The following is a 72,089-nucleotide window of genomic DNA, read 5'->3' on the forward strand; positions in this document are numbered from 1 at the left end:
AAAGTATTAAGGTAGCCTGGGGAAGTTTCTTTGAAAAAAAAAATGAGTTGCGGAAGTGTCCTCCACCTTAAAGGATACACGCTTCAGCTTTTTTTCCCTCTCTTCCTCTAATTAAATATGGTAGTTCTTCTAGCAATATTGGCAAAAACCGCCGATAATTATGGCGATTTAGCCTTTCTGGCAGAAAAAGATCCAATTGACGTTTAAATTTTAAAATAAAATCATCTGCCCAACTGTGGTTATTGTAGAAATTTCTGATTGCATTTCTGTATCTGTAAATAGTATTTCTTGATCAAACCAGGATAATGCGCAATTTTGTCCAAAAATAATTCTGGAAATAACGCTAGGATTCGGTGAATACGATATGGGTCCAATAGAAAGTCGTGCAAAATTGTCCAAACCAAGAAGTATGAGATATTCAGATTATTTTCAATTTTTCCAGTAGTAAGTTCAGGATTTTCGTCAATAGAATTTAAAACTGCTTCTTGAATTTAGGGAGTTTATACAGTACTATCGGTCCCTTTGAAATGATTTTTTGCCCTCAAAGTACATGTTTGAGTCAACCTTCTATGTACACCGTATTTAGTTCAAAAGTTTCTTGGACTCTCCTGAAGATCGAATTTTGCGTAGTTTAGGCAGAAATTGAGGTTATATGTTTTCTATTGCCCAATATAAAAGCGTGCTGTGACTGAAAACCTTTCGGCTATTCAAAAACAACGCCGTGTCGAGTGTGCGCGGTTTTTTTTGGAACTCTGCTTGTCGGAACCGAAGCCTGTGATGGAAACTATTGTGACGGGAGATGAAACTATGGTTTTCTATTATGACCTATCGAAAAAAGAATCAATGGAGTGGTGTCTTAAGGGTGAAGCACTTCCAAGATAATTCGGAGTTTGCCAGTCAACAAAAGAGGTGATGGCCACGATCTCTTCGGATTGTGAAGGAATTCTTTTGATAGATTTTAAAGAAACTAATACTAATGGTAAATATTACGCAACATTATTACATAAATTGCGAAACTGCGTACGTGTAAAACGTCGAGGAAAACTGAGCAGAGGTGTGGGTCTTTTGCTCGATAATGCACCTATCCATAGTTGTTAATAAAGAGATGTAATTGAAGTTAATTGAAAAATAATAAAAAAATGTTACTCTACTTTGTGTCTTTCATATTCAGGCCGGGAAATTTTGGCGCCGCCCTCGTATATACTAACAAAAAACTTGACAATCATGAACTTTTTAAATAGAAATATGAAAAACAATAAAAACAAACGGAAATGTCAAAGTTTGTTTATAATTTAGTGCGTCAAAAAAAACATTGTGATGTTATAGTCAACTACAATGGGTTTTATTTGTATATCCGGATTACTATATTTTTAAAAGAAGTAGTATCATGCATTTGCTATTTAAAAAATACCCAAAAATTGCCAATAACTGCCCTAACGTGGGCAGCTTTAAATTCAACAAGAATCTATACGGGTGCTACCTTAAACCCCAAATATCTCAAGAAGTAAGAAAATTTAAATATAAGATAAATTTCAAACCTACCTTATTTTTTATCCTAGAATTGATATCTGAATAAAAATATGGTGTGTTCCATTTGAAAATCTTGAGATTTTGTTAATTGAATTCGCCAAAACTGCACCCAATATTTACGACACCGTGTATAGTTTAAGGCGCATCTGTCAAACTGATTGAGTAGTCTGTGGTTGAATTTTCATATGAGGAAATCAAAATATCGAAAAAAAAAAAACAAATAACCTTAATTTCTGCCTAAACAATGCGAAATTCGAATAGGAATTTCTCAAGAAAGGGATTTTTTAACCAAGGATTTCAAACCACATATACAGGGTGTTCCATTTAAAATAAAAAAGTTGATTTCGGAGGGGACACTTTTGGGATACCCTATATCAGCAAAATTATAATATTTTAAACCTTCAGGAGCGTCCGAGAAACTTTTGTTTGAAACTATGGGTTTCCAGATCGGATAGCGGGTCGTTTTATTTGGCACACGGTGTACATTTTAAAATGTTCGCTTGTATCGTATGACTCCATTCGGAAAGCGCTCTTGATATAATCGATTAGCTTCCGGATCATTGCCATAAGCCACACACCGCCTTCTACAATATTTAAAATAATTATAAAGATTTCAAAAATACGACTCAGAGTTTACGTGCTTTTGAAGTATTTTAGTAAAACAGATAATAATCCTCTGCATGGTGTCATTTTAACGATGTTGTTATGACTATGCAGGCCAGAAGTTTTTATTTTTTTATACCAGAACGGTATATCGGGTAGAAAAACCTCAAGAGATTAAATTTCTTTAGGAATGGCCGGAGATTGTAAGAATAATATAGCACTCGTATCCCGCAATCGCAACGACTGGCGGACTCACGACAAAATATACAAATACAAAAATATGTACAGGAAGCGCGTGACGTCACGGCTTTGCACAAACCCGTTTCGCGTTTAAAACAGACGCCGGAGGGCGCCACCTAACTACGAGTCTCAGACTAGGCCGGACATTGGCGGCCTGTTCACAGGACTCGAAGGTAAATTGTGGACCGCCGCCGCTACCGCCGCCTGGTGGTAGTAGAGCGAACTCGGGTACGCTGCTGACGTCACGACGGATGAGTTGGCGCTCGCCGCGCCGCCGCCGTCTCTGTTTTCCAGCCCGGTGTGGTGCAGGCCTAACGCAGCCGCGTGGCTCTGCTCGAACGGGTGTCTGACGTTCGACTCGTGGTACAATATGGGCACCCGGACGAGTCTTTGGGCAGCGTGCGCCATGTTGGCGGCCTCCAACTCCGCGGCTAGTTGACGTTTCCACTTGTTGCGTCGGTTCTGGAACCAGATCTTCACCTGGGTCTCGGTGAGGTGGAGACTAGCAGCTAGGCCCGCCCTTTCCGACGAAGACAGGTACCTGGAAATGAATTTAGGGAGTTTTCGAGTTAGGACTACGCACTCCAAGGAAACTAGAAACATTGTCGATAAAACTTTTTCTACTCCCGTCTGTAAAATACCTAATTACGCACCGAAATTATTTTTATTACCTACTTAAATTACTTAAAATTATTCACATAATATATCAGTATCACTATCGCTATCATCGCCTGTTCTAATTAATATTGGTTCTATATTATTTGCAATATAGATATACGATTTTTCTGCTTTTTCTATATGTTTAACAGAATTTGCCCAACTTTGTGGAGGGATATTAAAAACTTCGGTTTCTATAAATTTGAAGACATTGGAGTTAACACGGGGAAAAACATTGTTACAGCGAATGGCAAATTTCAGTTGGTGCCAAACATGTTCAATGGGATTAAATATACAGTGGCAAGGTGGAAGCCTTAAAACTGTATGCCCTAGATTTTTTGCATAATTATCACAGACGTATTCCTTTTGTAGGTTCAAGCTTTGTAGAACCTCAATTAATTGCTTTTTGGTGTAATCTTCGTGAAAATAAATGTCATTATTATACATGTAGTTTTGGATTGTTGCTTTTGTGTCACATGAGGAATGGGTTTTAGTCAACTGTCTACTGTGATACTGTGATTGTCCATTACAATGACGCTATTAGGAGGAATGTTTGGAACTATTGGGTTGTTCGGAAAGTCATTTCGTTTTTTTTGGGGAACATGAAAGACAGTTTTCGTATAATGAATAAATATTTTATTAAATTATATATTGGCCGTTCTGATCCAACACCTTTTGCCATCTTTCTGGCAGTAACATAATTCCCCTCTCAATAAAGTTTTGGTCCTTGCTGGCAAAAAACTGGTTCAGGTGGTTTTTGACATCTTCATTTGAGGTAAAGGTTTTGCCATCCAGAAAATTTTGCAGGGACCGGAACAAATAGTAGTCGGAAGGCGCCAGATCTGGAGAATATGGTGGATGTTGCAGTACGTCCCATTCAAGCTGTAAAAGTTTTTGACGAGTGACCAAACTTGTGTGAGGTCTCGCATTATCGTGGTGGAACACTACACCCTTCCTGTTGATTAATTCGGGCCTCTTCTCTTTAAGTGAATCATTCAATTTGTCCAGTTGATGACAATAGACTTCTGAATTAATCGTTGTATTGTCCGGCAAAAGCTCAAAAAAAACGATTCCTTTGACATCCCACCAAACGGAGAGCATCACCTTTTTTTGGTGAATGTTGGCTTTTGACACGCTTTGAGCCGGTTCATCTTTTCTGCTCCATGACCTCTTGCGTTTAACATTGTTGTATACAACCCATTTTTCGTCCCCAGTAATAATCCGCTTCAAAAATGGATCATTTTCTTGACGTTTGAGGAGCGAATCACACACGTCAACGCGACGACACAAATTTCGCTCCGTAAGGACATGGGGCACCCACACATCGAGCAACAAATTTAATCTCTCACCGATCTCTCGTGTGGTTATTCGCCGATATGCATCAACTAATGCCTTTATCGCATCTTTGTCAGCTTCGACCGGAATTCCAGACCGTGGTGCATCTTGCCGGATCGAAATTTGGCAAACCAGTTCTGGCACTGGCGTACCGTTAACACGCCTTCTCCATACACATCCGTCAATTTCTTTCTCGTTTGGACAGCATTTTTACCTTTTCTGAAGTAAAAAATAAAATATGACGAAAATGCTGCTTATTGCTCTCCATATTTAAAAGGGCACCAACCAAAAACTACTGCGTAGAATTAATAGAACTTTTTCACACACAAGCCTTGCAATATCAGCTCTGAAGGCATATAATGGTTATGCGGCTTAAGTGTGAAGTTGGTTTCGAAAAAACGCAATTAAGTCCCCTGACGGGAAAAAACGAAATGACTTTCCGAACAACCTTATATTTTGTTTTTAAACCAACTTTCAAATAAATCAGCGGTGATGTCTTCATGGTAATCCAGAGAAGAATCTTTAATATTTTTCGCAGACAGAGAAGGTCCATTTGGAATCTAACTATCTTTAGAGCCAGCATGCAAAATAGTTATTCTTTTACCTCTTTTTGATGGCGCGTTTGTTTTACACTTATCAGTCAAACCAACTCTTTCCGGGGTATCATAAGTGTTGAACTAGGTTTCATCCAAATAAATAATTGGCCTTTGTTGTTCTCTGTAAATCCTAATTTTTTCTAGATATTCCAGTCGCCATTTACGAATTCTAGAAGATTCCATTAAATCTTGCCTTTTGTCAATTTTTTTAAATCTAAAACCCATGTGTTGAATACACTTCCATAAGGTAGTTCTGCCAGATTTAACACCGGTTTCATCTTTTTCAAGCCTCCTAATTAATATATCTAATGTAGGCACGCTTTGTTCCTCGTGTATGTGGTAAATTTTACGCCGTATCGCTTCTTTTTTTCCTCGCTGAAATGGGATTATTCACAATTTTGCATACAGTTGATGTTGGAATTTTCGTCAACGTGGCCGTTTCTTCTAAAGACGCTTGCTTGCTGGCACTTCCTTAGTCTCAATAGAATAGTGTTCTCTACAATTGGGCGGGAGCATCTCCTAAGATACACACACTCTGTATTACACACACAATAAGAATGGTTACTAATAAACTTAAACTAACTAACCAAAGAATATTAAACACAAATAGGTATAAAATTATTTTCTATTACGGACCACAATTTTAACTGAATTTAAATTCCGAAACTTTAGGTAATAATCTTGTTGCATTGTGTGTTAATGACCACCCTTGAATAATCCCATTCAAGAGCAATTGGTCAATTTCTTATATCTATGAACAGACCATACCTGCTACTATATATACCGAAAAATCACAATAAAACCTTAATTAATTTTTTGTGAGAATTTAAGTTCAATAAAGGAGAGGCACTTAAATCTAATTGATCGTTAAGCAACACATTTGAATGTCTCATTTTGTTAATCTCCATGGCTTCCAATAAATTTAATTTTCTATGTTTTAAGCAATTCTTTTACTTAACAACGTCGGTTTCCCTGATGCCCTCACACGGATACCCGGTCCTACGATGCGGTTTTCACTCTGCAGATGATATCTCTCTAAACTGGAAGCTATAATAATAGAAGCCAATGTCAAGGGTTCTTTCGTAAAGCAAACACGGCGTCGAAAGGGCGTGAAAGATCAGTACCGCCTGCTGCTACAAAAACGTATCGATTATTGAATCGGCGAAGAGTGTGTATTGGGGGGGGGGGTCGCTTGTTGCTTACCTGGGAGGAACGGGATCGACATGCGTAAAAACATACTTTGGGTTAAGGGCGTGGAATCGCCCGGGACGACAAGGGAGAGGGGAGGTGGCTAATATCGGGAAGTCCCTCGGAATAGCTGATCAGATGTTCGGTGCCAGCGTTCGTTTGGTAACGACGTAATGGAGGGTCTAATAAACACCTTTGAAACCACGAAAAGGGAACTGCTGCGGCGACCGTTTGGTTTAAATTTTCGCTCCAGAGCGTAATTTTCATCGTGCCGGTTTTTATGCAAGTTTTTTTTTAGTTAATATTATACTAAGCATTCATAAATATTGGAAAGTCACCAATTGCTTTTGAATGGGATTATCCAAGGGTGGTCATTAACATAGAATGCAACAAGATTATAACCTAAAGTTTCGGAATTTAAATTCAGGTAAAATTGTGGTCCGTAATGGAAAATAATTTTATACCTACCTGTGTTTAATATTCTTTGGTTTGGTATGCTACTTAGTTTGAGTTAATTAGTAATCATTCTTATTTCGTGTACAATACAGCGTGTGTTGAATCGTGTGCGAATTATGCAAAATATGTGCGAGTCTAGTGTATCTCAGGGGATGCTCCCTCCCAAATGTAGAAAAGACTATTCTATTGAGACTAAGGAAGTTATAAACAATGTTTAGTTGACTGTCATTGAACATGGTGCCAGCAAGCAAGCATCTTTAGAAGAAAAGGCCACATTGACGAAAATTCCAACATCAACTGTATGGAAAATTGTGAATAATCCCATTTCAGCTAGGAAAAGAAGAAGCGATGCTGACATTTTCTCGAGTGTAGATGAACATGATCAAGATATAATAATTAATATAATTAATATGTCTTACCGTTTCATGTCGAATGTCGACTCCAGCTGGAAGACTTGCGATCTCGAGAACACCGTCCTCGTCTTCTTTTTCCTCTTGTTCGACATAGAACTGCCCGGGCTCATGCTGGGCTCTTGCACCTTCTTCTCTTTGTCGTTGTCGTAGTCGCTCTCGTCTTCGTCCATCTCTTCGTCTATCACCATGTGATCGGACTCCCGATACGAAGGGCTCTTCGAGCGTGGGTAGTTTTGGTCCATGTAAGCCGGATGATGCGTCGACGTCATCAACGGTGTAGGAGAACTGGTGGTCGATCTCACCAGGTCCGTTGGTGACGACGGCCGAGACGTCCTGGTGTCGTTGGTGTTGTGTCCCGCTGACGTGGGGCGGGCGTTCAAGCCCCCTGGCGAGGGGGGCGGGGACTGGTCCTCGCCCGTCGTACAATCTGCAGGCAAAATAATTTTCATTAATTAAAAAACGTACATTCTGGTTGAACAACCCATTTTGACTCACCCTGTATAAACGATTCGAACTAACTGTCGTAAATGGTGCCAAAAATATGGAGTGATAAGCACAAAAAATGGGCGTAAATCCGTAAACATTCGGTATTGACCGTAACAACCCTAATGCAATAATATACGTAATATAAAGTATTAATAATATATAATATGTAAAGTATTAACCCTATCATAAACATTAACTCTAATAAAAAAAAAAGAAGATAATGGAGAAAAAAGGATTTTTATGCAATATTTTAATTTTTATTGCATTTTTGCAATTTTTTCATGTAGATTCAGCTATTTAAATACTTGCAATGAAACTCGGGTCCTGACAGAACATTAGGGATGCACTCTTAAAGGTTTTGGTAATTATATATATATTTTTTTTGGTCGCTAAGAAACAACAATGGTATTAAATACAGTCGAAACTGTATATAGCGAAATTGAAGGGACCGCTTTTTTTTTGTTGTAAAGATTTATGGGCACAATACGCATATGTGTTCTGTAATATTTAATTATTTTATATACATATTTTAACATATATTTAGGAACATTTTATATTAACATTTAATGTTTCAAATACGCATCTTGTACTTTGGCTTGTATTTTCACCATTTCTTCAAGAAGGGCATCTTCCCCATGATACATACATAGGGCTTGTTGAATGGTTGGTGGTGGCCCCAGATCAACTTTTACATCTTCTTCTTCCTCTTGGTGTTCTTCCTCACCCTTTCTTGCTTGTTGTAATACGGCTTCCTCTGTCAAGTCTGCTGTTGTAGGCAAATCCTGATCTATCACCATAAAATCTTGCAACTCCTCACTTGAAAACGTAATTGTTGTTTGAAACTGCTTTATCCACTCGCTTAGTGGCTCTTCCAAGTCCATTTCGCAGTCCTGTATGACGATAAGAGTTTTGGCGGTTTCTGCTGTCACCTCTTTCCAAGCTTTACTAATAAAGTTGACCGCATCTAGCATATTAATGGAAAATTTGTCTTCGGACTCGATCATTTCCATTAAAATGTTTTTCCTGTATCGACTCTTAAGACTTTTTATTATGCTGTGGTCCATCGGCTGCAATACATTTGTTGTTTTGGGTGGAAGAAATGCTAATTCAATATTCCGTAGATTTGGAATATGGGGATTTGCAGGGCAGTTATCTAAGAGAAGTAATATTTTCCTCCTCTTTAAACCTGCATGCCATTTCCATATCTCCGCTTCAAAAATTTGCGATGTCATCCATGCAGACTTGTTTTCCTTGTAAGTGATGTTCTTAATAAATACATCGTGGGTTAGTTAATTTTCCAATTACGACTAGCTTTCTTTTTTCTCTCCCACTCATATTGGCAGCTACTAACACTGTTATACGTTCTTTAGAAAGTTTTTCACCCACACACTTTTCGCTTCGAAAGTTAAGAGCTTTATCTGACGTCATTTTGTAAAAAATACCAGTTTTTTTGAGTTTATCCAAGGTATTAATCTATAACCGATATCAATGATCTACGATCAAAAATAATATTGAACTAAGGTGGCTTTTACTTGCTGAAAATGCATTTAACAAAATACATAGGAACTAATAGTTGAGATTTTCACGAAATTATATATTTTCACATGACAATTGTTTCGACCGCACTATATTTACTATCTACGTGCTACTATATATACTGTAAAATGACAATAAAACTTTAATTAATGTTGTGAGAATTTAAGTTCAATAAAACAGATTTGATCGTTAGGCAATACAATTGAAAGTCTTATTTTGTTAATCTCCACGGCTTCCAATAAATTTAATTTTCTACTTTTTGTGGCTGTATGTAAAATATCAAAATTGTCGTCAAAAATGTGTTTTTCTGACTTTCAAGACTATTGTTTTTAAACGCCTTTTATGTTCGTTAATGCGTTTCGAAACTTCACGAGGTAAACCGAGCGATTGTGAAATTCAGACGTTTTCGTGATAGATCAGCAGTGGGATCCGGAAAATTTTCGTTTTTTGTTCGCCCACCATACAACTCACATTACCCTGACCTAATGCAGGCCCAGTTTTCTTTAACGTTCAGCCATTCTTTGCAAGACAACTTACCTTAACCAAAAACTTAGAATTGTTAGAAATTAGAAAATTAGAAAACATATGGGTGATCTAAAAAAATTTTAAGTTTTTTTAAGAGTGTGTAGTATCTCTACTCACAGCCACGTTGCCAAATTTAGACCACCCTGTATATACCCCTTCACCTCCCCGTTACGCATATGCGCGTATCAAATTTCGCGGCCCAATTTAAGGGCTTCGGGGATATATTCGACGAGATTTATTTTCCGTCCTCCTCCCCCGCCCTCGTGCCGGCGCGAAAGATTTGGTATTATATCCGAGAGCGTCTTTTAAATAGTATTAAAATGGTTTCGCGCGAAGCCCCCCGCGTGCCCCCTCCCATTTCTCGCCTCCTTTAATCGGCGACACGAAGAAGCTGTACAAAATGAGGGGTCCGAAGGGGGTCGAGGGGGGACTACGACAGACACCCTTGAAGAAAACGCTGTAAACGAATTTTTATCGAACAATAAAAATAACCGTGTCCCTAATTCGTTCCGGACGCGGATTTGAGGTTTCGGATTACGCGGGACTATTGCCCCCCCCCCCCCCCCCCCAACCACCTACGCCCCCCAAATCATACTTTTTCCCCAGTGGCGTCAGGTTTCTGCGTTTCGTGCCTAATGGTTTTTTTTGCTTTGATTCGATCGGCGTTTTGGGGGGGTGGGGGTGATTAGGTGATTAGGCAATACGGAAAAAGTTGGCGATGATCGTTTTGAGACCAAATCCTTAACATTCTTGCAGACAAGAGCAAGCAGTTTGTTTATTTGAAGGTGCTTTCGTATGACACTTTTGAGTGGAATATGAATATGAATATTTTTTCAATTATGTACAGGGTGTGCCGATTTCGGGTAAAAATACCTAAAAGACCCCGAAAAAAATGCCGTCTTCGTGAATAAAATATTAGCGGCAAATGAAAAACTATAAAACATGGGATAATTTGGTTTAAATGGTATCGTAATCTGTATCGAGTATCAGGTTTCGTCTATCAAACAGCGTGCGTGAGATATTTGGATATCAGCTGACTTTCGCCGTGCTCAAAATAAAGCCGTTTTTATTTTATTTATTTGTTATTTTGAAAAAAAAATTCAGTTTCGTCTTTAAGTTTTCTTAAAATATTTTTAACACAGAAACGTAATCGAATATACTAACCTGAAGAGCCGTGTTTTTCCTGGGACATCTGACCCGATAATCTTCCCCAATACCAGGGCAAAGTTCTCGGATCTGTAGCCCCACCGCAAAGTGCCGCGTATCTACTGGAAGCCGCCGCCAAGGCACCGAAGTGTGACATTATCCCCAATCTGAAACAAATGAGGCAACTTTGTAAGCACGCCCGGCTACTCGCCATACCTCAAGGTTCAATTTGCAGCAGGATCGGATTAAAAGAGTTCCTGATACCGCAATCATATTTAACTGTTATGCTTCTTTCTAGTGCCCGTAATGTTTTCAAAGATCAAGCTTGTTGTCGCTAAGTTGTCTTTGTAGTTCCTTTTTTTTTCAGTTTCAGTTAAGGTCTGCAAAAGCCAACAGGATCAATGGCGAAACGTCAGGTTTTGATTGTTTTCTACTCATCATTAAAGAAGTACGTGTTTACTAACCAGGAACAATGGAAGATATGAAAGAAACAAAGTAGAGTAACAATTTTTTATTATTTTTCAATATAATCCCCCTTAATTTCAATACACTTATTACTACATTTCTTTATTAACAACTCGATCCCTTTAAAAAAATAACCGCCGCTCACGTAAGACCTTTTTCAAATATCCAAACAAATAATAGTCGCTGGGGGTCATATCTGGACTATAGGGAGGATGGTCTATCTGTTGGAACCCACACTCTAAAATGGCAGCTTATGCAACACCAACACCAGCAGACAGGTGCATTATCGCGCAAAAGACGCACGCCTCTGGTTAGTTTTCCTGGACGTTTTACACGTATTTACTATTTTGCGTAATATTTGCCTTTAAAATCTATCAAAAAATTCCTTCACAATCCCAAAAGATCCTGGCCATCACCTTTTTTGTTGACTGGCAGACTGTGAATTTTCTTAATTTTCTTGGAGGTGCTTCTCCCTAGTGACGCCACTCCATTGATTCTTTTTTCGATAGAGGATCATAATAGAGAACCATAGTTTCATCTCCTCTCACAATAGTTTCTATCACGGGCTTCGGTTCCGACCCACAGAGTTCCAAAAAAGACCGCGCACACATAGCCGAAAGGTTTTTAGGAACCCATCTTGCACTAACCTTATGCATACCTAAATGATCATGCACTTGTATCAGAAAGCTTAGTAATTTCTGAGATTTCCTTGACCTTTAAATGTGGATCACTCAATACCACCTCTTCCACAATCGCTACAATATCTTCCGTTATGACTTCCACTGGTCGACCAGTTCTTGAATCATCTTCGAACTACTCCTGCCGCATTCGAAAAGCTTTTGCTCATTCTTTCACTACAGAATACAAAGGAGAACTTTGGCTGTACATACCATCCAGCATTTCTTTAATAATTTTAGGTGCTAACCCTTCTTTTGTCAAAAACTTTATGACTGCTCTATACTCAATTTGCGTTATTTGCGACATTTTTTCGGACACGTCTTCCTTAAAATGCTGTCAACAAAAAACTATTTGACGCAAGACTTCAATTTTTGTTTTCGCAGCCTACTAAGATATATTAACAGTTTAAGCTCTGAAGCAGCCTGATTGGCGAAACGTCAGCAATATATAAAAAATACAGGGTGTCCCATAAAAGAAAACATAACTTTGATACGTAGCTTTTTTGGGTTTCCGATTAGTCGGCTTCTTCGATCGATATTCAATCTCGTTTTATCAGCGATCCGACCCCGCCCCAGCACCAAACTGAGACTAACTGCCATTAAATTTGCATTAGCTTTAAGTGTTCCGCCTCAAAAGTTCCCGAACGGAAGCGCACAAGGCTTTGGACTTCGTTATTATTCCCTAAGAAGCTTACCCCCTCTCTAAGCATCCGTTAAGTGCTTCCCCCGTTCCCCCCGGATCCGCAGCGTACCTTCGATTTCATTTCGCGAAAAATCTCGGGGCAATGATGTTTTTTTTTCTCGCCCCTAACGTAGGGGCTTCTAAGGACGCTTGTTTATTTATTTATATACAGGTCTGTGTCGCTATTGCACTTTTGGATGTAAACAAATTGGGGATGTCGCAGTTATTTCTACCAGTTACGATTCTCACAGTTTTTCACGTACAGTCAAATAACAATACGCATTAACATCTACCTAGGAACATTTTATATAAATATTTAAGAAGTACAGTTAACGATACATAAAAAAGTTCTCTAGCAGCTTAACTGAATACAGGACCCGTTGAATGGTTGGTGGTGGTCCCAGATCAACTTCTTCATTTTCTTCTTCCTCTTGGTGCTCTTTATCACCATTTCTTGTTTGTTGTAATATGGCTTCCTCTGTCAAGTAAACGTAATTGTTGTTTGAAACTGCTTTATCCACTCGCTTAGTGGCTGATCATCTTCCAAGTCCTGTCCAAGTCCTGCATGACGATAGGAGTGTTGAATTGTTTCTGCTGCCACCTCTTTCCAAGCTTTACTGATAAAGTTGACCGCATCTAGCATATCAATGGAAAATTTGTCTTCGGACTCGATCATTTCCATTAAAATGTTTTTCCTGTATCAACTCTTAAGACTTTTTATTACGAGCTGGTCCATCCTCTGTAATACACCTGTTGGTTTGGCTGGAAGCAATGCCAATTCAATGTTCCGTAGATTTGGAGTATGGGAATGTGCAGGACAGTTTCCGTATTTCCGATTCAAAAATTTGCAATGTCATCCATGCAGACTTGTTTGCCTTGTGAGTGACCGGCAAATGCTTGATGTTCTTAAAACATCGTGGGTTAGTTGATTTTCCAATTACGACTAGCATTCTTGATGATTAAAATGCCTGGAAAAATTCAAAATTACATATGAAAAGGGTGGGATGTATTTCATTCAATCACAAGCACCCTCCCCCATACACCTTTCGCTTCGAAATTTAAGAGTTTTATCTGACGTTATTTTGTAAAAAATACCAGTTTTCGTCAGCATTAAAAATGTCGTCAGCAGGGTACTTTTTTGCTAGTTTTGGCCACGTCTTCTCCGGCCAATCGTTAGTGACGTTTCTCCTGACATCACAGGCTTCGCCACTTATCTGTCCATATTTTATACCATGTCTCTGTTTGAACTTCCCCAACCATCCTTCCAAAGCTTTGATATCGATAATGCCAAAGTGTTCAGCAATCTTTTCTGCTTTCAGATTTTAAGACGTTGATATTTGAACCATTGCAACATTGCCCGATCCAAATCTTCAAATTTTGGCTTTCTTAGTTTTCACTAGAACTGAGCCGCTTCAGCCCCAATGATTTTTTCTTTGCACTTCTAAATCGTGGATACAGTCGAAGGTGTAAGTCCGTATCGATGTCCCACATCACCTTTCTTGTCCCCCCGTTCTATATTCCGAATAAAAGCAACTTTATTTATTATCTAGAATAAAAATTTTCGCTTACTCGCCGTATTCACAAAGTCAAATTAGAACTGATTGAAACAATGGTGTGCTTTTATACATACTGATAAAGACATTAACATAATCGCATATTATATGTTACACCTCTTCTATGAAATCAATATACGTAGTCCCCCTTCTAGTCGCTAGGTGGCACCACAGCTTTAAAGCAGAGCCAAAAAACTGTGGAATAACTTACCATGGACGGTATATTCGCCATCTATGGTCTTAACCTCATTCCTCTTTTTGTGCTTTGGTGGCACATGTTCATTTTTATTCGGCGTCGGTGTTTTCAGCTTTTTTCAGCGTTTTTGGAAGTTAATTGGAGAAGTACAAGTGAGATTTACGTTATTCCTTATCGGATGAAGAAAGAACCTACCTACGACGAAAGATTAAATCTTTCCATCCGCGATTACATAATCGCTAGTGGCGTGGTTCCCATCAACGAGATTTTCTTACAATTGGGAGACGATTTCTTCATCGTCCGGGTTCCGATCGGAATCCCCAGAACTCGAAAGACCCCCCATCTTTCCCACTTATACGACAGCAGTCGTATGTAAGTGTTTCACAATTGGAAGCAATCCTTTTGTGAGGGGGTCGGCCATACATATGGTTTTATATTTTTTCGACATCGAAAAAATAGAGTTTTCTGGCTCGTCCGGCTATGGATGAGGCGCCCGGGATACTGGGACATAATGAACAATTTTTTATGGCTGTTGGAATGCATTTACTCCATCGTAAGTATATTTTTTAGGCCCTTCAATTAATTCTGATGTCATTGTTGAGCCCCTTGAGACGGATTTAAAGCAAAATGGCCTTTAAGCTATGGGGTCGATAGTCCCAACACAAAGTTTGATGTGTCATGACATTTTGGCAAGTCAGATTAATACCTTTTTGAAATCCGGTGTGTCCGAAGATTGTCTCAGTGACCTTTTGCGTTGATATCCTGTGCCGAAGAATTGCCCGCTCAATAACTCTCCTAAATTGAATGTGCAGATGAAATCTGCCATCAACAAAGGTGGAAAGAAAAGGGATGAGAGACTGACTGCAACAAGGGGTGCTTTGATGGTGGTTGGTAGGACGCTCTTGACCTTGCTTTTGAAACCGGTTAAGGATGAGTAGTACTTACTTCTCATCGAAATGTTGAGTAATGCAATATTTGTTTTAAGCAAAATACACCATTTAGGTTCAGTATATAGAAGTTCAGCCGCGTTAAGCCTTTCGCTGGTCTCAAATGAAATGCAGCCTTGTATGAAGGAAGTGCTCGTTGATGCTTCTTTGCACTCTTGTTTATATGGAGAAGATTTGGCTGATAGGCTCAAATCAATCAGATTAGCTGCAGATTAGTGGCCGAGTTAAAGTCAGGTGCATCCGGAACAAGACTTTTATAGCATACAAATTTAAACTCGACCGTCCCACTTCGTTCCCGGAAGTTGCAAGGCTGAAGTGGGTGAAAGTCATTGTACCCTCAAAAGAGGGAATACAGGAAGGTTCGAGAGGAAAGGGGGTGGAGTTGTGTCCCCAGGAAAAAATAGTAAGTACTTTTGTTGAAAGATTGCACGAGTTTCGGGACATTTGGAACTCTAGAACTCAAGATGCACAGATTCTACCTTGGTTAGATGGATATAAAATTCCATTTGCGAGGCCAGTTATACAGGACTTGATTACGACAGATCCTGTTTGTTCCCAACAAGAAAAAGATTCAATTTGTAATGTGGTCAAACACCTGTTAGAGATAAGTGCAATTGCAGTTTGCGAACCTTGTAAGAATCAATTTATTTTACAGATCTTTTTGGTTTCAAAATTGGATGGTTCGGTTTGATTAGTTTTAAATTTAAAGAAACTGAATGCTTTTATTGACACTTGTCATTTTAAACTGGAAGACAGAAAATTAGTAGAAACACTCTTCACAAGGAAGTCCTTTATGACCACTCTGGACTTGAAAGAAGCTTACTTTCTAGTCCCAATAATTGAAAATCAAAAGAATTTTCTAAGATTTTATTTTGATGCTCTCTGTTATCAGTTTAACGTGTTACCCTTTGGTTTATGCACCGCCCCGTGGGCCTTTACAGAATTAATGAAATCTGTGGTTTCTTATCTCCCTGCCAAGGCTTTTCCCTCAATAGTTTATTTAGATAACTTTACTATTTGGTGATAGTTAGCTATCTTTAAAAAATGTTCAAGTAACTTGCAACACACTGATTAGGTTGGGTTATGTTATTAATTATAAGAATGTTTTACATCCTTCGAAATCCCGTAAATTTTTAGGTTTTGTTTTTTTGAATCCCACCACTTGTTTTTCTGATGAGTAAGTAAGTTTTGCAATTTGAACCGTTGCGAAATAAGAGTCTTTGCCGAGCTTTGTGCTGTGCTAGTTTTCAGTTTGCCCAGCAGTTTGTTACAGTTGGGTATATACTAAGAATTTTTGAGAGAATCAAATATCTAGCCCTTCAAGACTCTGTCGATAATTATGATATTTGGATGATAATTCCTTGTAATTTACGGAGGGATTTTATGTGATGGCTAAAAAGTTTACAGAATCCTGAATGCCCTGTAAGGCAGCAATGTTACAAACTTGAGATTTTCTCAGATGGTACTCCTTTGGGTTGGGGAATTGTGCCAGAGGACTTTGGAGTCCTAGGGAAGCTCAGTTTCATATTAATGCACTAGAATTAACTGCGGCCTCATTTGGTCTCTAATGCTTCGCCTCGTATTTGACTAACTGCGAGACACTTTTGAGGATTGATAACACAACTGCTATTTTGTATGTAAATAGAATAGGGTGAGTAAAATTTCCTGTTTTAAACGAAATTTCGAGGCGCCTTGGGGTTGGTGTGAAGAAAGGAGGTTATGGGTTAAAGCATCTTACATTCGATCTTCCGATAATTTTGAAGCGCATAAGGAACCCACGAATTTGAATTTTGATGGTGAATGGTACCTTTCGGACAATGCTTTTGCTAAAATAACAAGCAAATTTGGATTCCCATAAATCGAACTGTTTGCTTCTCGCCTAAGTAAGAAATGCGGAAAGTTTATTTCTTAATTTCCAGATCCGGAGGCATCTAATGAAGACGCGTTTAGTGTTTTTTGGAGCGACAGTTTCTTCTATGTTTTCCCCCCGTTTTGCTTGTTGCCACTTGTTTTACGAAAAATCAAGGCTGATTGAGCTACAGGGATCGCAGTAATCCCTTACGGGCACAGCCAGCATTGGTTTGCTTTTTTTTTTCATGGGAGGCGTTGTAGTTATTTATTGTTTCTAATTCCAGACAAATTACCTTCTTCTTTTGACAGGAGAGGTCACCCTTTGTGGAAATCCCTTACCCTGGCTGCAGGGATTTTGTGAGGCAAGCATTCCAGAAGATTTGCTGGATATTTTTCTATCATCTGTTCAGAGCGCTACCTTGAGGCATTTATTACCTGCATGCATTTAAACTTTGGTGGAGCTTCTACGAAAGGAGGGGAGTGGAGTGTTATTACTTCTCACCTAGGCTGTATTAGATTTCTTTACTATTCATTTTAGACAAGACAAGTCCTATGGCTCATTGAGTTCTTTCAGTGCAGCACGGCCTTATTTTTGGATCAGATTTATTTAACAATGCAAATCTAACTAGGTTTTTTAAGGTGTTTATAATCTAAGGCCAAGTAAACCAAGATATAACAGCACTTGGGGCCCTAGTTATGTCCCTGACTTTGTAAAAGGGTTACGTTCTAATGACTTGTCATTAAAGCAATTAACTGTCATTAAAACAATTAAATTAGTTTCTCCTACTGAAGTTAACGATTGTACATAGAGTCCAAACGCTCTCTCTTATAGAATTGGTCAACATAAAATCATTTCCAGATGGATTAGAAATTACAATAACGAATCAAATTAAGATTTCAGATATAAATAAGACTCGACCTGTTTTTTAATTTTGCATAAATATGAAGATGTAAATCTTTGTGTGGTTTCAAATATATTATTGAGAGGGCCAGTGCTTTAAGAGGCAGTGAATCTCGTTTACTCATTACATTTAAAAAGCCTTGTAGGGCAGCAACTATACCCAACAAAAGTAGATGAATAAAGATAACTTTAGAAGATAGTGGTGTCTACACTTTTATTTTTACTGTTCACAGAACTCGACATGCCTCAACATCGTCTGCGTTTTGTAAAGGTGTTTCAATTGATATGATTGGAAAAACGGCAGATTGGTGAGAATGCTCTAAATGTTTTCCCCTTTTTTATAATAGACCTATTTGTACAGCAAGTGCAGGCCTTTTTGTTAATGCCACATTTGGGACATAGAATTTTTCAGGAGGTTTGTTTTCTCGGATAGCCATTTATTTTGTATTTGTACTCGAGGCTTTCATAAACTTCCTGGATTTCCTTATATAGCCGAATAAAATCGTTTTATAACAAATTTGCTGAGTTGCCTTTGAAAGTCTACGTATATTGATTTCATAGAAGAGGTGTAACATATAATTCAATGATCAAACGAACTTACCTGGTAAGTGAAGTTCGATCGTAATTATATGTTACACCTCTTCGTAGAAATCACCCATTCCCGCCCAATTTACTGTTCTGAACAGTACTAAAATGCCCTTTGGCAAATTTATTATAAACGGGCTTTAAAATAGAATGAGGTTAAGACCATAGATGGCGAATATACCGTCCATGGTAAGTTATTCCACAGTTTTTTGGCTCTGCTTTAAAGCTGTGGTGCCACCTAGCGACTAGAAGGGGGACTACGTATATTGATTTCTACGAAGAGGTGTAACATATAATTACGATCGAACTTCACTTACCAGGTAAGTTCGTTTGATCATTGAATTATGAGAAATATTCTTAGGACGACCAAGTTCTCGGTAATCAGATTATTAGGGTAAGGAATTCTGAGAAGGTGAGAGACTCTATTAATTACAAGTCGGCCTACATTCCTTACTTTGTTACCTGACGTGCACTTTTTTCTTTCGGTTTAGAGAGCGATAAATTCGTTATACAGAGTGGATGAATACATAGCTTTGTAAGGAGGCCTAATAGTACAACAAAATTTTTTTTTCACTGTATTTTCTGGAAAGTCGGAATGCATAATTGCCCCGTCGGATTGCGATCTTCACGTAAACAACATGAAACAACTATGATATACGATATAGATTTTTCAATTAATGATCCAAATAAATTGGCCACGCTGTAGCATTCAAATTCCGCTTGCCTTCGAGTGACACTAACATCAAATGCGGGTGATCAACCTTCAAAAACAATGACGCCATAGTAATTTTTTTTGCAAATGTGACAATCAGTTTTTAAAAATTTTAAAAGGAATTTAAAACAAAATTTTAAAATATTACGTTCCATTAAAAAATATATATATTTCATTCGTCGCGCTTTTTTGAGACACCCTGTATACTTTAAAATAATTTTAAATTGTGCGTCCCACCAATCGTTATAACTTTTATATTTACCATTTTCTCCTAACTTTTAAAAGCAATGAGATAATGAATTTTACTCTATTGTTCTTCGACGTTTTTTTGTATTCTTTTTTTTATATTTATTTATACCGAATTCATGAAGGGATTCTGAGAACCCACAAATTAACGGGAAGCTTTCCTGAAAATGAAATTGGTTAAATAGGTAGTCTGTCTCAATCTTTATCGTGCTGGCTTTTGCCCGCAGTTATGGAAGTTACCTGCCAACGACAATGAAACTCGGGTCGGGTAGAATTTTAGACCAATCGGTTTGTTGCCAACCATCTCAAAGATTATTTAAAACATTTCAGCTAAACAACTTCGTCAGTCAAAATAAATAAGAACTAAAAGTTCAGATTTTCACGAAATTATATACATATATACATATATATATATATATATATATATATATATATATATATATATATATATATATATATATATATATATATATATATATATATATATATATATATATATATATATATATATATATATATATATATATATAATATATATATATATATATATATATATATATATATATATATATATATATATATATATATATATATATATATATATATATATAATATATATATATATATATATATATATATATATATATATATATATATATATATATATATATATATATATATATATATATATATATATATATATATATATATATATATATATATATATATATATATATATATAATATATATATATATATATATATATATATATATATATATAATATATATATATATATATATATATATATATATATATATATATATATATATATATATATATATATATATATATATATAATATATATATATATATATATATATATATATATATATATATATATATATATATATATATATATAATATATATATATATATATATATATATATATATATATATATATATATATATATATATATATATATATATATATATATATATATATATAATATATATATATATATATATATATATATATATATATATATATATATATATATATATATATATATATATATATATATATATATATATATATATATATATATATATATATATATATATATATATATATATATATATATATATATATATATATATATATATATATATATATATATATATATAATATATATATATATATATATATATATATATATATATATATATATATATGATGACACTATATTCCGGGATATCATCCGTTCGCTCGTTGAACTCCGACTGGAATCCTGCTTCCGACTGGAATCCTGCAGACGTTTCGCCAAAATCTCACTTGGCATCTTCAATGCTCGCGCTCCGAAAACACTTCGAACACGTGTTCGAAGTGTTTTCGGAGCGCGAGCATTGAAGATGCCAAGTGAGATTTTGGCGAAACGTCTGCAGGATTCCAGTCGGAAGCAGGATTCCAGTCGGAGTTCAACGAGCGAACGGATGATATCCCGGAATATAGTGTCATCACATTTTTCCATCCGTGAATCAATACGTGAGGATATATATATATATATATATATATATATATATATATATATATATATATATATATATATATATATATATATATATATATATATATATATATATATATAATGTTTACATGATAATTGCTTCGACAACACGTGTCTTCGTCAAATGTTATATTTACAAACTACCTGCTTCTATATATACCAAAAAAATGACAATGAAACCTTAATTAATGTTGTTGTCGGTATTTAAGTTTAATAATGGAGAAGTATTTAAATCTGATTGATCTGTTGAATGTCTCATTTTGTTAATATCCATGGCTTCCAAGAAATTTAATTTTCTAGTTTTTGTGGCTGTATATAAAATATCATTCTAGTTTTTCTGTGTTTAAGTGTGAAGCATAATTAGTATCTAGACCAGGGGTCTCCAAACTTTTCAGCCTTAGGGCCATATTGATCACGCCAAGAAATTCTAAGGGCCAAAACAATATTATCATTAATTGTCGCCGGTGATAAAAAGTTGAATCAGTCCGCTGATGATGTAAAAGGAAGTTAATTTTGCATAAATTTGCTCGTGGAATGTTTTCTGTTTTTGGTACTACTTATCTGTGTGAGAAGACCTTTTCCAAAATGAAGTACACAAAAAATGTCTACAGATCTAAATTGACTGATGGGCATCTTAAATCTCTTTTAATAATTGGTACAAGTAAAATTAGCCCACAACTACAAACTATTGTCAGTGGAAAATCACAATTACATAAATCTCATTAGAATTTCATATGTCATTATGCTTGTTATAAGTTATTTTTTTATTTAAAATGTATAAAATGTTGGTTGAATTCATTTCAATAATTTGTTGGTTAGTATATAATAACCTACAACAATGTTATGAGTAGTTAGCCCATGACCATATCAATGTAGATGTCATATTAATTAATATTCAACGTAAAAATAGATTACTTCAGTAAACTAAATTTATTTGCTATAAACAACATCTAATCTCTAGTAGATTTTTCTTTCAAGTATACAAGCTCTCCGCGGGCCGGACAAAATCTGTTCGCGGGCCGGATGTGGCCCGCGGGCCGTAGTTTGGAGACCCCTGATCTAGACTATTGTTTTTAAACGCTCTTTTATGTTCGTTAATGCGTTTCTTGAAGGATCTACCTGGTTGTCAAATATAAATTTTAATACAAGATCCGCATTTCAACCCCTAGACACCTGATTTTTGAGATATTGGACATTTCGTCTTATTGTTTTTTAAAAATTTTCCTGTTGCGCTGTTAGTTCTGAAAGCTACCTTTAAACTACATTTTGATAAATGTTTTGAAACTTTTTCACTAGGTTCTCCTATGTATGTAATTGTTTTAAATTGTTCGTGTTACGTATTAGGTTTCGGATAAATAGAGTTTACTGTTGTCTGGATTTGTTTTTTATTTATAATTTTATCGATAATGGACGGATTGTAGCCGTTGTTCAGTGCAATTTGTTTAATTATACTAAATTCTTTGTTGTAATTTTCTGTTGAGAGTGGCGTATTAAGAAGTCTGTGTGTAAAAAAGTGAAATGCAGCCATTTTGTGTGTTTAAGGGTGATTTGAGCTGGTATGTATGACTGTGTCCGTGTATGAAGGTTTATGGTAAATGGAAAAATCTAATTTGTTTCGCGTTTTCGTAATAGTAAAGTCTAAAAAATAAATAGAGTTATCCTGTTCAATCTCGATAGTGAATTTTACACGATTATGTAATGAGTTAATGTAATTTAAAAAAGAATTCAATTATCTGTCCGTTCCAACAAAGCAAGCAAAGGCATCATCCACGTATCTATACCAGCATAGAAAACTTTTACTTAAAGGATGTTCTAGTATGATATTTTCCAAATTATCCATAATAATCTAGGCTAACAAAGGACTAAGTGGGTTTCCCATAATCAAACCTTCCTTAGAGATGTAAATCTGTCCATTAAATTCAAAATAATTTTAGTCTAAAGATACTATTAAGCAATCTAATAAATCTTGTTTCACCAATGGGTTGACCTGTTTCCTAGTGAGGGTGAAGTCTACTAAATCTACCACATCCATATGTGCAATACTGGGAAATAAGTTTTGTATATCAAATGACAATATTTTGATATCTTTAATTTTGTGGATTAATTCAAAAGATTTTTTTATTGCAAATTTTGGTTTAAAATATGTGTTATTAATTTTGTTGAGAGTTTAACTGCTGGAGCCGTTACATAAGACACGACACGGCGGTTGTGGCTCCATAATTGTAAAAAAATACTTGTCTTTGTCACTAAATAGTGTGGAGTTAGTAATTACTTTCTTGACTTGTCTTTGATATAACTCGGTAGGATCGTGTTTGATGCATTGGAAAAGTTCTGGTTTAAGAAAATTGTTGGTTTTTCAAATATATTCCGGTAGATAGATAGCTATGACTGTCTTCCCTTTATCTGCACGCGTAAGTATTATCTTATTTGCAGAAGCTTGGTTTTTGATAGTTTTTACCAGTGACATTTGAGAAATTTCTTGGTGTTTGTTGTTATCTATTAATTGAGAGTTTATTATATTCGCTAATACATGTTTGTTTAAATTAGAATCGTTAATGTCCTTAATTGCTAATAAGGGCATCAAAATGTTTATTACTTTTTCCATTACAAATTAGTCAATAATAATTCCATTATCATTTTTTTTTTCATAATTAGAATACAACAATAGGATATGCTTTCGCACGGATTGTAGCCGTTGTTCAGTGTGATTTGTATTAAGAAGTTTGTGTATAAAAGAGTGAAATGCAGCCATTTTGTGTGCATAAGGGTGATTTGAGCTCTTATGTATGAGTGTGTCCGTGTGTGAAGGTTTATGATAAATAGAAAAATCTAATTTGTTTTGCGTTTTCGTAATAGTTAAGTCTAAAAAATTAATAGAGTTTTCCTGTTCAATCTCGATAGTCGATTTTATAATGTAGTGAGTTAATGTAATTTAAAAAAAAATTCAATTGTCTGTCTATTCCAACAAAGCAAGCAAAGAAATCATCCACGTATCTATATCACCATAGAAAATTTTTACTTAAAGGATGTTCTAGTATATGTTCCAAATTATCCATAAAAATCTCGGCTAACAAAGGACTACGTGCGTTTCCCATAATCAAACCTTCCTTAGAGATGTAAATCTGTCCATTAAATTCAAAATAATTTTGATCTAAAGATATTATTAAGCAATCTAAAAAATCTTGTTTCACCAATGTGTTAACCTGTTTCCGAGTGAGGATGAAATCTACTAAATCTATCACATCCATGAAAGTTTTGTACATCAAAAGGCAATAGTGTTGCGTTAGAAGGCACTTTGATATCTTTAATTTTGTTGATTAATTCAAAAGAATTTTTCATTGCAAATTTTGGTTTAAAATCTGTGTGAAACTTTATTTATATATTATTTATTATTTATTTACTAATTTTGTTGAGAGTTTTACTGCTGGAGCCGTTACATAAGGCACGACTGGTCTAATAGGCATATCTTGTTTGTGTAGTTTAACTAAAGAATATAATTTCGGCGGTTGTGGATTCATAATTGTTAAAAATTACTTGTTACTAATTTAATTAATTTAAGTTAGTAATTACTTCCTTAACTTTGATATAACTCGGTAGGATCGTGTTTGATACATTGGAAAAGAGAATGATATTTCACATTCAGCCACCAAAGTAGAAAATTAAATTTACTGGAAGCCATGAAGATTAACAAAATGAGACAATTAATTGTATTGCTTAACTATCAATTAGACTTAAATACCTCTCCATTATTAAACATAAATCCTCACAAAAACATTAATTAAGGTTTTATTGTCATTTTTCGGTATATATAGTGGCAGGTAGTTTGTAAATATTACATTTGATAAAGACACGGTGTTGTCGAAACAATTGTCATGTAAAAATATATAATTTCGTGAAAATCCGAACTTTTAGTTATAATTCACTTTGTTAAATGGATTTTCATCGAGTAAAAGCCACCTCAGTTCAACATTTAAAACTTCCATACCTGTGAGACAAAATGTTTAGATGTTTTGAACTATTTGAACAAACGCTGTGGTTTCGAATTTATGCCAGATATTAAAAATAAGCTTTGCGATATTTTGGAAATAGCGCGAATCAATCAATAACGAGAGGTTGAGTGGATATTATCAATTAATTTATATCAACGGTGCATAATAATTTACAGTGGATAGTTGAATTCGAAAGACTTTCGTCCTATAATTTGACATATCCTCCAACGGTTGCCCCGGCAGAACGTCCATTGTGCCGTTAGAAAACATCTGCTTCTGACAGTCACGTCAATCTGTTAGCTCGTTCCGGTTGATTATGATAAAGTGTGCTGGTTTGTCGCTATTGCAACTTTCAACGAATTTCGTTGAAAGTTGGTAGAGTTACTTCGATTTGCTATGCCACGACTCAGGATATAATATTAGTTAGCTTTTCAAGCTCATAGCTAAAATTTTCCTGCTTCTCCGGCTGGTTGACGTTTTTCCGAGTTTTGCCTCATTATAAAGTCATTAATTAGGACTTTTCATTTCAGACTATGTTTTTAAGTATCGATTTAAATCAGTACTACACAAAAGCAAAAATTTCACTTCGAGAGGTCATAAAAGGACATACCCTGGTTCTCTACCGACAAAAAATAAGCACTGACCATAGAAACTTAACTAACCAACAAAAATAAGTCTCAGGGCAGAAAACCGTTAGAATTCGGAAGACAGAAAGAAGCTATATTCCCTATAATACTCTCTCCACTCGTCGGACGTAACAGCACTTGGAACTTTGTGTTTTCCATTTGTGTTCTAGTTTGTTTTGACTGGGCCGGGATCGTAAGTTGATTTCTTTGAGGCTGGAACAACCTAACTTTCATATTTCATCTTCCGTTCGTTCGAATCTTGGGTCCGCAAATTTTGGAAAAACCTCTCGGAATAAAAAACCGTAGAATATTTAGCCCCATGTCTAACATTTGATATTATTATTTATTTAATTTTTAATAAAAAATAAGAGTACCTGTTTTACTGCACCTTATAGAACGGGGAGAAAAGAAAAGTGATGTGGGACGTCGATACGGACGATTTGGAAGTGCAAAGAAAAATATTGGGTTGTTCGGAAAGTCATTTCGTTTTTTTTGGGGAACATGAAAGACAGTTTTCGTATAATGAATAAATATTTTATTAAATTATATATTGGCCATTCTGGTCCAACACCTTTTGCCATCTTTCTGGCAGTAACATAATTCCCCTCTCATAAAAGTTTTGGTCCTTGCTGGCAAAAAACTGGTTCAGGTGGTTTTTGACATCTTCATTTGAGGTAAAGGTTTTGCCATCCAAAAAATTTTGCAGGGACCGGAACAAATAGTAGTCGGAAGGCGCCAGATCTGGAGAATATGGTGGATGTTGCAGTACGTCCCATTCAAGCTGTAAAAGTTTTTGGCGAGTGACCAAACTTGTGTGAGGTCTCGCATTATCGTGGTGGAACACTACACCCTTCCTGTTGATTAATTCGGGCCTCTTCTCTTTAAGTGAATCATTCAATTTGTCCAGTTGATGACAATAGACTTCTGAATTAATCGTTGTATTGTCCGGCAAAAGCTCAAAAAAAACGATTCCTTTGACATCCCACCAAACGGAGAGCATCACCTTTTTTTGGTGAATGATGGCTTTTGACACGCTTTGAGCCGGTTCATCTTTTCTGTTCCATGACCTCTTGCGTTTAACATTGTTGTATACAACCCATTTTTCGTCCCCAGTAATAATCCGCTTCAAAAATGGATCATTTTCTTGACGTTTGAGGAGCGAATCACACACGTCAACGCGACGACACAAATTTCGCTCCGTAAGAACATGGGGCACCTACACATCGAGCTTCGAGGTTAAGCCCATGCCTTTCAAATGGCCATAAACAGTCGAATTCGACAAATTTAATCTCTCACCGATCTCTCGTGTGGTTATTCGCCGATTTGCATCAACTAATGCCTTTATCGCATCTTTGTCAGCTTCGACCGGCCTTCCAGACCGTGGTGCATCTTCGACATCAAAATTGCCGGATCGAAATTTTGCAAACCAGTTCTGGCACCGGCGTACTGTTAACACGCCTTCTCCATACACGTCCGTCAATTTTTTTCTCGCTTGGACAGCATTTTTACCTTTTCTGAAGTAAAAAAGTAAAATATGACGAAAATGCTGCTTATTGCTCTCCATATTTAAAAGGGCACCAACCAAAAACTACTGGGTAGAATTAATAGAACTTTTTCACACACAAGCCTTGCAATATCAGCTCTCAAGACATATAATGGTTATGCGGCTTAAGTGTGAAGTTGGTTTCGAAAAAACGTAATTAAGTCCTCTGACGGGAAAAAACGAAATGACTTTCCGAACAACCTTATAATTCAGGCTGAAGCGGCAGGCAGTTCTAGTAAAAAACTAAGAAAGCCAAAATTTGAAGATTCGGATCGGGCGATGTTGTCAAACTAATGGCAGAAAAGTTTGCTGAACAGCTTGGCATTATCGATTTCATGGTTCCGGAAGGACGGTTGTGGAGGTTCAAATAGAAACATGGTACAAATTATGGACAGATAAGTGGCGAAACGTCACTAACAATTGGCTGGAGAAGACGTGGCCAAAACTAGCAGAAAAGTACCCTGCTAACGACATTTTTAATGCTGACGAAACTGGTATTTTTGACAAAATGACGCCAGATAAAACTCTTAAATTTCGAAGCGAAAAGTGTGTGGGTGGAGTGTTAGTAGCTGCCAATATGAGTGGGAGAGAAAAAAGAAAACTAGTCGTATTCGTTGGTAGCTTATAGTTTTTCGTTACCAATCCCGAAATATAAAAGGTAGCCCTCGTATTATTATTATTATGGTAACGCCCTATTATTTCGTGGCTGATATCTATCGTTCAAAATTACGAGCGCCACTGCGGCTGTCTTCAACATATTGAATGGTCGGTAATGTATATTTCAAATTTTATACGCCAAAAGGCGACACGAACGAATCTGGCGTATCTGAGTTTCCGTCAAAACTTTATACCGGACGCCTCGTCGGCCATCTTGGTTCGCGCGCCGTAAACAAAAACCGCCAGAACGGCCTCCTTACCGCGAAAACACCGAACCGTCGACTGGGCCCCCCGCGTCCAGATGATGAGGGTGATGGTGGTGGTGCTGCTTCTTGGCAGGCGGCTCTGTCCTCGACAGTATGCTCGATATCGAGAAATTGGTCGAGCTTCCGGACAACTTTTGAGCCGTCCTCGACATGTCATCGCCCGTGGTTTGTTCTTCCGCGCCGCCGCTCACAAACGACGTCACTTTAAAGCCACCCCGTACTATTTGGTCCGGTTCCGGAGTGCTGTTCCGGCTGCCCGATTCCGGCGACGACACCACGTTCACCTCGATCTCATCCTTAGCCGCGTTCATTTTCGCGACGGCGGTTTCGCGGCGGCAAAAAATCGCGACGTGGGTACGGGCATTAAACTACTCTCGCGCCGTGTGTTACGTTCACGCGTCTACGTCGGCAAACTAACCCCGCCGAATGTTCGGGTTGACGTCGGTGCCGAGGGGTAGCGGGGCGGGCCCGCCCGAAAGACACGCCCCCTTCGGAAGACCGAGCCTCCCCTATAACGCTCTCTTTCTTCGTCTGCGCGCGAAAGTCTCTCTTTTTCGTTGCTCCTTAAAGTGGCAGTCGATTACTCTCGAGACGGGGGAAATTGGAACCCCCCCCCCCCACTCACGGAATTAGCCCGATATTATGTTTACAGATGATTTAAACAATGCGCTCTCGCGCTCGAGCCGATTTGCTCCAGCGGGGCGGTTTTTTTCGCGCTTCGCGGGTAGGGGGTGGGGCCGGGAGCACTCAGACTTGTTACTTTCGAAAAATCGATAAAAAAAAAAAACCAAATAACGGCGTTCATCTTTTTTTTTCTATTTTGGACTTATTTTTGAACATTGCTATGAAACACGATAAGTGTCCGGAATTTGAAGCCATCCACTTGAAATTTGACACCATAACGAAGCCTATTGAAACTGGGGGGGCTAGGGGGTCGGGAAGTATTTTTAAAAATTTAAAAACCGCACTTGCAGGGTACCGAGAAAAAAATCATTTCTCCAAGACCGTATTCTTGATGATTTTTTAAAAATGTACAGGGTGCGTCGGTAATTTGCAAAAAACTGAAAATTCCTAAAAAATATCAATCGGTGTTATATGATGTCATTTGCTATTACCACGCGCTGCATGGTTTCAGAAAGCAAGTATTTTATTGAAACCCACTTACTCCATTGAAAAAAATCAAATACCAGGAAAAGTGGGAGATCCAGGGCTATGCCGACTATTTCGAACATTGTTTGAATCATATACAGGGTGTGTCGTTTATGGGCAAAAATATCAATAAAATACTAAAAATATCCGTTTTCGTTGTCGTTAACTGTGTCGAGAGAGAGTTTCAGGCTTCGTCTATAATACAGGGGACGCGAGATATTAAAAAAATATATTTTTACATTGCAATTACCGGTGCAAATATTAATATTTAACGAAGTTTGCCTTAACTTTGAAGTTCGACGAGATGTGAAGGTCACTTTATACAGTATACGCGTTTGGCCACGAAATTAAAAATAACAACAGATTATCAGATTACTAAATTTCTTACCATTCAAATAAAATATTTCTTAGTTACCATTAAACCAATTCGTTTATCCTTCGGATCGGTTCTGCTATTGTTGTCTCTCTTTAACTGTGTACGTTAGACAGAGAGAGAGAGAGAGAGAGAGAGAGAGAGAGAGAGAGAGAGAGAGAGAGAGAGAGAGAGAGAGAGAGAGAGAGAGAGAGAGAGAGAGAGAGAGAGAGAGAGATCATATAAACAACGGAATAAACACAATTTTAAAACGTTATGTTGTTTATTTCACTTTTACCGTTGATCGTTACGTAGTTTGTTTAAAGAAAAAGACAGACTGTAAATGGAAGGAAAATTATGCAATGAAAGCGCTTTTAAGAGGATCAAATTTTTAATATCGGATAAGCAAGAAAAAGCAGGTCCTAACTTTCAAGTTTGTTTTGTTGCTACTGAATTTTATATAAAATTTCTGTGGTAAATTTACATTATAAATGTCACTTTACTCACCGACTGGTCCACTATATTTTAATAGTAGCTTATAGGATTGTAGCTTATAGTTGGTGTAACTGTGAAAAACTAGTAATAAAAGAAGAAAATATTCATCAAGAACGATGAGTGGCGGAGAAATCAATTTCCTACAGAAATTCTTTAATTCCTTCTTAATTTGAAGAAATATTTGGAATTTTCCTATTTTGAACGAGGACAGTATTTGGCAGCAGTTCAAATATTTCCGTGGTCATGTTTTCGTGGTAATGCACATTTGAATCTTCGACGATTTTGGAAGACGAAAATAAAACATCTTCCACTCAACCATTTTTGGACCCAGCATGAAGAATTATTATGTATTTTCCCCGTGAAGGCGGCACGTCTAGTGCCTTTATTATAACAAAAAAAAAATACAATATTAATATTTTTCAAAACAAAGTAAACAGATGGCTCCAAAGCGGCGCAGTCTAGCCTTAAATAGCTACTCTACTGAACCGCTAAGGAACTATTTATATAATTAATAAATTGAACACTATTTATTGAAATAAGAATGAACAACAAATAAAATATGAAAAATACCTCCAAAATCGGAAGAACAACATAATTCTACTACACACTAGAGAAAATGCAATTGAAGATAAAGAACTTGATAACTCAATATAATCCCTTGCTGATAACATAACACATTATTAGGAAAACTGTATTTGTAACAAATGATCATTGTACCTTTTTTTAAATGAATATAAATTTAAGTTACTGAATTCCTGTGACAAAGAAATTATAAACACGAATTGCGTTCAATGTGAAAGATCTACGAAACGAGGCACTCTGATGATGTTGCATCGTTAGTCTGTATGGTCTGTTCATAGATATAAGAAAGTGACCAATATTGCTTTTGTGATTGTGTGTTGATTCTTGTGCGAATTATGCAAAATATGTGCGAGTCTAGTGTGTCTCAGGAGATGCTCCCGCTCAAATGTAGAAAACACTATTCTATTGAGACTAAAGAAGTTATAAACATTGTTTATTTGACTCTCATTGAACGTGGTGCCAGCAAGCAAGCATCTTTAGAAGAAACGGCCACATTGACGAAAATTCCAACATCAACTGTATGGAAAATTGTGAATAATCTCATTTCAGCGAGGAAAAAAAGAAGCGATGCTGACATTTTCTTGAGAGTAGATGAAAGTGGTCAAGATATAATACGCCGTAAAATTTACCACTTATGCGAGGAACAAAGCGTGCCTACATTAGCTTACCATCTTAATTAGCAGGCTTGAGAAAGATGAAACCGGTGTTAAATGTGGCAGAACTACATTATGGAAGTGTATTCAACACACGGGTTTTTAGAATTCGGAAATGGCGACTGCAATATCTAGAAAAAATGAGGATTTGCAGAGAACAACAAAGGCCAATTATTTACTTGGAGGAAACCTGGTTCGACACTTATCAAAACACCGGAAAAGGGTTGGGTTGACTCAACTGATAAGTGTAAAACAAACGCGCCATCAAAAAGAGGTAAAAGAATAACTTACCAAACTAACCAAAACTACATGTATAATAACGACATTTATTTTCACGAAGATTATACCAAAAAGCAATTAATTGAGTTTCTTCAAAGCTTGAACCTGATAATTATTCAAAAAATCTATGGCGTACAGTTTTAAGGCTTCCACTGTATATTTAATCCCATTGAACATGTAACAATGTTTTTACCCGTGTTAACTCCAATGTCGTCAAACTTATAGAAACCGAAGTTTTTAACATCCCTCCACAAAGCACAATCGTATATCCATATTGCAAATAATATAGAACAAATAATAATTAGAACAGGCGATGATAGCGATCGTGATACTGATATATTATGTGAATAATTTTAAGTAATTTAAGTAGGCAATAAAAATAATTTGTAATTTTATTTTAGATTTAATCATAAATACATACATAAATAAATAAATATTGTTTAGTATCTTTCCTAACAAAACCGCAAGTAATTAAATTGTAAACAAAGTACGGACCTGTTCGGCCATATTTCATTCTTACAGCTTGCCCGGGTCTTTCCTTAATTCGTATCAGTTAGTCACTTTCTCATATCTATGAACAGACTTTACTTAACCTTATCCTAGGAACTATCCAGTGAAAACAGCCTCGCAGGATCAAAGCTCGAGAATCAGGTACATAACTACGTACTTACTGGAAGCATTACAGTCAAGTCAAGAACGATACATATCATCTACTTATTCGACAATCCACCGCAGCATCAAATTTAAAACGGTCCATTTATGCAGAATAAACGTCTGTTGGAATGGGTCTCATCGGGTCTACGGTACTGTAAAATACTTGAAACGTTAAAGCAATAAATGCACTATATTTTTGGTCGTATTATAATAAAGTAGAACTAGAATTGTCTAAATGCGAAGTACGAAAAAAGGAGAAGATGGATTCTTCAAGCGCACTTCGCAGGTTCCTATTGTAGGATAGTTGTCAAATTTTACGTCGCCAGCTGCAGTTACAGGGGGACCGAGAAAACCAGCTCGCTTTTAATCAATTTCGGACGATTGCAAAGAGACGCAGGCTCCCCCGTACCAGCTGCGCCGCTGTTGGAACGTGTACGTGGGATTTTTCTGGTGGGACAGATATTAGTCCGACGAGACCGACGTCGACTAGAAAGAGACGGCCGGTGCGTCGGCATTTATCGCTCCACTATACCCGATCGTTTCGTATCACAAAGACGCCAAAACGCCAGGCGGTTATAAAGTAACAAATATTGACTTGAAAACCTCAGATGTGATTGGATAGCGGCTATCTCCACCAGAAGGGGTACTGTGGCAACACCCCTCCTGTTGCCGTCGCGTTGGCGGGAGGGGTGGGGGTAGTAGAACGGAAAGGGGGAGTGGGGGAAGTTTGACGCGTGGAACCGGTGGGGGACGACACGCGAATTGCCCGCAGTTTATCCGATTCGGAATAGAAGTGTTCAGAGAAACATTAAATTAATATAAAATGATAAAAAATATCGCTTCTTTTTTAATCGATACAGTTTTAAAATAGTAGTTCGTTTCACGTTTAATATAGACGACGAGTATGGTTGACACGTGATCCAAAAGTTATCCGCTTCATACAAAATTGCCACACAATGTGTGATTATGCGTTTCTGTATTTTTTTGTAAAAAGAAAGACGGCGTATTTTCACGTATTAGTTTCTAAAATACAGGGCGATTTTGGAAATTACAAGTTTTGGGGCAACCCTCGTATCTCGCGAGTCCTTCGGAACGTCGGAAACGTGAACAGCCGTTTCTTCTCAATGGTTTCGACTTTTTGAAAAAAAAAAAGTTTTTTTGCACACCCTATATCTTACAGGCCAATTAGATACCGTTTGGTATGAGCTTCTTAAAAATGACAAAAATGAATTTTTTAAATTTTCCTGAAGGCATTTGCGGCAGGCCTTGGAAAAAGTATTTATAAAATATCTGAAATACTTACACAATTATAACAACTAGGGTACAAAAAATGTAGCCCTTATAATGCCAACCCATATTGCAATTAGTTTTTTTGAGAAAATTAGAATAGACCATCATTTTGTTACGAAGTATAATACGACCAAAAATATAGTGCATTTATTGCTTTGACGTTTTAAGTATTACAGGTGAGTGTGTTTTCACTGGATGGTTCAAAGGGTAAGGGTAGGTACCTATACAGTATATATCTTACAGGTAAGTTTTAAAATAATCACTTTTATCTTGTATGCCTGTGGATTAATAACATTCTTCTTCTTGTATTTTCGTAACATCTACATAGTTCTTCGATTTATAAACGATAACGGATTAAGACTATAGGTTATATTGGCGGTAGAGAAAAGTGCGTCATAAGAATACATAATTAAACTTTTTTTGAAGGTTGCCGTTTTTTAACACTGCAAAATGTGGAGACCGTGAAATGAAGCAGAACTTGAAGCCGAATGGGAGATGGTTGTCGAACCTAATGGCAATTTAGAAGTCGACTACCTCAGCAAATAAAAAACGGATCCATTTGTCTTCGGATGCTAAACAAATGGTTTTGAATGTTTACAATTTTAAAAGAAATTCAGAATGGGAAGTAGGAGCAGCAATAAAAACAAGATTGCGTTCGAAAAATCGTCAGTGAGCGGGGCAAGTTCGTAGCAAATAGCGCGAATCACCTTTTTATTATATTTATGTTTTCCTGTCTTGCTTCTGCGGATCACTATGGAACATTCGCAAAATCGATGAAATTTGATTGTGAATACACTCTGTATAAGGTGTCCTTCACATCTCGTCGAACTTCTAATTTACGACATACTTCGGTAAATATCAAAATTTGTACTGGTAATTACAATTTAATATTATATTTTTTCAAATATCATGCGTGCCCTGTATTATAGAAGATTCAAACTCTTTTTCACTCTTTCACTCTCTAAAAGAACAATTTTCAGGAGCCTAAATAAGGGTCGAGACTTCTACTTCTCTCCCAAGTCTGAAGTCGGTAGCTGCCAATTTGGAGTACTTATTAGGTTTTTTATTATTGCACGGAACACACTGTACAATACTTAAAAACCGTAAATACAAAACTTTAAGCTGACTATACGGGCTATGTCGTCATGCAAAATAAAAACCGACATCTAAAACACATATTTGAAATTATTGCCAATTTTCAATAATAGGGGGACCCATTTTTCAGTTTTTTTGAATTTACGGCAGACCCTGTATATTCTTGAAAAATTGTCGCGAATATAAGTTTATAGAGCCTTATCGTTTGCTTCTTCTGGTTCAAGAATTTGTTTGGTCTCGTAAGCAGTTTTTGAAAAATGATGATTACAGGCGCGATTTTTTATTTTTTTAGAATACTTCCCGACCCCTCAGCCCCCCCCCATTTTCAATAGGTTCCGTCACGGGGCAAAGCTGCATATATGTGTCAAATATGAAGTCGATTGCTTCAAATTTCGGACACATATCTTGCGTAAATACAAAAATTGTAGCCCTCGATGTGGCTTATTACGCTGTTTAAACAAATTGGCCATATTTTTCACGAATTTTGATTTACGGCTAATGATTTAATAGCAAAAAGAACGATTTTTCTACTGTTCTGCTGCTTAGATGTGGGTATGGGTGGGGGACCAGTTTTCAGTTTTTGGCAAATTACCGACGCACCCTGTACATTTTTAAAAAATCATCACGAGTAAAGGTTTTTGATCCAGATCTTGGGCGTCGTTTGGTTGAAGAATTTTCTCGATCGTCTTGGAGAAATGATTTTTTTTCTCGATACTCTCCAGGGCTCCATACCAATATTGTTGATCTTATGTAAAAATGACTAATTGGTTGTGCAAGATCCCGCATTTTCGCTTCTATCCAAATTTTTTGGCCACCCGGTACTATATGATTGTCCAATAAATCATTTAAATTTTATTGTATTGTATTATAAAGTGTTTTAATTGCATTAAAAACAAACGAGCAAGCTGTATAAAGCTTCCGACGGTATAGAAAAAGACAACTGGTTTTGTAGCGAGCGATCTCGCACCATCGGAGCCTCGATATCGCCGTTTTAAGTGCCGCAGATAACGCTGTTAATCCGTATACCAGGAACGGGAATCCTAAACTGTGTTTTACCCGGTACTTAACGTGTTTTGCCTTCCCGTCAGCGTAATGCGCTCTTCGGTAACCGACAACGACCCTCTTAAAGCGCCTCAAACGTCAAGCAAGAGAGCACCAATAGTTTCGTCCTCTATACAGGGTGTCTGACGGTTGACTTTCTGGCAAAATGTGACGTAGAAAGTCGCTGACGATTCTGACGTGTTTTTCGTCATCGATAAAGGGCGACAAATTTGATTTTTCAATGAGACAAATATCAAGGTAAATAAGAACTAAAAGTTCAGATTTTCACGAAATTATATATATATTTACATCGCAATTGTTTCGACAACACCGTGTCTTTATCAAATGTAATATTTACAAACTACCTGCTACTATATATACCGAAAAATGACAGTAAAGCCTTAATTAATGTTGTGAGAATTTAAGTTTATTAATGGAGAGGTATTTAAATCTAATTGATCGTTAAACAATACATTTGAATGTAACATTTTGTTAATCTCCATGGCTTCCAATAAATTTAATTTTCTATTTTTTGTGGCTGTACGTAAAATATCAAAATTGTCGTCAAAAATGTGTTTTTCTGTGTTTAAGTGTGTAGCATAATTAGAATCTAGACTATTGTTTTTAAACGCTTTTTTTATGTTCGTTAATGCGTTTCTTGAAGGATCTACCTGTTTGTCCAATATAAATTTTAGAACGAGATTCGCATTTCAACCTGTAGACACCTGATTTTTTATTGTTTTTTAAAAAAAAATTCTATTGTGTTTTTAGTTCTGAAAGTTATTTTTAAACCACATTTTGACAAATGTTTTGAAACATTTTGTTTAATAATATTAAGTTCGTTGTTGTAATTTTCTGTTGAGAGTGCGGTGTTAAGAAGTCTGTGTATAAAAGAGTAAAATGCAGCCATTTTGTGTGTATAAGGGTGATTTGTGTTATGTATGACTGTGTCCGTGTGTGAAGGTTTATGGTAAATGGAAAAATCTAATTTGCTTTGCGTTTTCGTAATAGTTAAGTCTAAAAAATTAATAGAGTTTTCCTGTTCAATCTCGATAGTCGATTTTATAATGTAATGAGTTAATGTAATTTAAAAAATAATTCAATTGTCTGTCTATTCCAACAAAGCAAGCAAAGAAATCATCCACGTATCTATACCACCATAGAAAATTTTTACTTAAAGGATGTTCTAGTATATGTTCCAAATTATCCATAAAAATCTCGGCTAACAAAGGACTACGTGCGTTTCCCATAATCAAACCTTCCTTAGAGATGTAAATCTGTCCATTAAATTCAAAATAATTTTGGTCTGAAGATATTATTAAGCAATCTATAAAATCTTGTTTCATCAATGTGTTAACCTGTTTCCGAGTGAGGGTGAAATCTACTAAATCTATCACATCCATAGGTGAAATGCTGGGAAATATATTTTGTACATCAAAAGGCAATAGTGTTGCGTTAGAAGGGATTTTGATATTTTTAATTTTATTGATTAATTCAAAAGAATTTTTCATTGCAAATTTTGGTTTAAAATCTGTGTAAAACTTTAAAATATTTACTCATTTTGTTGAGAGTTTAACTGCTGGAGCCGTTACATAAGGCACGACTGGTCTAATAGGCATATCTTGTTTATGTAGTTTGACTAAAGAATATAATTTCGGCCGTTGTGGATTTATAATTGTTAAAAAATACTTGGGGTTTGTTACTAAATAGTGTGCAGTTAGTAACTTCGATATAACTAGGTAGGATCGGGTTCGGCACATTGGAAAATTTCTGGTAACCAAAATGATGTTTTACATACACTCACAAAAAGTAGAAAATTAAATTTACTGGAAGCCATGGAGATTAACAAAATGTTACATTCAAATGTATTGCTTAACGGTCAATTAGATTTAAATACCTCTCCATTACTAAACTTAAATTCTCACAACGTTAATTAAGGTTTTACTGTCATTTTTCGGTATATATAGTAGCAGGTAGTTTGTAAATATTACATTTGATAAAGACACGGTGTTGTCGAAACAATTGTCATGTGAATATATATAATTTCGTGGAAATCTTAACTTTTAGTTCTTATTTATTTTATTAAAATTCCTGTCATTTTTGGGTTATAAAAGTTTTATATAGCAGCGGAAGAAAAATAAAAAGAAGAAGATAAATATTATGCATAATACACGATATGCTTAGTGAAAGTGTACCAAATGCATGGACAAGAAAAGAAATTATCAATTGCAAGATAATTAATTACCCAGAAACTGGTTGAAAATGTGAGTTTTAAGATTGCCTCCTTAACACTGCATGTTTAATGCCATAGGTGTGGGCCCAGTGCGAAATACTTTTAATACCAATATTGTGTGGCAAGGCACGATAATGCTGCAGTGGTATCTGTTTGTTGTCTCCGGTGAAAGAAGATTGAATCAGTTGTATGACACATGTATTATATATTAATATATAATATATAATATATTAAAAGAATACTGTATGATGTATGAAGTATTTAAACATTCGCATATCATTAAGTAACACCCGATCTATTTTATTACATAGAAAATACAAAATACATGTCATGTAGCGTTTTCCTAGAACGTCTAACGCTCCGTCAAGCGAGCGACACCCTGTATATAGCCGAGCGAGCGAGCAAGGGAAACAGATTTCCATAAAAGCATGGAGCGCATTAAACGATTGCACAAAGAGGCATTAAGAGGGCGAAAAGGTGCTTAGACGGTGCGAAGGCCGACACATAGGCGCACACACAAAGTATAAGTAAGTTGTCGATTCTGGTAATCGCGTAATCCGTTAGACACAATGGAGCATTGCGGTGAAACCAAGCGTAGTTAAGTGATCGTTAGTTAGCAAAACACGCCTATTGTCGCCCGTTCGTCGTCACCACGGGCATTAAGTGCACTCGAATGGGACCGTTCGTGATGCCATACGAGGGCGACTCGTAAAGTACGAATGTTATTCCTGTATAGTCTCTCTCGATCTTCACCGTGCTGGCATTTAGCCGCAGTTATGGAAGTTACCTGCCGACGGCAGCAATATTCCAGTCCTATAGGTATTAAAGGACAGAACGCGAGGTTTTGGTAATAATATAATTTTGGTTTGTTTGTTTGTTAAATTAATATTTAGGAGTATTCAGGCTTAAAAATTCCTCCACAACCTGTCACGCATCTAGCGACATATGATTTTGACGCCACATTGTTATATTCTTGTAAAATAACTTATTTGAAACGCACAGTAAAAACAATTATGGCAGACACTACGGCGGGTAAAGTTTGTTCGTAGATATAAGAAAGTCACTAACTGATGCGAATTAAGGAAAGACCCGGGATACTAAACAATATTTATTTATTTATGTATGCATTTATGTTTAAATCTAAAATAACATTACAAATTATTTTTATTACCTACTTAAATTACTTAAAATTATTCAAATAATATATCAGTATTACTATCGCTATCATCGCCTGTTCTAATTATTATTTGTTCTATATTATTTGCAATATGGATATACAATTGTTCTGCGATGGTGTCTTCATGGTGATCCAGAGAAGAATCTTTAATATTTTTCGCAGAGAGAGAAGGTCCATTTGGAATCCAACCATCTTTAGAGCCAGCATGCAAAATAGTTATTCTTTTGCCTCTTTTTGATGGCGCGTTTGTTTTACACTTATTAGTTGAGTCAACCCAACCCTTTTCCGGGGTATCATAAGTGTCGAACCAGGTTTCATCCAAGTAAATAATTGGCCTATGTTGTTCTCTGTAAATCCTAATTTTTTCTAGATATGCCAGTCGCCATTTCCGAATTCTAAAAGATTCCATTGAAACTTGCCTTTTGTCAATTTTTTTAAATATAAAACCCGTGTATTGAATACACTTCCATAAGTTAGTTCGGCCACATTTAGCACTGGTTTCATCTTTTTCAAGCCTCCCAATTAAGATACCTAACGATCTTTAATTTTTTTATATTTTATATTTTTTATATATTTTATTACATTTTTAAATACCCCCTTAAGAGACGAATCTAACTATATATATATATATATATATATATATATATATATATATATATATATATATATATATATATATATATATATATTCTCACGTATTGATTCACGGATGGAAAAATGTGATGACACTATATTCCGGGATATCATCCAGTGTTCGAAGTGTTTTCGGAACGCGAGCATTGAAGATGCCAAGTGAGATTTTGGCGAAACGTCTGCAGGATTCCAGTCGGATGCAAGACTTGCAGGATTCCAGTCGGATGCAGGATTCCAGTCGGAGTTCAACGAGCGAACGGATGATATCCCGGAATATAGTGTCATCATATATATATATATATATATATATATATATATATATATATATATATATATATATATATATATATATATATATATATATATATATATATATATATATATATATATATATATATATATATATATATATATATATATATATATATATATGTATATATATATAATATTTTCTTCTCTCAATTTTTCTAAATCAACCACCGTGTACGTGATACAATAATATCTAACTATATATTTTTAACACTCTCATCTGGGGTACATTTAAACGGCAGATCATCCAACAATTATGATAAATGCCATTTTAGTCACGAGTTTGATGTAACACGAGTGGAGCTAGTGCTCTATAAGTCACCAAATAAGCTCTACTGTCATTAATTTTTGGGGTACATTTTTGCTACGAATTGTAACTTTTTAAAATTTTGACGTGAATAGGAGCATTTTAAAATTTTTATACTTTTAAAATAAATTAGTGCACTTTTTGAGATTTTTTTTTTAAATTATGAAATCTTAAAATTAAATAGAAAATTGAATTAAAACACTTTCAAAAGTTTAAAATAAGCTTTTAAAATTTTAAATTGAATTAGTGTACTTTATGGGAGAATTTCTGCAATAAGTTTTGAACTTTTAAAATGAATTAGATAACTTAAAAAAATATTATGGATTATAACACTTTTAAAATGTTAAAACCACCAAAGTGCCCTTATTAATAACAGAATTAAAGCACTATTAAAAGTGCAAAATGAATGAGGACACTGTTAAAATTTTAAAATGATCTTGAGCATTTTAAAAACTTTTAAAATTTTAACGTAGTTCCATAATTTAAAACTAAATTGGAATTAGAACGCTTTAAAAATTTTAAAATTTTAATGGAATTGAAACACTTTTATTATTTAAAAGTTTAAAAATGAATTAGAGCACATTAAAAAAAAAAAATTAATATAAGATTTTAATATGAATTACAATATTTTTAATTTTTTAAATAAATTAAAACTGTTTTAAAATTTTTTAAACATCATAGTGGTTTTCAAAAACTTAAACTGAATTAGTGCACTTTTTGTGAATTAGGACACTAGACTCGAATTAAAATTTTTAAAATTAAAAGACTTTAAAATTTTTATATAAGATTCTAAAATGAATTTGAATACTTTTAAACATTTTCAATAAATTAAAACTGTTTTAAAAATTTTTAAACATTATAGTAATTTTTAAAATTTTAAAATGAATTAGTGCACTTTATTGGATTACTTTTTAAACGAATTTTAAATTAAAGCGAAACACGTTTGAAACTTTGAAACATTAAAGCAAATTAAAAAACTTTTAAAATTATAAAATTATGAACTTTTAAAATGAGTTAGAATTCTTTTAAACCACTTTCCAAATATTAAACTAAACTAAAACACTTTTAAAACTTTGAAATATTAATGTGAATTGGAATACTTGCAATTGTTGAAAATTTTAATACGAATTAAAACACTTTTAATAAATTAATATTTAAAATAAATTAGAGCGCCTTAAAATTTCAAAACAATTTTTGGTTATACCCCCGTATATTTGTAACTTCTCGAGAGGACGAGAAAGGGAATTAGAGGTCCGGCTTAAGCCGCCGAGAGATCAGAGAGGAGGGAACAATTTGAATATAGCCAAGAGATTAGGAACATAAAGAAAAGGGATAAAATAGTCTCCCTTCAAAGGTGTTGCCTTAATTAGGTGTTAAGGCCGGATTAGATTACTCCTCATCGAAGGTTGATAGGTAAGTAACTGCCTGTAATAATGTAAACGTAAATAGTGAATTTGTAAAAGTTTACAATTTTTGTTTAATGAGGGAACAGAATTGTTTTACTTCAAGTTGAAGATGTTCCCAAGTTAGTAAAGTCTGTTCATAGATATAAGAAAGTGACTAACTGATAAGAATTAAGGAAAGACCCGCGCAAGCTGTAAGAATGAAATATGACTGAACTTTGCTTTGCTACTTAAATTACTTAAAATTATTCACATAATATATCAGTATCACTATAGCTATCATCGCCTGTTCTAATTATTATTTGCAATATGGATATATACGATTGTTCTGCTTTTTCTATATGTTTCACAGAATTTGCCCAACTTTGTGGAGGGATGTTAAAAAGCTCGGTTTGTATAAGTTTGAGGACATTGGAGTTAACACGGGGAAAAACATTGTTACGACGAATGGCAGATTTCAGTTAGTGCCAAACATGTTCAATGGGAATAAATATACAGTGGTAAGGTGGAAATCTTAAAACTGTATGCCCTAGATTTTTTGCATAATTATCACAGACGTATTCCTTTTGTAGGTTCAAGCTGTGTAGAACCTCAATTAATTGCTTTTTGGTGTAATCTTCGTGAAAATAAATGTCGTTATTATACATGTAGTTTTGGATTGTTGCTTTTGTGTTACATGAAGGGGTGAACTTGCATTGTCCATTACAATGACGCTATTAGGAATAATGTTTGGAACTAGATTGTTTTTAAATCAACTTTCAAATAAATCAGCGGTGGAGTCTTCATGGTAATTCAGAGAAGAATCTTTAATATTTTTCGCAGACATTCACAATTAGATTATTCAGATTATTCACAATTTTCCATACAGTTGATGTTGGAATTTTCGTCAATGTGGCCGTTTTTTCTCAAGATGCTTGCTTGCTGGCACCACGTTCAATGAGAGTCAAATAAACATTGTTTATAACGTCCTTAGTCTCAATAGAATAGTGTTTTCTACATTTGGGCATCAGCATCTCCTGAGATACACTAAACTCGCACATATTTTGCATAATTCTCACACGATTCAACACACGCTGTATTTCACACGAAATAAGAATTATTACTAATAAACTTAAACTAAGTAGTATACCAACCATAAAAATATTTTTATTTTATTACGGACCACAATTTTACCTGAATTTAAATTCCGAAACTTTAGCTAATAATCTTGTTGCATTGTATAATAATGACCACCCTGGGATAATCCCATTCAAAAACAATCGGTCACTTTCTTATATCTATGAACAGACCATACCTACTATAACATTGTTTCTAAACAAAACGTTGGTGCGTGTGTACTGGGCGGTAGAAAAGGGAACACCTTTTAATGCTCTTGCCTAAGACTATACTACTAATACTAATACTAATACTACTTTGGGGAAGATAAAAAAAAATCGTTTCTAGCAATTACTCGAAAACTAGATCCGTATCGTATCGCCCCAATTTTTTAATCATCTCGATAAAGACGCTGTGCCACGACGGCGGGTGCGACCCGCCTCCGACCATCGATTTGGGGGGGGGGGGGGGGGGGGGGTGGAGGGGCGGCCTCTCGAAATACACTAACAAATGAATCTCGAAAATAAGAGAGTGGATATCTATCGAAAAAAGACAACAATGCGACCAAATTGGGGAACGATTGTTCGTCGTGATTGTCGTTTACCCCAACAAGAGCGTCGCGGAGGCGGGGGTTTGGGGAGGGGGCGAGGCTTTTGATGTCGCTTTTTAATCAGTCTCTCGAATTTAGCCGAGCACTTCTTTGACATTTGACCGAGTAATCTCCCTTTTATGGGGCGGCCCTCCGCGTTTTTATTCTAGATTACGGTTTTATCTAGCATATATCTCTACTGTGTGTGTGCTTGTGGGGTGGGGGGGGGAGGCTTTGTGCGTTCGCCCCTCCCGACGTCCCCGTCACCCTTGGCCACCGGGTACGCTTTTATTTGTCGCCCCCGGACGAGATCCAAGTCGACTTGAAACGCAGAGATGCACCCACGAAACTGATAAAAGAACCCTTGTCTTACTATTTACTATTTACAAATCTCCTGTGATTTCCGTTTAGCCCTGAAGAAGGTAAAAGACGATTGGCGAAATTTGTAAATAGTATTTTTAAAATACCTTCCCTTTCAAAGGTGATAAGGTGATTAGACATAAACACTTTTGTCTTGGAGGTTCGACTAGTACCTTTCTTTCCGAATTATAATCTTAGCGTTAACTCAATAATATTTGTCGGAAATTTACTTGAATATGTTCTTTTATATGGAGTTCTTAGCCCCGCCCATCTCAAACAATATCTAAGCAGGCGCAGAGTAAAATGCGAGTCGGTTTCAATGGTGCTCTGCAGAACCCAACAGGATGATGATTGGCGAAACGTTGTCAAGAAGATGAAGAAGTTGATCTGGGCACACCACCAACCATTCAACAAGCCCTATATTCAGTTAAGCTGCTAAAGAAAAAATGGAGAAAATACAAGCCAAAGTACGAGATGCGTATTGGCATACTAAAAAAATTCAAAACAATTTCAATTTCGCTATATAGAATTTCGACTGTATTTAAAAAAATTGTTTAGTAGACTTCGAGGAGGCAATTTCTTGTTCGCATTTAATTCTGGCATTTGGTAGATGATTTTTCATTAGAGCTGATTTGTTTTTAAAGGCAAATTATTCATTTCTGCTTTAAAGAAGTTTACTAGAAAGGAAGAGAGGGCCACTACATCCTACCGTAGAGAAAACCGGGCAAAATAAGTTTTATTCGTCAACTTCCCTCCAACTCCCGTTCGAAGAACATCAAAAGTAAAATTAACGGAATCGTCATCCCGCGTTTTGTGTCTTTGATCATGTCTGAATGGACGCCGCTGGCCGGAAATGAAAACCGGGGACTACGAAATTACCAGCTCCTTTGGGACACCCGCCGCCATTGAAAACTCCACAAAAAGGAGAGATTTGATAGAGAACGGTGTGCTTGAATCGTCGGAGAACTTGAATACGTCATTATTTTTGAAGGCACGTCACTCATATTTGATTTTAAAGATTCTGTTAAATGGTGCGCCACATTTATTATTATTTTTCATTATTTTTAATACTTTGCTATTTATTTTTTCCAATATTTACCCTTCTTTCAGTCTAAGGTAGTCAAATTTTTACCTGACAACTGAGTAAATAAATTCACGATACGATACGTTTAGGATATTGTTGAAACTTTTACGATTTGTTCAAATAAATACTGTTTTTACGTTTTACGTGTTCAAATAAAATTATCCCATCCTTAACGGCTTTTCATTTATCGCCAATAATTTACCCACAAAAACGGAAATTTTTAGGGTATTTTAGATTTTTTGCCCACAAACGACACACCCTGTATATGATACAATCATTGTTCGCAGTAGAAGTTATAGTTCTGAATTTTCCACGCCTCCTGGTTCAAGAATTTTTTGAAAATAGTAAATGGTTTTCGAGAAAATAAGTTTTTCCTGAAACCATGCAGCGCGCGGTAATAATCAATGACGTCATCGCGTCTTGACAGCCCCCGAAATAACGATTTCAATATGGATTTTTTAAAATATCACGTGATAGACGAAAACTGTAACTACAAAAATTGTAGCTCTTGATACGGCATATGATACCATTTGAACCAATTGGCCATATTTGCGGCTAACAATTTACTCTGTAAAAGAACCATTTTCTAGGTCCCTTGGATTTTTGCCTATAATTTATTCCACTATACAAGAAAATCCAAACCTTATGAAGTATACGAATGCCTCCAGTAAAAATACAAAATAGATTCTAAGTATATCGATTTCTACGAAGGGGTGTAACATAATCACTAAATTTAACTCTATGCGAAAGCATATCCTATTGTTGTATTCTAATTATGAAAAAAAAATGATAATGGAATTTTTATTGACTAATTTGTAATGGAAAAAGTAATAAACATTTTGTTGCCCTTATTGGGACCACCGGTATATTGAGTGCTGTGAATTAGCAATTAAGGACATTAACGATTCTAATTTATACAAACATGTATTAGCGAATATAATAAACTCTCAATTAATAGATAACAACAAACACCAAGAAATTTCTCAAATGTCACTGGTAAAAATTATCAAAAACCAAGCTTCTGAAAATAAGATAATACTTACGTGTGCAGATAAAGGGAAGACAGTCATAGCTATCTATCTACCAGAATATATTTGAAAAACCAACAATTTTCTTAAACCAGAACTTTTCCAATGCATCAAACACGATCCTACCGAGTTATATCAAAGAAAAGTCAAGATAGTAATTACTAACTCCACACTAAAGACAAGCATTTTTTTACAATTATGGAGCCACAACCGCCGTGTCGTCTCTTATGTAACGGCTCCAGCAGTTAAACTAGGAAACAGGTCAACCCATTGGTGAAACAAGATTTATTAGATTGCTTAATAGTATCTTTAGACCAAAATTATTTTGAATTTAATGGACAGATTTACATCTCTAAGGAAGGTTTGATTATGGGAAACCCACTTAGTCCTTTGTTACATATATTACATTTACGTTACATATTAGAATATCCTTTAAGTAAAAGTTTTCTATGCTGGTATAGATACGTGGATGATGCCTTTGCTTGCTTTGTTGGAACGGACAGATAATTGAATTCTTTTTTAAATTACATTAACTCATTACATAATCGTGTAAAATTCACTATCGAGATTGAACAGGATAACTCTGTTAACTCTGTTAATTTTTTATTACGAAAACGCGAAACAAATTAGATTTTTCCATTTACCATAAACCTTCATACACGGACACAGTCATACATACCAGCTCAAATCACCCTTATACACACAAAATGGCTGCATTTCACTTTTTTATACACAGACTTCTTAATACGCCACTCTCAACAGAAAATTACAACAAAGAACTTAATATCATTAAACAAATCGCACTGAACAACAGCTACAATCCGTCCATTATCGATAAAATTATAAATAAAAAACAAATCCAGACAACAGTAAACTCTATTTATCCGAAACCTAATACATAACACGAACAATTACATTCACAGGCGAACCCAGTGAAAAAGTTTCAAAACATTTGTCAAAATGTGGTTTAAAAATTGCTTTCAGAACTAACAATGCAATAGGAAAATTTTTAAAAAAGCAATAAAACGAAATGTTCAAAATTTCAAACATCAGGTGTCTACAGGTTGAAATGCGGATCTTGTCCTAAAATTTATATTCGACAAACAGGTAGATCCTTCAAGAAATGCATTAACGAACATAAAAGAGAGTTTAAAAACAATAGTCTAGATCTAAAAACACATTTTTGAGGACAATTTTCATATATTCCACACAGCCACAAAAAGTAGAAAATTAAATTTATTGGAAGCCATGGAGATTAACAAAATGAGACATTCAAATGTATTGCTTAACGATCAATTACATTTAAATACCTCTCCTTTACTGAACTTAAATTCTCGCAACAACATTAATTTTTTATGGTCATTTTTCGGTATATATAGTAGCAGGTAGTTTGTAAATATTACATTTGATAAAGACACGGTGTTGTCGAAACAATTGTCATGTGAAAATATATAATTTAGTGTAAAACTTAACGTTTAGTTTTTATTTATTTTGTTAAATGGATTTTCATCAAGTAAAAGCCACCTCGGTTCAATATTCAGTGCCCGTTGTTAGGAAATGTAAAATCCGGGAGCCGGTTTCCCATGGACGGCGCGGCACAGGGTTCAAAGGGACACGCCGCAAGACGTAGAACAAAGCACAAAATTGCTCAATCAAGCGATATCGGCTTGTTGTTCTGACCGCTGAAGAGAAACGATACTTATTCCACGGGAGCGCACAAAGAGTAAGGACGAAGTAGAATCACCTGGACAGTTTGCATGTCAGGTAAACTGTAATTATCTGTATTAGGGTTAAACGTTTGTGCCATGGCGCCTAACTGGTCTGAGACTAACGTCCTAAGTGGATTCAGTTTGCTCGTCTATTTTTGGAGAGCTTTGTCGATTTGTTCAATTAAACGGAAATACCCGCAATTATTGAAACGTTCCCGCAGAATAGACGTCAAATTTTATTATTTTCGTGGTCGTGGTTTGGTCGGACCCGTTTGCCAACATTTGCTGCACCGACCAGGATCGTCAATAGAAAGTTCCACTGTTTTTCATATTCAGGGTGTATATTTCGATATTTTTGGAATCCTTGGTTAAAATAAAAGTCACTTTCTTAAGAAATTAGTATTCGAATTTTGCATAGTTTGGGCAGAAATTGAGGTTATGTGTTTTTTTTTTCATATTTTGATTGCGGCGTATAAAATTGTGTTGTGACGCTACTGATCCAGGTATTGAAACGAGAATTTAACCACAGACTAAGGAGATGATGCACTACTCAATGCGCCTCAGCTTATACAGGGTGTCCCAAATAGGTGGTGCCGTTTTGGCGAATTTAATTGCCTGGATCAGCAGCGTCACAATACAATTTTATATGGGGCAATCAAAATATGAAAAAAAAAACACATAACCCCAATTTCTGCCTAAACTAAAATTCGAATAGGAATTTCTTAAGAAAGTGACCTTTATTTTAATCAAGGATTCCAAAAATATCGAAATATACAGGGTGTTAGTTGCATGTAAAATAACAAAGTTGATCTGTGGTATAAAAATTGCTCACCACGTCCACGACGTGTCGTAAACCGGTTTGCTGGCGATCCATTTGTCCGGTCGTTTGTCCGGACGATGTCGGACGTCCGAAAGCAAAAAGACTGCGACGCCATTTATTTTGTCAACATCGGTGATTTCGTTAGTGTGCGTGTGTGCGGGAGGCCGCGGCGGCGGCGGCGGTTCTCCCGGCACATCAAAACCCTATTAGGGTTTTTATGGCGGCAGGGGAGCGGCCCGTCTAGGTAACGGACGTCGCCCGCCGCCTTTTTCGCGCAGAAACGGTCTGCGCGGTCGCGTCCCCCCCTTGCCGCCGCCCCCGGCCGAGGTTTTTAAGGTAGTAAATACTGCAGGGCCCTATTAACTCTAACTACCGCACTGATTACCCCCCGGGGGTCGTGTGTGTGTGTGTGTAGAGGGGGGCAGGAAGTAACGGCGACACCCGAAATATGCCGCCGGCCGTGTAAAACGGCAAGGGGGCGGCGGGGAAACGGATAAAAGGGGCGGGAGCGGCGGCGGCGGCGGTGGGGGCAGATGGTTGTCGCCGTCGAGATTTTCGGTCGGGGTGGGTTAAGAAAGGTCTCTTAAAGATTATATCACAATGATATTAGTGTTTTGTTTGCCAAAACAATGTACCATTAAAATTGCGGATAAAAAAAACAAAATTTTAGTTTGTCGCCTCGTTTTTTTTTTTTTTGAAAATCGAGATCGCGTCGGCTTTCAATTGTACCGGGTGGACCATTAATAAAGGACGCAGTAAATCGATCAAGAGAAAAGGTTGGAAACTATTTTCAAGTTCATAAAACGGCCGCTAGGGGGGCGCGACCTCTACTGTAAAATAGAAAAAACGAGTTTCCTCAAAAATATTCCAACTTAACGTACGAGGTTATCGCCAAAAAAATTCCCGGCTTGACATAGATGCAGCTTCAGTATCACGATGAAACTTTGTCTTCTTGCGAAAAAAAGTCTTGCGTCAAATCGTTTTTTATTGACAGCATTTTAAACAAGACGTGTCCGAAAAAATGTCGCAAATAACGCAAATTGAGTATAGAGCGGTCATAAAGTTTCTGACAAAAGAAGGGTTAGCACCTAAAATTATTAAAGAACGGCTGGATGGTGTGTGCGGCCAAAGTTCTCCTTCGTATCCTTTAGTGAAAGAATGGGCAAAACTTATTTAAAAAAAGAATGGTGACCTGTCATTTACATTTTCCTTTGCAGAATCGGAAGGTTTATTGATCGCAGGATCAATATAATGGGACCCCCTTACACCACTATCCTTTGATTAACATTTCAGTGTTGTAGCGACTTTTAACTGGATCCGGCAACGCCGCGAGAGCTAGGATATCGTTCAGACTGACCAAAAGTCGATAGCGTTTTTCCTTGACGTTTCCGATTATTTACAAATGTTATAAAAACTAATCTCTCGTATTCAACACTTTTTTCCTTGTCACTTATAGCATACTATAGCTGTCGACATTAGTTTCACTCTGCCGCGCAGCCGGCGAGATTTCTGGAAATGCGACGTGGAAGCGGAACAACGATATAACGTAATTTATATATATATACGTGTCGTGCTAAAAGACTTTCCGCCTCTGTGTATCATCTCGCCGTACCGACGACAAAACTAAATGGATTGTCCCTCTTTCCGGACGCTCCCCACTCCCGTTCGGCCCCGCCAAACTTTTTTTATCTCCCCCGGGTATATACAGGGCGTCCCTCTTTCAACCGGGAAATGCCGGTCGAAAATGTCCGCAAAACAGCCTGTATAGGTACGAAGCCTTTCAGATATTGTTTAATTTAATTTAGTTTAGCAGGGTGTTACTAAAATGACATCACATAATCTAACAAGTGAATGTCAGACAATCCAAACTTGGCACAAGCTGCAAATCTTATTTGGTCCATTCACCATTTTAATTGGCTGTAACTTGTTTGTTTTAGGAAATATCAAGGTAAACAAAACAAAACCAAAATGTAAGGTTAGAAGCCAAGTTTTGTGTGAAGTATAAAACAAAGCACTATCAATTTTCTGACATATGTGTTTAAAAGAATTTCTTATTCCGATTACAATGAAGTATATTTTATTCCACCCGTTTTTGACAAGTCGTCAGAAATGGAAAATTTTTATATAATTTCAAAGAGTGTCGTAAAATCAGCGCTGATATATTTATGGATAAAGCTTCTATATGTTGGTCTATTGGGTGCTCTAAGAATTGCAAATAACGATCTCCGGTTAACTCATAAATATCGAACTCAAAATATACCCATCTATGACACCACACCATACATTAATTGATTGGTACTCATATTATCCCAAGCATAAAAAAAAACTTTTTTGCTCTGAAATTATTTATTTTGTTGCACTTAAAAATACATTACATGTGTCAAGAAAATACTCGAAACATACAAAAAAATACTGATGCATAAACGAAGCACTACTAAAAAACATTGCTTATCTACAACAATGTCACCGCCGAGACCAAGGTCAGAATGAGGTTTATCTTGAGCACCATCATATGGAAGTGAATAAAATAGGTAGCCATCAGATGAACAAAGACACCAAAGCTCGAAGCTAAAACGAACTGGTTTACCCCTTATAAACATTTTGCAGGAATGGCGGCCAAAGTAAGGTACGAAAATATGCCAAACTGAAGATTTTTTTTATTTATTACATCACAGAAGGGTTTAACTTATGAAAACTTATCATTTTTATTAAACAGATTATTGTCAGATAAGTGCAAGCTTTGCTTTATCATACATTTTTTTATAAGATCAATTCCTTTGTCTTACTCAATCTGACCTTTCTTCCATTTGACAGTAGAACCAAGCCTGTCTATATCAGTTGGTGCCCCAAACTCTTGTAGATTTATGTTATCGTTCATATCTTCTTCGTCAGGCAAGGTAACCACGTCGAGTGGAATATAGACCGCGTAAATATTTTTTTCACATTATTTTTAGTATAAATTTACAAGGAATTGATTCCTACAATACATAAGAATACGTAAATCCCAACAATACTTACGACTTTCATCGGATTTTGGATTTCAATGGATGTGCAAAAATATTTCCTGGATGTGACAAAAAAAAATGGGTTAAAACTAACCAGAATATCTTGGTATCTAACGTAATGTATCTTTTTAATTGTTCAATGGGTGACAGGAATTAAGTACCAAACTGTCAGTTTTCCCTGTAAAAGGTTTTAATAAGAAACCTAGATATTTTGCGAGAGAATGTATTGAAGAACCAATGGTGCTGACAATTGGTCAAGGGTTTGTGAAACTTTGGGAGTCCGTAGTGACGAGAAATTTGAGAGTCATGAGAGGTGACAGATTTTTTCACGCAGTCTGATAGATTTAAAGTTGCGTTTCATATATGACGTAGGATCTTTTGTAAGTTGACGATATGATCCGTCTGTACGAATATCTTGAATCTCTTCCTGTAGTAGCATTTCCTTTATCTGATTTTAGGATTACGATGTCGGGATTAGATTTTAGAGATTATAGGGCAATGCGTTCAGGCTTTGCAATGTTAGATTTTGGGGGTTTTGATTTTTGAAGGATCGAATTTATAAATAAAATATAAAATTTTACCAACAAACGAAAAATCCGAGAGTCTATAGAAATCTTTAAGCAACCTGACAATCTTAACAGCGACTCAGGTCTTCAATTTGAGAATCAGTCATCCGAGATGGTGTTTATGCCCCTCATTTAGCTCCGCCCCCCTCAAACCATATATAAACAGGTACAGAGTAAAATGCGAGCCAGTTTCAGTCAAGCTCTGAAGAAGCCAACAGGATGATTGGCGAAACGTCAGCAAGTTCGACTCAGCAAAAACCGACGCAGGAGGAATCAAGACGTTTTGTAAAAAGTATTACAGTAACCTGAAAGACCCTGTATGTCGTCGGACAAGCCACAAAGTTCAAACGAATAGTCGTGACACATAAGGGGGCCCCGTAAGTACTCCCCCGCAACCCGCGTCGACGTCCCGCTTTCTCTCTTCCCCCCCCATGCGGACGATCCAATCTGGTCGGGAAAAGCTCACCGCCGTGTCCCCCCCTCCCCCACCCGACCCTTTGTCCGAGAGAATGGCCGGTAATATAGTTGTCTTTTGTTATTGGATCACGAATTGGGTTTCGGAGCCGCCGCGGCGGTAAAAGCTCCGGAAAAGCTCTATTAGCAGTCTTTCTTTCCGGTAAACCCGGCGGCTTACGAGATTTGCGCCGCTGTCATGGCCGCCGCCGCCGCCGCCCCCGGCTTTTTTGCATTGAAATATGCTTATTCCCTTTCGCTGTCGTCAGATTTATTTCGTACACGCGGGCATTTTATCTGTATTGTACGCGATACATTTTTACGAGAAAAGCCGATAACGCGGTATCTTTCTACATTCAACCACAGACGGTTGCTCTTCCGGCACCAAACACACTGCAAAACCTCCCGATCAATTATTTTCCAAGCTGTTTCCCCAACCATCCTTCCGAAGCCTTGAAATCGATAATGCCGAGCTGTTCAGCAGACTTTTCTGCTTTTAGTTTTACGATAGGTCCAGAGAGTGATACATTTTTAAGACGTTGGTGTTGGAACCACTGCAACATTGCCTGATTCAAATCTTAAAATTTGGCTTTCTTGGGAATAATTGTAAGATTTTAATGTGATTTGCCTACAACAGAAGACTTCACAGAGGCAGCCATATTACAACAAGCAAGAAGGGGTGATAAAGAGCACGAAGAGCAAGAAGAAGATGAAGAAGTTGATCTGGGACCACCACCAACCATTATATATCATGGGGAAGATGCTCCTCTCGAAGAAATCGTGAAAATACAAGCCAATTTCGCTATATCGAGTTTAGACTAATATTTTGGAAAACCAATGTTTATCTATCATATTAGGGTTGGGTCTTTATCTATCTATTTCGTTCTGTTTTAATTTTATTTTATATTGGGTGGTTGATGAATAAATAAATAAACAGTTTCTAGAAAAAAATATACAGCGGGTCGATTTCTATGCACGCAAGTTTAGTATAGCAGGGACCCCTCCAAAACAATGTCGCGACTATTATCCAATCTGGGGAGGGGAGGATATAATTTAACTATGCCCCGCGGGCGAAATAATATAACAAAAGTAGCCGGAAGAGCGTATCAATGGCGTACGGCTCTACCCTTACGCATTAAAGGCTCTTACCTACGCGTGCGGTACCCGTCGCGATCCCTAATTGGTTTTCTTCTCACACACACGTGGCTCTCCTCTTGTTTAACGTTTGCCGTCCATTTGTCGCTCCCCTCCCCGCCCCCTCCCAGTAAATTGCATTATACTATCGCATTTCTAACGACGCACCGGCTACGATACGCTTTTATGTTACGGCCTGAAACCGGAACCATTGCGAAGGCAAATTGGTTCAATTTCTAGTCGTTTCTTCTCATATTTGTCAAGAGGATCGATCTGATGAATTATTACTGTTATTAAAATCGTCGGAAATATCGCTGTCTCGTGTGTACTTATCTTAAGGTTTAGGCCTGACCGTAATTTTACATTATTTTTGCTATAGACTGTCTCAATCTACTGCTTTCGCAATTCTGAAAGTTCTGAAACTTCAGTAGATATTAAAATTTGTACTGGTACTTTGTAAATGGATACCGGCGTCAGATCAAGGTCATTTCTTATAAGCTTATGTGCCTCGTGAAGGGTTAAAAATGAGGCAAATTTCGAAAGTTATTCAGGAAAAAAAACAGACGAGAACGGAGGGGCCTTACCGTTGAACACACCTCGTATACTGTACCGTCCCTCGAACTCCCCATCCCCCCCCCCCCCCAACCCGTCGTCACCGCTCCACCGGGTATAATACGTACCGGCGTAAAATAACAAATGACAAACTTTTGATGCGCATTTACATAAAACAAATGACTGGGTTCAGCCGTATGAAAAGTTGGCTAATATTTCAAGCGTACCTTCTTATCGGCCCCAACGAGATAGGTAGGTGTATATTTCCCCGGAGGATCGCCCGGATCCGTCGAAAACCCCACCCCGCCCCCGATGTTGACAGCCGCCCCCCAGTATATACTTTTATATTTTCGTCTCGCATCCGATCTGTATCTTAATTTAAAAGTGTCAATTCCGTGGCGGAATATATACGGGAACGTCGGCGTGGGATGTTCGGCCCGAGGATACTAACGGACTCGCTGGTTATTACTAGAGTACGGATGTTTATGCACAGAAAATGTTTAAAATATGCGCATAAATGTGTCTGTTTTTTTTTAACGTCTATGTACTTTTCGCCCTTCATTTTTTACATATATCCTTTAATGAAAATCAAGGAAAGAATAGACCTAAAAATAATTATACTTAATTAGGAGTATTTACTAACATTTGCTCATTATGAATGAGTGATTTATATCCTCTAACCTAAAACTATTTTAAATAAGCGGTCATTTTCTTTTGATTTTTTTTAGTATGCCAATACGCATCTCCTACTTCAGCTTGTATTTTCACTATTTTTTCGAGAGGGTCATCTTCCTCATGATACATAAAAAATGTCTCTAGCAGCTTAACTGAATATAGTGCTTGTTCTTCTTCTTAGTGCTCTTCCTCACCCTTTCTTGCATGTTGTAATATGGCTTCCTCTGTCAAGTTTGCTGTTGTAGGCACATACCTATCACCATAAAATCTTGCAACTCCTCACTTGTAAACGTAATGGTTGTTTGAAACTGCTTTATCCACTTGCTTAGTGGCTGATCATCTTCCAAGTCCTGTCCAAGTCCTGCATGACGATAGGAGTATTGAATTGTTTCTGCTGTCGCCTCTTTCCAAGCTTTACTAATAAAGTTGACTGCATCTAGGATATTAATGGAAAATTTGTCTTCGGACTCGATCATTTCCATTAAAATGTTTTTCCTGTATCTACTCTTAAGACTTTTTATTACGCTCTGGTCCATCGGCTGTAATACACTTGTTGTTTGGACTGGAAGAAACGCCAATTCAATATTCCGTAGATTTGGAATATGGGGATGTGCAAGTCAGTTATCTAAGAGAAGTAATATTTTCCTCGTCTTTAATTCTGCATCCCATTTCCGTATCTCCTCTTCAAAGACTTGTTTGCCTTGTAAGTGACCGTAAGTGATGCTTGATGTTCTTAAATCATCGTGGATTAGTTGATTTTCCAATTACGACTAGCATTCTTGATGATTAAAATGCCTGGAAAAATTTAAAAGTACATATAAGCTTAACTGAATATAGCGCTTGTTCTTCTTCTTAGTGCTCTTCCTCACCCTTTCTTGCATGTTGTAATATGGCTTTCTCTGTCAAGTTTGCTGTTGTAGGCATATCCAAAATATTGGGTTAAAAAGATGTTTTTTACATAAAATCCTAACTCTGGTTATTGCAGTATTCATATTTCGAGTCACGAAATCCCAAACAATTTTTTTTAATATTCAATGTACCGACTATTATTAAATGAAAGAAGAAAATGGTAAGAGACAGATGAAAACTTTTTTAACCAAAGTTGCAAAATCGATAAAGCTCTATAAAGGTTGAGTCAAAATATGGTTATTATTAAATTTGATGTATTTTTAAATTTAATTTAAGTTTTACGGGGTGATGTAAGAAGGGGTGGTCTACCAAGTATGCAGTATTGCCGATTCTATATAAACGTGTCAACATATTGCTTTATCTTAAATATTCTTTAATAATAAAAATTTACCATCTATCCCTAATATACATTTAAAAAATCGTTTTTTTTTTTAAATTCGTAGTCTTTTACTTATTTATTTATTTATTATTATATATTTTGCTTTCTACAATTCATAACAGTTCACTCAAATTATTACAATGTTTTTTTTGTTCTCGAAATTGAGATCTACCTTCTTGGAAACCCCACACCCCACGAGGCTCATAAGCCTATCACAAATTGCCCCGATATGACGCCGGCGTCCATCTTTTTTTTTGCGATTTCCGACTGTTCTTTGCACACAGTCACCTATTGTACAGGGTGTTCCGGATATTTAGGTTTAGGTTGCGTGCACTCGAATTTGGCAAAATATTTTTTTTTTAATTGTTTTCTTTTTGTTATTTTGGTTTCCACGAAAACATTGTTTTCTCGAAAAGTATTCACCCGATCGTCAAAATTTGGTTAAACTGTAGTTTCAAGCGTTTTTTCGATTATATACGGGGTATATTAGTTTTGAACCAAAATCTAAAAACCCTCGAAAATTGAGTAAATTAATAGCTGTAAATCAAAATTTATTTTAAATTTTTATAATTTTTTGAAAAATTTCTTTTGGTTATTTTAGCTTGCAGAAAAGAATTGCTTACTCAAAAACTATTAACTTGATTGGCAACCAAGAGACGCGGAAGATTCGGTACTATAACTTTTATGTTATGGACAAAAACTTAAAAGACCCTAAACACTAGTATTTTTCAGAGTAAATCATTTGCCGTAAATGAAAGGGCGACCATTTTTGTATCTACGGTTTTCGTCGACCACATACGCTCCATCCATATGGAAATTGGTATTTCGGGGGCTGTCAAGACGCGATGACGTCATTTACTATTACGTCGATCTGCATAGTTTGAGAAAACAAGTATTTTCTCAAAAAGCATTAACCCTATTGGAAAAATTGATATACCAGAAAATGTCATACATCCAGGACTATAACTTTTTCTTCAGTAACTTTTTGGATTTTGTACAAGGTATGTCGATTTTGGGTAAAAAAAAACGCAACGAAAATTGCCGTTTTCTATAAAACATGGAATAATTTGCGTCGAGGGAGTTTCGGGTATCGTTTATCATACAGGGTATGATAGTATAAATTTTCCGTACTGTACTGTACGTTCCTTTATTACAGTTTCAAATTGTACATTGCGTTCAATTTATTTTTTAAATTTAAATTTTATTTATCTGTAATGTTTTTGTTTTTAAATATATCAAGGTAAAAAAAAATGTTGGGTTAGTAGCCAAGTTTTTTTTTCCGATTGACATGTAAAGCGCTATCAATTTTCTGACACATTTTTTATATTATTATTAAATGCCGGAATCAATACATAAATTTCGTAAAAACGCAAAAACTAAATGCAGAACAATGTCAAAGGTGGATGCAGTTTCGTTTGGATTTTTCAAATAGACACAATGAGGATAATAATTTCTTGAAAAGCATTTTATGGACTGATGAAAGTTCGTTCACTACAAGAATGTGTCGTAGTAGACAAAATATGCGATATTGGTCTTTAAACAATCCTAGACAAATACGCGCAATAAAAAACCAGGGATACCAACCAATTAATGTATGGTGTGGTGTCATAGATAGGCATATTTTGGGTTCGATAATTATAAACGAAAAATTCTTCTTCTCTGTCCTCTGTGGACGTTGGCTATCACGTTGGTCCATATTACTTTGTTTACTGCGGATCTGAATAGGGCTGTTGATGTCATTCCAGTCCATGCACGTAGGTTCCGCAGCCACGATATTCGTCTGCGTCCTGCCGACCGTCGACCCTCTATTTTCCGCTGTAAGATGAGTTGGAGTAGGTGGTATTTCTCATTGCGCATAATGTGTCCAAAGTATTTCAGTTTTCTGCGTTTGATGTTTGCTAGGAATTCCATTTCTCCTCCGATGCGCTCAATGACCGTTTTATTTGTCACATGATGTTCCCACGAAATTCTGAGGATGCGGCGGTAGCACCACATCTCGAAGGCATCTATACGTTTGCACGAGGCATCGGTAAGGGTCCATGCTTCTGTCCCATAAAGGAGGACCGAGAGAACATAACAGTTCAGGACCCTTATTCTAGTGCGGATGCTGAGGGATAGGTTACAGAGTATGTTTCTCATTTTGTTAAATGTGCTTCTTGCTTTTTCGATTCGGCACTTTATTTCTCGAGAGTGGTCCCAATCTTTGTTCAAAGTACAGCCCAGGTATGTAACTGTCTCTGCTGTTTTGATGGCTTCGTTGTTTGCAGTAAACTGCAGGTTTCCAATATCGTTTTTACTGATAATTAATATTTGTGTTTTTTTACAGTTTATCTTCATACCGTATCCTTCGCATGCAGTCGCCGCTCGGTCCACAAGTCTCTGAAGCCCCTCGGCAGTGTCGGCCACAAGAACGGTATCATCCGCATATCTCAAGTTGTTTATAATTTGACCATTTACTACAAGTCCGTCCTCTGTATCATCCAATGCTTCCTTGAATAGATGTTCTGAATACACGTTAAACAGGAGAGGCGACAGTATGCAGCCCTGGCGCACTCCCCTTCCAACGCTAAATTCTGCTGACGTTGTGTTTTCTACTCGAACCATAGCCTTTTGTTGTAAGTATAGTTTTACTAGGATCTCCGTGTCTCTGTTGTCCATTCCTGATTCTCGTAGCACTGCGATGAGCTTATCGTGCCGAACCCTGTCGAAAGCCCTCTCGAAGTCTATGAAACAAGTAAGAACGTCTGTATTGACGTCCCGTGCTCGTTGGATCAGCACTTGTATGGCGAACAAGGCTTCTCTAGTGCCAAGTCCTCTCCTGAAGCCAAACTGATTAGCACTTATGTTCTCGTCGAGTCGTTTGTAAATTCGTGCTTGTATTATATTGAGGAAGGCCTTTAAAGCATGACTCATCAGGCTTATAATTCTGTACTCTGAGCATTTAGTTGCGTTCGCTTTCTTGGGTAGCGGGATAAATGTTGACATCAGGCAATCTTTTGGCAGTTGGCCATCTATATAGATTTTGTTAAAAAGGGTGGTTATCAGTTTTATTTGTTCGGAGTCCAGTAGCTTCAGGACTTCTCCATGTATTTGATCTGGTCCAGGGCTTTTGTTGTTTTTTAACCTTTTGATAGCTGCTTCCACATCTTCTTGTGTGATGGTAGGTCCTTCAGTGTTAATGGTTGCAACCACATTGTCTACGTTTTCCTCTCCTCTCCTCTCCGAACGAAAAATTAACTGCAGGTTATTATTTGCATTTCTTAGAACACCAAATAGAACAATATATAGAAGATTTACCCCTAAATATATCAGCAAGACGATGTTCCTTCTCACAATGTTGTGCAAGTTAAAAATTTTCTTAAGGGGTTGGATAGGGAAAGGCGGGACTGTGGATTGGCCAACCAGCAGCACAGACTTAACTTTAATGGATTTTTTCCTTTGGGGAATTCATACAATAGAGTGTATGAGGAATATGTTCAGAAAAATGGTGATCACAGTATTTAGAATAGTTAAAGAATTTTTTACTTTTGTGTGTCTTGTTATTTGTAGTGTTTTTGTTCTACTTTAATTTGTAAATAATTATTTCGCACTCTTTGAGTGCACTAAAATATAAAGTGTGTTACATCACTGTACTGGGAAGAAGATACGAGTATTATATTAAACACATATATAATACACTGTGTTCAATTAAAAAAAATGATGTAGGCTTATATTTCAGAAAATTGATGGTGTTTTGTTTTATAAGTGATATGTGCGTTATGTGTATATGTGTGTTAAACTAACCAAGTTTCGTAAGAATATCTATTTTGGTGGGAAATATTGTATTTTTCAACTAAAAAATTAATGAAATGACAACAAACCACATTTCGATTTTAATTTTTTTTTCACAAGTTTGCGCCGTGATTTATTATATTTGTACACTGCCACACACCTGGTTTGGCGTCGCCCTCTGGTGACGACGACGTTCGACGCTCGGGGGCGGCCCTTTCCTACCCCCACCCCCTTACCGAAAAAATCGTGGTAAATCACCGTTTGACCTCCGCTGATTTTTTTAAAATTTCATTCCGATCCAAACACCGAACAGCCCTTTGCGGCCGCCAGATTATGAAATGGCGGAACGGGGGGGACCGTCGACTACGGCGAGGGGGAGTAGTTACGGCATCCGCCAAAACGACCAACCAAAGTACGAAATCGACCGAGCTAGGTGTAATTACAAAACGCGTCGCGCTCCCAGGCGGCGGGGGAGGCATTGGGGACCGGGGGAGAGCGACAAAGAACAACGCCTGTGGCTGCGCCGGGGCGGCGGGGGGCGGCTGCGGGGCTGGTTTCGCGCTAATTGCGAAATCGTGTCGGAATATGCTCGGCGTGACCACTCAGCACTGATCCCCCGACTATTATTGTCTGCGCTGCCGGCTGCCGCCGCCCTGCCGAATTAAAATGGAAATTGGCTCCGCGTCGACCCCCTCAAGCCCCCCGTCGGTCCCTCCGCGCCCGCTAACTTCAATTAGTTTCATCTGAGATTGCGCCCTGCCCCCGGGGTTAATTATTCATTAATTAATTAAAATACTGCCGACGCGACGCGTCCTCATCGACGTACATCGGCGGGGGCGGGGAGGGGGGCGGTTCCTCACTTTGTCGTCGCGACGCAGGTCCCCCTGAGAAATTTTCAAAAATACGCCTATGAGGTTTTTGTACACTGGGTCCCGTTTTTAAGTGAAGGTAGAGCCTTTGGTACTTTTTTGTGAAACACAGTTTTGAGGCACCTCTCGGGTATGAAATGTTTTCCTTCCCCTAGTTAAACTGATAAAAATAAACTGACATTTTTTAAATTTTTTTTTGGACAGAGATACCAAAGGGTAGTTATAGGAAATACTCATTCGGAAAGGGGTGTTCCCCAGGGAACTATTCTGGGACTTATTCTGTTGTCAGTTTATACATCTAACTTCTCTACTATCTTTAAATTTTGTAAATCTCATCAATACGCTGATGATACTCGGTTATATCTATCCTTTGCTGCTAATGAAACTTCAGAAGCCGCTACTAAGATAAATTTAGATCTAAAAATAATTTCGGAGGTATGGTCTGTTCATAGATATAAGAAAGTGACCAATTGAATAATAGAAAATAATTTTATACCTACCTGTGTTTAATATTCTTTGGTTTGGTATACTACTTTCGAGTGTAGGTGAAAATGATCAAGATATAATACGGCATAAAATTTACCAGTTATACGAGGAACAAAGCGTGCCTACATTAGATATCTTAATTAGGAGACTCGAAAAAGATGAAACCGGTCTAAAATGTGACAGAACTAACTCATGGAAGTGTATTCAACACATGGGTTTTAGATTTAAAAAAATTGACAAAAGGCAAGTTTTAATGGAATCTTTTAGGCTCACAGAATCGAAAATCTGCCTCGGCAAAGGGCGGAGTCATTGATGGTAACCCACTTACAAAAAAGGATAACGGCCCGGAAGAAAAAATATATAATGCGAATCGCCACCTAAAATATAAAATCATTCAATAACAAAGATCAAGAAACCCCTGAGAACTGAACTACGGCGAAGTTGGAAAGCAAACAAGAGCGAATGAAGGAGTAGCAATCATTCGAAATAATTGTTTTAATATTTAAGCTCTCATTTTGGTTTATCTTTTTTAATAACATATATGTCACAAAACTATTTCTTCATGCAAATTATAAAAGTTGTGTGTTGTGTAAATATTGTCAGGAATAAAACTAACCAACACTCCCTATAGCAAAACTCTGTATTACGAACAAAATTTGTTGTACTATTAGGTCTCCATACAAAGCTCTATATAACGAATTTTTCATCCTCTACACCGAAAGAAAAAAAGGCACACCAGGATGGTTGGGGAAGTTCAAACAGAGACATGGTATAAATTATGGACAGATAAGTGGCGAAGCCAGTGATGTCGATAGAAACGTCACTAACGATTTGCTGGAGAAGACGTGGCTAAAACTAGCGGAAAAGTACCCTGATGACGACCTTTTTAATGCTGACGAACCGAAAACTTTTTAAAGAACGTATAACAGTATTAGTAGCTGCCAATATGAATGTGAGAGAAAAAAGAAAGCTAGTTTTGATTGGAAACTCAACTGACAAATCCTTTTATCAAAATAAATAAGAACTAAAAATTTAGATTTTCACGAAATTATATATTTTGACATGACAATTGTTACAACACCCTGTCTTTATCAAATGTAATATTTACAAACTACCTGATACTATGTACTAAGGAGAGGTATTCAAATCTAATTGATCGTTAAGCAATACATTTGAATGTCTCATTTTGTTAATCTCCATGGCTTCCAAGAAATTTAATTTTCTACCTTTTGTGGCTGTATGTAAAATATCAAAATTGTCGTCAAAAATGTGTTTTTCTGTGTTCAAGTGTGTAGCATAATTAGAATCCAGACTATTGTTTTAAGCGCTCCTTTATGTTCGTTAATGCGTTTCTTGAAGGATCTATCTATTTGTCCAATATAAATTTTAGGACAAGATCCGCATTTCTACCTGTAGGTTTTGGACATTTCGTTTTATTGTTTTTTAAAAATTTCATTATAATATATATAAGGTTGTTCGGAAAGTCATTTCGTTTTTTGCCGTCAGAGGACTTAATTACGTTTTTTCGAAACCAACTTCACACTTAAGCCGCATAACCATTATATGCCTTGAGAGCTGATATTGCAAGGCTTGTGTGTGAAAAAGTTCTATTAATTCTACGCAGTAGTTTTTGGTTGGTGCCCTTTTAAATATGGAGAGCAATAAGCAGCATTTTCGTCATATTTTATTTTTTACTTCAGAAAAGGTAAAAATGCTGTCCAAACGAGAAAAAAATTGACGGATGTGTATGGAGAAGGCGTGTTAACAGTACGCCAGTGCCAGAACTGGTTTGCAAAATTTCGATCCGACAATTTTTATGTCGAAGATGCACCACGGTCTGGAAGGCCGGTCGAAGCTGACAAAGATGCGATAAAGTCATTAGTTGATGCATATCGGCGAATAACCACACGAGAGATCGGTGAGAGATTAAATTTGTAGAATTCGACTGTTTATGGCCATTTGAAAGGCATGGGCTTAACCTCGAAGCTCGATGTGTGGGTGCCCCATGTCCTTACGGAGCGAAATTTGTGTCGTCGCGTTGACGTGTGTGATTCGCTCCTCAAACGTCAAGAAAATGATCCATTTTTGAAGCGGATTATTACTGGGGACGAAAAATGGGTTGTATACAACAATGTTAAAGGTCATAGAGCAGAAAAGATGAACCGGCTCAAAGCGTGTCAAAAGCCAACATTCACCAAAAAAAGGTGATGCTCTCCGTTTGGTGGGATGTCAAAGGAATCGTTTTTTTTTTGAGCTTTTGCCGGACAATACAACGATTAATTCAGAAGTCTATTGTCATCAACTGGACAAATTGAATGATTCACTTAAAGAGAAGAGGCCCGAATTAATCAACAGGAAGGGTGTAGTGTTCCACCACGATAATGCGAGACCTCACACAAGTTTGGTCACTCGCCAAAAACTTTTACAGCTTGAATGGGACGTACTGCAACATCCACCATATTCTCCAGATCTGGCGCCTTCCGACTACTATTTGTTCCGGTCCCTGCAAAATTTTCTGGATGGCAAAACCTTTACCTCAAATGAAGATGTCAAAAACCAACTGAACCAGTTTTTTGCCAGCAGGGACCAAAACTTTTATGAGAGGGGAATTATGTTACTGCCAGGAAGATGGCAAAAGGTGTTGGATCAGAACGGCCAATATATAATTTAATAAAATATTTATTCATTATACGAAAACTGTCTTTCATGTTCCCCAAAAAAAACGAAATGACTTTCCGAACAACCCAATATATTATGTTATTTTCAGAAGCTTTGTTTTTGATAGTGTTTACTAGTGACATTTGAGAAATTTGTTTGTGTTTATTGTTATCTATTAATTGAGAGTTTATTATATTCGCTAATACATGTTTGTTTAAATTAGAATTGTTAATGTCTCTAATTGCTAATTCACAATCGATCCCTAAAGAGTCTAATTCTATATTAATCTACGAGTGCTGCAAGTTAAAGTTGCAACCTTTTTCCGGAAATTCAACTTCATTTTTAGAAAATGTTGTGTCTGTTAAGTTTATGAACCTGTTGTGAAATGGGTGGTCGCTATACCTTGTAATAACTGTTAGATATTAGATATTTTTGTATTAGAAATTAATTTCACTAACTTTAGTTTTTGTCTAAGAAACTTTTTATGAATAATAGATTAAATGTCTGTTCGAACTCTATAATCAAATGTGTCTAAGTCTATGGGACAATTCAGAATGTATTAACTTTACATAAATGTTGTTTCTATCCCGCTTTCTGTATTCGTATCTTCGTTCTTCCTTCATCCATTTCGTCTGGCCTTGGATCTGAGCTTTCCTTGCAGCGGGACTTCTGTACTCCTTCGTACCATTGTGCAATAAAACGCGTTTTAGACTACGCTTACTTCAGTAAAATATTGGCATAACTCTTTTTTGCGATCCCGGTAATGAAATCATTTAATTCGCTCTGGCCAAGCACTTCGGACTCCCTGAAATCTGGTGTGAAATCTAATTTATCTGGTTTTCTAGTTCTTTTGGGGCGGTCGGTAACGGTCCATCTGGTTCATGAAGAATTGGACTAATAGCAGAGTCACAATTTGTTTCTTATTCTTTCTTCCTACCTTTTTGTCAATTTCTTAATGCTTCAACGCAAACAAGTGAGGAGCTCAGGACCGGCCTGGGTCGCCAAATTTTACACCAAAATAAGCGTGGTATACATTTTTCACAAAAGAAGTTATAGTTAGAAGTTATAGTTATTAGTATTGTTCACCATATTTACACGCACTAGAAATACGCAAAAACGAAGACCGCGACAACAACCAAACTGCGCAGGAGCAGCGCTGTATTGACGCTCCTGCGCCTACTCTGTTGCTTTGCAGAGAAATCTAATATTATCCAGTGTTGTCAAATCACTTTTAATTTCATAAAAATAAACTCATTTAAAAATTATGCTTAACATGAAACGAAGATATTCATGTCATAGGTATGTAGACTTAGATCAGATGAAACGTAGTATTAACAGTGATTTGAACAAACTTAATATTAACACGTCAAGGTCGAAATTTTGTATTTTTGGAAAAAAAACAAAAATTGAATACCGTTAATATAGAAAACATAAAAATTGAAATAAATACACTACTACACGAAAATAAAATTAAGTATCTCGGAGTCATGTTAGACTCAGAACTAACGCTACGACCGCATCCTAATTATTTAATGAGAAAATTTTCACAAAAAGTAGGATTTATATGTAGAATAGACCATAGTCTTTCCATGTACACCAAATACCTTTTACGAGGTTAGCGCCAAAATTTCCCGCCCTGACATAGATGCAACTCCAGCATCACGATAAAACTTCTTCTTTTAAATATATATCTTAGTAGGCTGCGAAAAAAAAATTGAAGTCTTGCGTCAAATAGTTTTTTATTGAAAGTATTTTAAACAAGGCGTGTCCGACAAAATGTCGCAAATAACGCAAATTGAGTATAGAGTAGTCATAAAGTTTTTGACAAAAGAAGGGTTAGCACCTCCTTCGTATTCAGTAGTGAAAGAATGGGCAAAACGTTTTCGAATGGGGCAGGAGTCACTTGAAGACGATTCAAGAACTGGTCGACCAGTGGAGGTCATAACGGAAAATATTGTTGCGATTGTGGAAGAGGTGGTATTGAGTGATCGACGTTTAAGGGTCAAGGAAATCTCAGAAATTACTAAGCTTTCTGATACAAGTGTTCGTCGAATCCTGCATGATCATTCAGGTATGCATAAGTTTAGTGCAAAATGGGTTCCTAAAAACCTTTCGGCTATTCAAAAACAACGCCGTGTCGAGTGCACGCGGTCTTTTTTGGAACTCTGTGGGTCGGAACCGAAGCCTGTGATAGAAACTATTGTGACGGAAGATGAAACTATGGTTCTCTATTATGACCTTCTATCGAAAAAAGAAAATTCAGAGTCTGCCAGTCAACAAAAAAGGTGATAGCCACAATCTTTTGGGATTGTGAAGAAATTCTTTTGATAGATCTTGAAGAAACTAATGCTTAATTATTACATAAATTGCGAGACTGCATACGTGTAAGACGTCGCGGAAAACTGACCAAAGGGATGCGTCTTTTGCACGATAATGCACCTGTCCATACTGCTGGTGTTGCACAAGCTGCCATTTTAGAGTGTGGGTTCCAACAGATAGATCGTCCTCCCTGTAGTCCAGATATGGCCCCCAGCGACTATTATTTGTTTGGATATTTGAAAAAGGACTTACGTGGACGGCGGTTTAACGACGAAATTGAGTTAAAAGAATAATATTTTAAAGGGATTGAGTTTTCGATAAAGAGATGTAATAAGTTTAATGAAGTTAGGGGGGAATATATTGAAAATAATAAAAAATTGTTACTCTATTTTGTTTCTTTCATATTCAATCCGGGAAATTTTGGCGCTGCCCTCGTATATTAATAACATTTTAAAGATACAGAGTGCTATAAAAAATGACGTGATAGAGCAAAAATTTGGAGTTTTTGGAAAAACAGCAAACAGCTTTCAAACATTAAAATCACCGTATCCCTGTGTCATCTGTAGGTTTTCTGTGAAAAATCGATTTTCACAAAAATTTCGTCGACTCTGCTGGGACAAGCGAATTCGACAGATAATTTTTCTTCTTCTTCCCGGCGTTCCTAAACGCGTGGAATTTTAGATGGGATGGCATAACGAACTCAGGACACGTTTGATATTATAAACCTCCCGTTGGCAGAGGAAAGATTTCTATGGGGAAATAAAGTTATGATGAGTCCCGCACACACCTTTCGAATACTGAAATTTTCGTTATCCGTTTGACTGGATGACATCGTATTATTATGAAGGGATGCCCTTCACAAATGAGAATGTAATTGTTGTAATTGTTATCTAGCTTCAGACTGACCCAAACTGGAAACCGGATTAACAAGATTGCTTTTTATGCTTCGCTGATTCTTGTAAGGATGCCATGTTTTTCTTTCGTGCTCCCGCGGACCACTATAGAACTTTCGCAAAATCGATGTAATTTGATCGTGAATACACCCTGTATAAAGTGTCCTTCACATCACGTCACATCGTCAAACTTCAAATTTATCTAATACATTCCAGATAGATCAGGAAGTACTTCTTAGAAATTCTACGCATTTATACAGGGTGCTCAAAAATAAAAACTGGACGTATCTCTTTGTAAGTACCTATTTTTTTATCTGGAATTATCCACTCGGGGATGCGCCACCCCCTTGAATAAGCGTCATCCCCTATAAATATATATATATACCCATAGCGGGAAATCTGTTATCCGAGCAGCTCCTTTAGCGCTTCGACACAAAAAATCAGCCATCTTTGATATCGGACGGAGAGTGGAAAGAATAAGGGTGAGGTAGGGTCGTTCCCTAATCTTATACTAATTCATCCCGTTCCGTACAGAGACTCCCGTATCTCTTCCCCCCCCCCCCTCCCCTCCAACGCCGTGTTACACGTCGTATAATCCACACCCCAAAGTTTAGCAAAGGTTGAGAGGGGCGAGAGTGCTTTCCCGTATTCATTAAATCCAGCTATTACTCACACGTGACCTTTTTGTACCTATACCGACGACCGGCTAAAATTCGATTTTTGCTTTTATAATTTTATTATAATTTATACAGGGTTTTTTTTTTAATTGGATGTGAATAATTGGGGGGGGGTCGATTTTTGGGTACATTCTAAAAAGGAAATTTCATATGGACTGTCAAAATATTAAAGTCTTGTCTTCGAGTTTTCCTTCCTATTTACAAGGTGTAAAGTTGATATTGACGGACACACGCTGTTATGATACTGTAAATTATAAGCGTTTAAAATCGAACGGTAAATCCTTTGGAATCGTCAGTATCCGCTTTAATGACGTTATTCGTCAGTTTTAGTGTTGCCCAAAATTGAAAAAAAAAAGAAAAATCTTTTCAAAGGCAGCGCTTTCGCTTCGAAGAACCAACAAAAACAGGAGTAAAATACAGCCCCGTCGACTTTTGTTGTGCCGTCACGAACAATGGGCAACCCTCCCCTGTAAACGATGCGCCGGCAGTTTAGCGGTCGTTATATTATTCTATCGCTCCGTATTCTGCGACCCCCACGGGCACCGAATGCCCAATTAGATATTTTACTTTCCCGTTTTCGTGTTTGAAAAGGAAACAACGTCGAAAACTTTGCAGTTAATCGACGTGTTTAGAGGACGGGAATTGAACGAAACCACGCGCTCTATCGATCTCCTATAATTTTATAAAGTGCTTCAACAGATATAAATTGGTTCGATACATACAAAAAGCTTGGCAAAATATTTATTTAATTGGTAATATAGGTAATGTAGGTGAAATATCCTACTTACTTGGTTTAATAGATAGGCAGCGTTGATCAAAAAAATTATAAATTGGTCTAATAGATAGAAAATCTATGGCAACATTTTTATTGATTAATGTACATTGGACATTCAATGTCGTTTAACTATTGATTCAATAATTGGTTTAATGCAGACGAAAAGTTGACTAAAAAAATTATAAGTTGGTTCGATTAATACAAAACGTTTGGTAATTTTTTTATTTAATTGATATACAATGCATAGATAATGTAAATGAGATATCCTACTTACTTGGTTTAATAGATAAGCAGCGTTGATCAAAAAAATTATAAGTTGGTCCAATAGATAGAAAATCTTCAGCAACATTTTTATTGATCAATATACATTGGATTTTCAATGTCGTTTAACTATTGATTCAATAATTGGTTTAATGGAGACGAAAAGTTGACTAAAAAAATTATATGTTGGTTCGATTAATACAAAACGTTTGTTAATTTTTTTATTTAATTGATATGCAATGGATAGATAATGTAGATGAGATATCCTACTTACTTGGTTTAATAGATAAGCAGCGTTGATCAAAAAAATTATAAGTTGGTCCAATAGATAGAAAATCTTCAGCAACATTTTTATTGATCAATATACATTGGATTTTCAATGTCGTTTAAATATTGATTCAATAATTGGTTTAATAGAGAAGAAAAGTTGACTAAAAAAATTATAAGTTGGTTCGATTAATACAAAACGTTTGGTAATTTTTTTATTTAATTGATATACAATGGATAGATAATGTAAATGAGATATCCTACTTACTTGGTTTAATAGATAAGCAGCGTTGATCAAAAAAATTATAAGTTGGTCCAATAGGTAGAAAATCTTTAGCAACATTTTTATTAATCAATATACATTGGATATTCAATGTCGTTTAACTATTGATTCAATAATTGGTTTAATGGAGACGAAAAGTTGACAAAAAAAATTATAAGTTGGTTCGATTAATATAAAACGTTTGGTAATTTTTTTATTTAATTGATATACAATGGATAGATAATGTAAATGAGATATCCTACTTACTTGGTTTAATAGATAAGCAGCGTTGATCAAAAAAATTATAAGTTGGTCCAATAGGTAGAAAATCTTCAGCAACATTTTTATTGATCAATATACATTGGATATTCAATGTCGTTTAAATATTGATTCAATAATTGGTTTAATGGAGACGAAAAGTTGACTAAAAAAATTATAAGTTGGTTCGATTAATACAAAACGTTTGGTAATTTTTTAATTTAATTGATATACAATGGATAGATAATGTAGATGAGATATCCTACTTACTTGGTTTAATAGATAAGCAGCGTTGATCAAAAAAATTATAAGTTGGTCCAATAGGTAGAAAATCTTCAGCAACATTTTTATTGATCAATATACATTGGATATTCAATGTCGTTTAACTATTGATTCAATAATTGGTTTAATGGAGACGAAAAGTTGACTAAAAAAATTATAAGTTGGTTCGATTAATACAAAACGTTTGGTAATTTTTTTATTTAATTGATATACAATGGATAGATAATGTAGATGAGATATCCTACTTACTTGATTTAATAGATAGGCAGCGTTGATAAAAAAAATTATAAATTGGTCTAATAGATAGAAAATCTATGGCAACATTTTTATTGATTAATGTACATTGGATAGATAATGTCGTTTAAATACTGATTCAATAATTATTTTGATAGAGAGTTAAAAAAGTTATGTGTGGTTCGATAAATACAAAACGTTTATAATAGAATAGAAAGGTAATGTCCGTCAAATAACATATTTAATTGATTCCAATTATAGGCCGTCTTGTTCCAAAAATGTATAAATTGGTTTAATAGATACAAAATGTTTGCCAACATTTTTATTAAACTGTCTGTTAAATATTCTACTTAAATGTCTGATAGAGAGGTGGATAAAGTTGACTAAAAAAATTATAAATTGGTTCAATAGATTCAAAACGTTTGGCACAATTTTTATTTAATTGATACATAATACATAGATAATGTGCGTCAAATGTCATACTTAATTTATAGGCAGCGTTGGTCCAAACATTTATAAATTGGTTCAGTTCATACAAAATGTTTGGCAACATTTTTATGAATCGATATAAATTGGATAAATAATATTTGTTGAACACCCTACTAAATTAATTTGATAGAAAGATAGATAAAGTTGGCTAAAAAATTATAAAATCGGTATATAATATACAGGTAATATCCGTCAAATGTTATACTTCATTGGTTCCATTAATAGGCAGCGTTGGTCCGAACATTTATAAATTGGTTCAGTACATACAAAACATAAATTGGTTCGGTACATACAAAACATTTTCAGTTATCGATATTCATTGGATAAGTAATATCTGTTAAATGTCCTATTTAATTGGTTTGATAAAGAGATAGTTGGTCAAAAAAATTATAAATTGGTTCAATAGATGCAAAACGATTGGCAAAAGTTTTATTTAATTGATATATAATACATACGTAATGTCCGTCAAATAGCAAACTTAATTGGTTCCGTTGATAGGCAGCGTTGGACCAAACATTTATAAATTGGTTCAGTACATACAAAATATTTGGCAACATTTTTATTAATCGATATACATTGGATAAGTAATATATGTTAAATGTCCTACTTAATTGGATTCATAGAGAAGTAGGAAAAGTTGGCTAAAAAAATATAAATTGGTTCAATGGATGCCTAACGTCTGGCAAAATGTTTGTTTAATTGATATATAATACATAGGTAATGTCCGTCAAATATCATTCTTAATTGGTTCCGTTGATAGGCAGCGTTGGTCCAAACATTTATAAATTGGTTCCGTATATACAAAATTTATGCCAACATTTTTATTAATCGATATACATTGGATAAGTAATGTCTGTTAAATATCCTACTTAATTGGTTTAGTAAAGTGGTAAAGTTGACTAAAAAAAATAAAATAAAAATTGGTCCAATAGAGACAAAATGTGTGGCAAATTTTTATTAACCGATGTACAATGGATATGTAATATCGGTCAAATATTCTAGTTATTTAGTTTAATGGATAGGCAACGTTGGTCGAAAAATTTATAAATTGCTCCAATAGATACAAAATGTTTGGCAACATTTTCATTAGTCGATATACAATACTCAAATTTCATACTTCAATGCATTGCATTGATAGGCAAAGTTTGCTCAAAATTTTTATATAGTCGCTCAATCTCCAAATAACGTCTATGAGCTTGACGCCCATTACAATTCTCTATTGATATTGATATTGACAAACGGCAAAGAAATTCACCAGAATCTAAGTGTTTGTGTTCTTTAGAGCATATTTCGCACTCTTTTATTGTGAATATGTTAGTCAAAGTCTACTTCGAACTATTTTGCATTGAAACCGCTCCATTAGGTGCAAGGTTTAAGAAGTTAGGATGCATCGAATGCACGAAA

General features: G+C 36.1%; 1 protein-coding gene and 1 long non-coding RNA gene across 2 annotated transcripts; one reads left to right on the plus strand and one right to left on the minus strand.

Moving 5' to 3' along the window:
• Positions 1-2,502: 2,502 nt before the first annotated feature.
• Positions 2,503-28,485, minus strand: LOC132703687 (homeobox protein Hmx). Its single transcript, XM_060673097.1, is given in 7 exon segments — positions 2,503-2,914; positions 7,025-7,445; positions 10,730-10,878; positions 13,879-13,903; positions 16,768-16,795; positions 20,878-20,893; positions 28,235-28,485. Coding segments are annotated over 7 exon segments (1,302 nt in total).
• Positions 14,211-18,870, plus strand: LOC132703689 (uncharacterized). Its single transcript, XR_009619133.1, has 3 exons — positions 14,211-15,634; positions 17,151-17,310; positions 17,367-18,870. It is a non-coding gene; the product is annotated as an uncharacterized LOC132703689 (long non-coding RNA).
• Positions 28,486-72,089: the final 43,604 nt, after the last annotated feature.

Source organism: Cylas formicarius, unplaced genomic scaffold (genome assembly GCF_029955315.1).
Source record: "Cylas formicarius isolate icCylForm1 unplaced genomic scaffold, icCylForm1.1 PGA_scaffold_6__28_contigs__length_40554024, whole genome shotgun sequence".
NCBI classification, from domain to species: Eukaryota; Metazoa; Arthropoda; class Insecta; order Coleoptera; family Brentidae; genus Cylas; species Cylas formicarius.